This window comes from Lonchura striata, chromosome 1, assembly GCF_046129695.1.
Source record: "Lonchura striata isolate bLonStr1 chromosome 1, bLonStr1.mat, whole genome shotgun sequence".
Classification (NCBI taxonomy): domain Eukaryota; kingdom Metazoa; phylum Chordata; class Aves; order Passeriformes; family Estrildidae; genus Lonchura; species Lonchura striata.
The window spans coordinates 40,658,766-40,730,854 of record NC_134603.1 but is presented as its reverse complement, the minus strand read 5'-3'; the positions used below and the strand labels follow the sequence as shown (position 1 = coordinate 40,730,854).

The following is a 72,089-nucleotide window of genomic DNA, read 5'->3' as shown; positions in this document are numbered from 1 at the left end:
TCACTCCAAGTCCGGGACAATGGTGAGTTCTCTGCCTACAAGGACCAGGTGGGCACCATGTAACTCCATTTTAAAAATCCATTGAGAAAGCTGCTTTTGGGAGAGGGTCTCTTCCATGGTCCACAGGCTCCATTAGGGAGCAAATGTAGAGGGCTGAACCATCTTCCTTGCTACATTTTTCATTTTGCTGTCAGAACTTTCCTCTGAAGTAGAAAATTATTTCCACTGAATACAATGAGACTCTTCATGCATGAGAAGAGTGCACAGACTGTGCACTAGTATAAGCAGCAATGGAGTATTTCACAGATAAGAGAACTTGAAGATATACCTCATTGATACGACGTGACATTCTACCCGGTGAAATGATAGTAATCCATTTCAAGAATCAGGAAGAAAATACAGAGACCTTTATATTTTCCTTTTGGAGACAGTTTCTCTAAGTATTAATATACTTCTGGCTCACTGAAGTATTTTTTAGGACAAGATAGACCCCATGCACATTTAGTTTTGTAATTACATATATGTTCAGTTTTACAGATCATGACCAGATATGTCCAAATCTATCAATGAATTTAAAATACACTGTTCAGACAAGTCCTACCTCTGAATGAACATCTCCAGGAATGAAGGCATTGCAAATAAACAAAAGAGCTGGGTTAAATATTGTATACATAATCAACAGGCAAAAGAGGGAAAAAAATCCATATTTTAGTTTATTTCCTCTGCATTGAATTAGATTTCATTTAATTCATGTAGTCTGACGTTTCTCCCTCTCTTCAGCCCCTAAATTATCAGGCTAGCCCAGAGATACAAGGCCTTGAGGGGAGGAACATCAGGAGATGGGCAAAGATTCCAGAAGAGGCTCTCATCCCAATGTAGTTGTCCATCTCTTTATTCCATGGTCCAGGGGGAAGAGCAGAGAAAGAGAGCCAACAGGAAGGGTCATCGCCTTATCTAGGCTCTGGACAGGGAGGGCTTCTCTGCCTCTCCACCAACTCCGTTGGGGCATGAAGGGGGAGACCAGGCTTATCTTGATTAGAGTCACAGGGGTCCTGGGAAATGGGGGAAAACATGGCCTGAGCGCACTGTAACAGTAGTCATGTAAGGAGAGAAAGTCAGGGAATATTTCTTTCCAAACCGCATATGCCAAAGCAACAAAGTTATTTCATACGTTCCTAGGAGCGTGTGCTCTTCCTAATGTCCCCAGCCCCCGGGGCACAGCCCCATGGCCAGCGGTGCGAGAGCCGCGCTGTCCCCTGCCGCGGAGCCGCTCATCAGTGCAGGGGCTGATAGCCCACACCGCGCACACCGCGCGGGAGCACAAGGCCAGGCAGAAAATGAAAGTAGCAATTTTCCTCAGCTCAGGCTTTTTTCTCCACTTTGATGTGGTTTGTTAGAATGCACTTAGTAATTTGAGAGCGTTCCTTTTTCCCCAGCCAGGTTCCAGCAGTACTTTCAGGGTGCCCTGGGGTGCCTGCCACTCTCTGACATCTGTTAGAGTTGAAGGCCATCAGCTGGGTTTGCATGTCGAAAACAAATTCTCAGTGGGCTCCACAATTTCTCTGCGCTGTTGCTGTGCAGCAAAGTAGTATCTATTGATCACTGGCTGTAACTGTGGTAGGTCAACAATTACTGCTGATGGGAGCTCTCCCGTGCCTCAGTGCAGCAGCACGCATTAATGTTGCTCTAAATGAGCAGGTGGAGGGGAGGGGACTTGGATATGTAAGACAAGGAAAGGCTCTGCTCCTGGGCAGCGCTTTTATAAACAAAGAAACTTTAAAGCACTTAAATGTATAAAAATAAAACCACATTATCCAGTACAAAGTATCCATCTGGCACAGGAAAATAAAAAATGCCAGGAAAATTGAAGCTTGCACAAGATTAACTGTCTACATCAAAAAGTTAGAGATGATAATGAATTATTCCTAAACTCTCTCAATACTTCATCCTACATCTGATGTTTCAAATATAAACACACACACACACACACACAAAGGGAATTAAAGAACTAATGTATTTTAAAAGTATTAAAATATTTTCTGCTTAGAAATAGAGCTATTTTAGACAGTATTTCTTCCCTTACTTTTCAAAGCATGACAAGACTTTGCAACTTCAATCGGTTCAATTCCACAGTGTAGACAAAAATCACTGTGCTAATTGTAGGTAGGAGAAAAGCACAGGTGATAGCATACTTTCAAACAGCCCTATGTATTTCAACACGTAAGGGTTTTTAAGAGAAAATAGCATAGAGTTCACGCCAGAAATTTGGCAATGATGTGGAATAACACATTTTGCTTTAAAACAGAGGTGAAAATATATAAGTGTCAGGCTGGTCTCACTGCCAAGAGCCTTTGTATTACAGTGATTAGATTTCCCAAACCAAGATCTTGCTTTAACCTTTGTTTCTAAGATGGAGTGCAATTGGCCACTGGCTCACACCTGGAAGGAGTGCTGTTTCTGAAAACTCCCTGTCAAGTCCATCCATAAATAACAAATCTGATTTCTATCATTCTACCTCTTTCAATTTGGAAAGAAACAAATGGTGGTTTAAGTATACCAACCATGCCAAATGCATTGCTGTCAGAAACAGCATCAGAAAAGCTGATCCAGTTCCCTAGGCCATCTCACACTGTTCTGTGTCTTCTCCCAGTATGACCAAGGTCTTTGTTTCATCCCCCGAGCATCCCTTGATTAGGAGACTCTTCTCAGGCCAGGCTATGTGACCACCAGTGCTAGGAGCTGCTAACTTCTCTCTGGGGAAGAAGGTCTGCAGCTCTGAGCTCACAAATAAACCTGAACTCATGAAACAATGCAAGTCCTCTCCTGTCTTAGCAGAAGTAATATTTTGTCTCTGAAATGGCCCATAATATGCCTTGTACTTGTACATTTGGTAAAAGGGCTCAAATAACCCTGTCTTAATCTTGTAAACCACTCAGGAGCAGAGTAGAGCTACTCACTCTACTGCATTCATGTTTTCATCAACTCAATTACCCATCTTGAAAAAGAGACTAAGGAACAAACACACAGATTAACAGATGTTATTCTTTTTTGCAAACAAAAAATCCCTTCATCCAGAGAAAAAGGCCTTTGCCACACTTACCATGAACATTAAAAATTAATTTGCTTCATAGCACCTCAACAGAGACCAGGGATGGGAGGAAACAGGCACTTGTTGATGGTATTTTTCCATCAACAAGAAAGAAGGTAGGAACCAGAAACACAGACAAACAGAAAACAAAAATAATAATTTGTTTTAAATAATAGCAGTGTTAAAGGCTGCACTTGAAATATCAGAAGTGCTCAGAAAATAACAGGACAAATAACTGAAAAAATAAAATCTAATCTAAAACTTCAGGAAGTGCAAATGAGAGATGTTTGAATTACTAACACCAGTAGGATGTAGGCGAAAGGCTAAAGCATTTCCACTAATTGCAATGATACTCCATGGAATTACACCGTGGCAACAGTCTTGTTGCTTTCAAACAAAAGATATGATTTGAAACTTGTGATAGGAAAGGAAGTAAGGGATAGAATTACAAATGAAGTGGATTGGAAAGGTTTCTGGATTCAGTCATACCCAAACAAATAGTTGGTGATAATTATAATATTTAAGATGCTGTCTTGGAAAAATAACAACACTGTGTTTCCTCTGCATTGCTTAAAACTTTGAAAGCATAGCAGGGGGATAATTTTTTTCTCATATATGCATCTGTTTTATATTCAACAATTCTAAACAGTGATTGAGTACATGAAAACATCTTTTTTGTATCTCTATAAAAGTTGTTTCCCCTTCCTGTGTATTAAATGATACAACAAAGTACAAGTAACTTGGAATAGAAATCTAGCACCAATGGCCCAGTGGCATCAGTCATGGCAAATACAAAAATCAAGCCAAATGTAGAAAAAGCTACTTAGAACTGTATTTTTCTTTCTTTCATTCTATTAATTTCTGGAGCTTCTCTCTTACAAGGATAGACTGAGAGAGTTGGACCTGTTCAGCCTCCGGAAGAGACAACTGAGAGAGGACTTCATCAATGTCTATAAGTATCTGAAAGGAGGGTGAGAAGAGCATGGATCCAGATTTTCTTGGTGGTGCCAAGCCCTAGGACAAGAAGCAATGGGGCAGAAACTGATGCTCAGGAAGTTCTACCTGAGCATGAGGAGGAACTTCTTTACTGTGCCGTAACCTATCACTGGAAGAGATTGCCCACAGAGGCTGTGGAGTCCCCTTCACTGGAAATAATCAAGAAGCATCTGGAAACAATCCTGTGCCATGGGCTTGAGAATGACCCCACTTGAGCAAAGAGGTTGGACCAGATGAACCACTGTGGTCCTTTGCAACCTGACCCATCCTGTGATCCTGTGATTTCTGAAGCAAGTTTGCCATGTGCAACCACAAACACTACTCTTGTGGCCTCTAATTGTAATCACCCCATGCCTTTCTCCTTCTAGACTATAGTACTTTAAATTCAGTGTCCAGTATAAAAATGCTTCAGTTTAGCCTAATCTGCTTTTCTACAGAAATTTGACCTTCTTTGTCGAACCTTAACTCTGGATGTCACAGGAATCTGCCACAATAGATCAGCTGCACTTCTATATATGTTGTTTTCTTCCAGTGCCATAAAATTATCTCTCAACAACTTCAGCTCACTCAAAATCTTCTACTTTCTGCCTCCTTCTAGAATTCTTTATAAATCTTATGGTTTTTTTACTTTGAAGCTGGGGGGGGTTCGTGAGGGGGATGTCATTGACTGGGGTATTTTCATTGTTGTTGCTTTTAGTTCTTATTCAGTTTATTAAAGTCTCTCTTGCCCAGCTAAATAAAAGAAAATAATCCTGGAAACATTTTTACTGTTGTTGAGAACCTTATTCTTTCATTCAAGTTGTTTCTTCCTGGCACCTAGGAGGACAATGCATGCTGGTTCACCCACCACTCTAAATACATCCAGGGAGAATCTGCAACAATGAAGGAAAATCTCCAGATTATTCTTCTTTCATGTGCAGTGTTATCTCCAACAGAGTATTTTAAAATGCAGTAAATTCCCTTTTTTTAGCCTACACTTGGAAGCTTCTTTCAAAAGTATAAATCAATCTAGTTGCTTCATTAAGACCTTTAAAATATATGAATAAAGGCAATTGTGTCATATTTTCACATAATAATGCCATGATAGAAGATTTATTTATTGTATTTAGGTATGGTTTCTTGACTAATATTTCTATTTTCTTTGTCTAACATTTGATTGATTAAGAGAACCGGCAGGTTATATAGGTGTAAGCCTTTTGAGTGGTGTAAGAAATGGCTGGATTTCTCACACTTACAGTAAACAGCAAAGCAGAGACAGAAAAAGAAGATTAACAGCAGTTTAATTGCTGTGTGGAAATGGGTTCTGTATGGATACTGATCTAAATTTCCTATTTAAAAACATAATGAACAAAAAGAAAAAGAATTTTAAAAACCGAATTCTTGTCAGTGAGGTAATCTGCATAAAATGTATTTTTAGGTCTCTGCAAAATTGCAAAGAACTACCATATGGACTAATGCTGCTAATCCTGCTTGAGACCACAAACTTAATGAGACAATTTAAGTCAGGAGATAAGCTGTGCTTTTCTGTTTGGTGTTGAATTTCATTAATAACAAGGAAGAATTATCATTATCAGCCTTTGTAAAAGTAGCAGAAATACTCCTAAGAAAGCAGAAACAATTTAAATTGCACAAAGTGCATTTCATGAGGTAGAATAAAGTGTGTCTGGGAACAACCAAAAATTGTATTTAAATTGGATAAATTCAGCATACCTTGTTCTTTTGCAGTTTAAATTGCAATTCAGTTCCTAATCAGTCAGATAATTTCAAATAGGAAATAATAATGGAGTCTGTTTCCATATCAGTGACTGCATGCAGAGCAAATTTTGCTGAAGTAATCCAATTATTCTTTCTATTTGTTTTGATATCATGCTGCCTCCAAGTAATTACCAGAAAAGTTGGACAGATGTAGTTCCATAGGAATTACGCTGGTACCAGCAGCTAGCACTCAAATACGATGTAGGAACCAGCAAGTGAAACACTTAACTCCTGGATGGTTCTCCTTGTTGACACAAAGTTTTTTGCTGAGAGTTACTCAGGCTCGGCAGTTCCTCTGTTGACTGTTACCCTGGCGATCTGAGATTTTATATTCTCCAAATACTCGGCAGATGTGGTTTGTGCCAGAGGTGACCAGCTACACCTTGGCAACTCCAATTCCTTGACCAGAATTTAGGGCAAACAGTCAAAAAGGGGCTTTGCTGGCCCATCAGCAGGAGAGGTTTAGGTGACTCTTTGTTCAGTTTGAGCTGCCATAGCACAATTGATCCAGTGTTGGCTCTGAGGGACCTGGTCCTCTGCTAGGAGGACACTGGAGACAATGCTTGCTGCAGTGGCACACAAGCACTTTTCTCCTTTGAACCTGACCTTTCTGTAGTATCTGACATGTTAATCACGGCTGCTTTCAACAGAGGGAATATAAAAAAATGCAAGAGCTCCTCAGCGATTGTGAATATTCTATTTTTTACATCATGTTTACTAGGGGGACTGAGTTTATGTAGAACAGATAAAAGCTTTCATATTTATTTCTATTTGGGACCCATCATGTGTCCTACTAGCCTCTGAGAGTTTCTATTTGACAAAACAGAAGATAATTGTGTCTTATTGGTGGCTTTTTTTTTTCCTTTACTTTTTTCCTTTTGGTATAATAACAAGAGGCAATACTTTTTAGTGCCTTTGGAGACTATCTTTTTTCACAGGCTTATGCAAGAAAACTTATTTATTAAACTAGTGAATAAGTCAGGGTTCTTCAACATTTTTTAAAAAAATTAATTAGAAATAAAAGGAATTCCTCACCCTACACTAAATTAGAACTTTCTGTTAAGAAAATGGAAGTGAAAATGTAACAATTTCATGTATCACAGTGCCGCGCTCCCGCCCCAGACCCTCGATCTCTCTAGCCCCGGCTAGCTCTCCTTGGGGCGAGAGTGGGCAGTGGAGGCACCCCCCGCTGCTCCTTGATAGGGTTTGGAGGGTGCCTTGTGGGTTCACGGGATGGCGCTGGCAAGCCTCGTCAGTATCAAGGAAAGGCGGATCCAGTTGGGGGCTGAATCTTCTTTATTGAAGGCCCACGGGGCCAAACGCACAGAAGGGGTGCCAGCCAACTGGAACCCTGGGCTGGGCTTAACATGAACCTTTTATGGGTTGTGGGCGGGGTGGATCATGAGGGGAGAACCAATGAGGAACAGGGAAGGGAGTGGCTCCGGGATGGGGTGATGTGGCCTGGTCCAATGGGGAAGGGGACTGGGAGTGGCCCCAGGCCCTCGTCCAATCACCCGGTGCCCTGAGGAGAAGTTTCTGGATAGAGGGGAAGGAACACCGAGTGACGGACAAGGTACCTGGGAGGGGATAGGGGAGTGACTCAGCACTTTCCAGGTTGATGGATGGGTACTGGAAAGGCGGGAAGGGAGGACCAGGTGGGAAAACAGAACAAAAGGATGTACCAACTGGGTAATAGGGGGGAAACAGGGACAAACCATTAGGGAAATACAATTATATAAAACCGTACATAAAATATATAAAGAAAACGCACTACCACATCTCCCCCTTTTTTGTTTAAAAAGAAAAGAACGGGAGGAGAGTAAAAATAAGTCTTTAAACGGGGGTTTCACAGTTTTCGGGCTCGTCTTCGAACCATACGCTTTCTCCGTCGGAGGGATTTTCTTCTTTTGGCTCTTCAGCGTTGAGGGGATCAAGTTCGTATGGTTCGGCCAGCGTAGCGTGATTAACACTGATTGTAGTGTTGATGGCTTTCATTAATAGTCTTTTAATTACGTTAAAGCCGATGACAAGGGCGACGAGTCCCAACAGCAGCATTAATCCAGTTTGCATGATGGATTTGATCCACCCGGAAAGTCCCCATCCTTCTAAAAGAGAGTCCAACCACCCTGCAGTTTCCTTCTTTAGATGATGGATCATGTCTTGCATTTTAGTGATGGAGGTGCGGACATCTTCGGCTCTGGAACTCAAGTTCATACAACACAGGCCAGCAAATTCTTCACATTTATGGTTATGTAATAACAAAAGGAAATCAATTGCGGCTCGGTTTTGAAGGGTTGCCTGTCTCGTGACTTCCTCATCTGTTAGGAGGTTGCTTAAGGCAGTTGATGTAAGGTTGGCTTGCTTAGCTACCCAGCATTCAAGGCCGGCCAATTCATTGAATGCTTGAGCGATTCCTATCCATGGTAAAAACGCAATGGTAGCAACGCTCTTTGCTTTAGCCCAATGGGTGACTTCATCATTACAATTTTCGTCCCAATCTGTGAGCCCAGTATCCCTCTTTCGGCGAGCCAATTGACCTGTTTGATTTAGATGTTTCCAATGTGCTATGTGTGTTTTATTGGGAGTAAACAAGCTCAACTGTCCGAATGCGCATGGCCCTCTGACCAGGTGAGGGGGGATGCCTGGCCAAGCCCGATTTCCACAAATCAAAAATACTCCCTTAGGAAGGGAATGGGGTTTGTTGTCAGGGGTGGAGAAGTCTGAGATATAGATTACCTTTTTGCACCAATTTTTATCCTGGTATTCTGTGATTGTTTGTTTGATTATTCTTTTGGGATGGACATATGGGTTATAATCAAGGAAACGGAAGCAGGTATAGGCAGGGGAGGAGCCGAGTAGTTCGAGTTCTTCGGGCTCTTTTGCCATAACTGGGAAGGTTCTGACCCACGCCCTCCACGCATCTGGTGGTTCTAGGGGTTGGGAGATAAAGGGATTGGTGTCATTTTTTATGCGGAGGGCGGAGGTGTTTAAAGGGAGGGTGAAAGGAAACTTGACTATAGGATATGGGATCCCCACGAGACAGGACAGAAAGGGGTTGGCAGCGGAAGTGGTTGACAAACATAAATGGTCTTGATTAAGGGATTTAGCTAGGGTGGTCCAAACATTTGCTGGCGGCTGCGGTACAATCCAGGCTGGCAGGGGTCTCAAGGCGATGGTAAGGCCGAGAAGGACAAGGCTCAGAGATGACACCATTCCGGGCGGCTTCACGGAGGAGTGCGTGTCTGGGAAGTAACTGAAATATAAATTAATACTCGAAATCGGGGAGGTTTAGGTGGGAAAGGAACAGAGATTCCCAGGAGCCGCGGGAAGGAGAGGAGGAGTTGGGCAAAGGGAACTGGGGACCGGGTGAGAGGGACCTCCTCCGCCGTCGGAGGGCGGCGTGCCCAACCTGAGGACCATCTGGCTCACGTTTCTGGACCTTGGGGACATACGGCCGGACGAACTTGGAAGGGACCCATCTCAGGCCTGAGGGCGTGGATACGCAAGCGTATCCCCGTCCCCAGGTGACTAAGTCATAGGGTCCCTCCTGCCGCCAGGTCTCAGGATCTTTAATAAGAACTGGCGGCCTTTCCCTGACCTGGCTCTGTTCTGAGGAGTTGAAATGCCTCACGATGGGAGGGTTGAGGCATTCAAAAGAACAATTAAGGAAATTTAAGGTGAAAAGGGCCCGCGATAGTTGAACCTGGGGGGACTCATTTTTAGATGCTGAGTGTTGTTGTTTTAGCATCTTTTTGATGTTCTGATGAGTCCTCTCCACCACGGCTTGACCTGATGGGGAATAGGCGATGCCGGTTTTATGTTCTATTCCCCATTGCTGTAGGAAGCCTGCGAGCTCCCTGGAGGTGTACCCGGGGGCGTTATCGGTTTTGATTTGTTTTGGGACGCCCAGCATAGAGAAGGCTTGTATTAGGTGTTTCTCTACATCTTTGGCCTTCTCCCCTGTGTGGGCAGAGGCAAAAACCGCTCCGGAGAAGGTATCCACGGAGACGTGGACGTACTTCATCTTCCCGAAGGAAGGGATGTGAGTAACGTCCATTTGCCACACCTCACAGGACTTCAGACCCCTGGGATTAGCCCCTGCGCTCACCGATGGTAGTGGGAGCGACTTACAGGACGGGCATGTGGCCACAATGGCCTTGGCCTGGTCCCGTGTTAGGTGGAACTGCCGGACCAGACCAGGCGCATTTTGATGGTAGAGCTGGTGGCTGATCTTAGCTTGTTGGAATTTGTCTGGGAGTGGCGTCAGCTGTGCGGGGGCGGCAGCGAGGGAATCGGCTCGCCGATTGCCCTCGGCCAAGAACCCCGGCAGGTCGGTGTGTGACCTGATATGCATCACATAGAATGGTTGCTCTCGGTGGGAGACTAGCTTTATCAGCTTGGAGAGCAACTTATTGAGGGCATCGTTGGAAACACCCTGCAGGATGGCATCCTGTGCCCTAGACACTACACCTGCTACGTAGGCCGAATCAGTAACCAAATTGAAAGGTTCAGAGAACCGCTCAAAAGCTCTGACGACTGCGGCCAACTCAGCTACCTGAGGGGATCCTTCCACCTCAACAACATCTGCCTCCCACCGCTGAGTTTGAGGATCTTTCCAAGTCACTACTGACTTGTGGGACCCTCCGGACGCGTCCGTAAAGACTGTCAGAGCTTTTAAGGGTTTCTTACTTTGAATTTGCTTTGTTGATAATGCGAATTGAACATCTGAATTGAAAATTTTGTGGGCCGGTCTCAAAACAGAAATTTTTCCGGTGTAGCTGTCTAGTGCAAACTGCAACGATTCGTTTGATTGCAGTAGGTGTTCCAACATTGCCTTTGTAAAGTGGCCCGATTCTAATTGTAACGGAATGTGAATGCATTCGAAGTCACACCCTGCCAACTCCCGAATCCGCATTCTGGCTTTGCGGATTAATTCTGCCACCAGCTCTTGTGGCTGCGTCATTCTTTTGGATCTAGAGTGACTCAGGAATACCCACTCTATGATGGAGAGTGGGTCCCTTTTGTCATGATCCTTGCCCTTCTCCAGGGTGTCTGTCCACTGGAAAATGACTCCGTGGAGGTGTGGCAGTCTGCCCAGTATAATGAATTTGAAGGGCAGGCCCGGATCACACCTGTGGGCCTGCCTGGCAGACATCGCCTCCTGGACCCTCTGCAAAGCAGCTCTGGCCTCTGGGGTGAGCTCCCTGGGAGAACTAGGCTCGTCCCCCCCTTTCAATAAATCGAAAAGAGGGGCTAGGTCTTCGTTGTTAATACCTAACCAGGGTCTCACCCAGTTTAAAGACCCACACAGCTGCTGCACGTCTGCTAGATTTCGAATTGAATTCTTGATAGCCAATTTTTGCGGAACAATGGTCCGCTTGTTTATTTCCAAGCCCAGGTACTTCCAGGGTGGCATCTTTTGAATCTTATCTTCTCGCAGCTCGAACCCTACAGCAACCAACGCACTGGTTGTCAGTTCAAGCGCGTGTGTAAGTAAATCGCCGTTGGGGGCACAAATTAGAATATCATCCATATAATGTTGGATGATCACGCCCTCGGTGGCTGCACGCACAGGGGACAGCAATGAAGAGACGTACCACTGGCAAATACTTGGGCTGTTCTTCATGCCCTGAGGAAGTACTTTCCAGTGGTATCTCTCCATTGGGGCTTCTCGGTTGATGGAGGGAACCGAGAAGGCGAACCGCGGCGCGTCATCAGGGTGCAGGGGAATTTGGAAGAAACAGTTCTTTATGTCAATTACCGCCAATTCCCAATTTTCGGGCAACATCGTAGGGGACGGCATCCCTGGTTGGAGAGAACCCATATCTTCGATGACATTGTTTATAGCACGGAGGTCGTGGAGGAGGCGCCACTCGTCTTTGCCTGGTTTTTTCAAGACAAAGACGGGGGAATTCCAGGGGGATGTTGTTTCCTGGATGTTCCCTTTGGCGAGCTGCTCCTTCACGAGCTCCCGGAGCGCTTTCAATTTCTGCTTATTGAGCGGCCACTGCTCTACCCACACTGGTGTATCTGTGAGCCAATTGAGCTTTTGGGTAGGACGCTCCTCAGTGACCGCTGCCCGAAAAACCTGGGGGGTCGGGATGTCAATTGTGACCCCCCACTGGGCCATCAGGTCTCTCCCCCACAAGGGTTCCGTATAATCTAAAACGAACGGGCGTAAATAAGCCGATTGCCCGTTCGGTCCCTCAAATTTTACAATGTTTTTAGATTGTTTGGCCAATTGAGAACCCCCCACACCTTGAATTTTTCCCGCCACGTTTTGCAATTCCCATCGTGACGGCCAATCTCGCTCGGGGATGACCGTCACGTCTGCCCCTGTGTCCAGGAGTCCGTTAAGATGTTTGAACTCCCCATCCTTCCTCATGTAACAGGATAACTTTGGTCTTTCCTTCCCAATGACCTGGGCCTGGCACACCTGGTAATCTTTCCTAGCTGATTTTTTCCATAAATCCTCAGGGTGTACCGGAGGCCCAGAGATCGGAATGGCTTGGGCGATGATTTGGCCCTTGGGAAGGAAGACTGGAGGATGGGAGCAATGCAGCCACAAAACCAATTGTTCGGGATCTCTAGATGTTAGACAGGGTGCGATGGTAATGTCGAGTGGCGTGAATTTTGTGTCCCCAAGAACGATATACTTACTGCGGATGTTCCTCCAGGTTCCTGGGTCCCTTGTGTCGACTGTGATGAAATGCCAGTCGTCGTCCTTCAGATACAGAGCTTCAGTCAGGGCCAACCTATATGGGGAGAAGCCAGAAGAGGTGTTAAGGACCGGCTTGGGATGTTCGGGGTCCCGGCCAAGCCAAGCGGCAGGGATGAAGTCGACATCCTCCCGCATATAGGTTGGTTCGCCAGCCGCAGTCTGATGTGTCACGTCCGGTGAAAAGTCCTCAGGTGGGCTTTGATCACAATTGTTCCTCCCCTCCTCAGTTGTTAAAGAACCCACCACATTTGTGTCTTGGCGCAGGGAGGGACTGCGCTGACCTCCTAGTTTTTTTGTTTCCCCCCAAGGTTGGGGGCACTTCTCCCCTGCTGCTGCTGCTGGAATTTGATGAATTCTTCTCTCATTGGGCATCGAGAAGCCCAATGACCCCTCTGCCTGCATAGGTTGCAGGCCTGCTGCGGTTGGAATCCCCTCGGGGGTGCCCCTGGGGGACGGCGGTCCGAGGATGGTGTGGCTGGAGGCGTCACAGCTTCCGCAAAGGCTACCCTCCTGGCTGGTGTTCGGGGGGCCCTTTGCGTGTCCGGAGCAGGAACCGTCACCTTCTTTGCGCAGACCTGTAACATATTCTGCAAGGTCGGCTCAGGTTCCAAGGGGAGGCTGAGGATCGCCTGCCGGCATGCCTCATTGGCGTTTTGCTTCGCCACCGTGGCGAGCATTCCTTCCCTCAGCCTCTCATCCGGGACCTGAGCCTCCATTGCGCGGTGGAGCCTATCGACAAAGGTGACAAATGGCTCACACGGTCCCTGTTTAATAGATAAAAAGTCAACAGCTGTTCCACTCGGTCTTAATTTTAGCAACGCTTTCTCCGCCGCCCTGGTGCTAATTTGCAACGCCTCCCGCGGGATTTTCTCCGCTTGTTTCCCCCCCTGTTGCCAATCCCCCTCCCCGCACAAATGGTCCAAAGATATCACCGCCCCATCCTCATCTCTGGAGCTGTCTGCACTGGCCCAGAGGTCGGGTAAAACTTCCCGAATCTCCCGCTTCCACTCGGACTCCCAGATGAGAAACTCTCCATGGGTTATCAAACAGGAGAAGAGAGTCCGAATGTCAGCGGGGACATGTTCGGCAGAGGAGAGGGTTGCTTTCAGCAAACCCCTGAAATACTCGCTCTCTCTGCCGAACTCCTTCTGGGCCTTGCAGAGCTCCTTGATCGTTTGTTGAGAGATGGGGGACCATTGTGCTAGGGGCCTGCCCCCCCGCCGCGGGGTATAGGTGACCGGCGCGGCTGAGAAGGCAGGTAGGGGTTGGGATGGATCAGGGTTCCCACGCTCCCCCCTTCCGGAACCGATGGCGTGGGAACCGGAAGTGAGGTCGTGGGAACCAGGGGGCGGAGCGGAAGAGGCGTGGCAAGGGGCGGAGGGAGTGGCCTGGTGGGAGTTTCCCTCCCCGGGGGTGGAGCTGAGGGGCGGGGTGAACCCCGCGTCACAGGGGGAGTGGTCAGGGTAGGGTGGAGGAGGGACGTGGGCGGGAAGGTCCGGGGAAGGGGCGGAGCTTCGGGAGGCGGGAAGGAAGGGATTGTGGGAAGAAGAGGCACAAGTGGCGGGAAAAGAAGACATGCGGTCACCGCCATCTTGTGCCCTGGGGAGGGAGAGGGAAGGGGAGCCATTTTGTGTGGCTCGGGGGGAAGGGGGAGATGAGGGATTTTCGGGGTTTTGGGGCACCTTAAAACGAACAGAACTCCTACGGGACGGGGCTGTACATTGCGGGGAAGAAGGAGAAAGGGTAGAAGCACGGGCAGTGCCTGCACTGCCCCGCGGGGAGTCTAGGACATTCTCAGAGAGCCCAGATTCTGCCTGCGGACGACGCCGGGATGACTGTCTGAGAATGCCCGACTTCAGGGAAGAGGGAGAGGGAAGAGGAGTAGGATTTTTTGCACTAGGCGCAGAACTGGGGACCGGTTTGTCATCGGCTGGCTGTGGCAGGCTTTCATAATGATTTTTAATAATATCTCTAATTTGTAAAGCCAATAGGGTGAATTTGGAGAGAGAAAGGTCCTGCTGTCGCAAGATCTCTCTCCCTACCTGATCCCAAAAGGGGATCTGATATAATTTAGCTGCCGAAACGTTGGGAAAAGCCTGCGACAGCCACCGGACAAACTTTTTTATCTCAGATTTCTTAACTTTAACCCCCCCCATTAACAGGATGCCCACAACTTGGGTATATAAGCCTTTCTGAGGCACGGACAGTTTTGCACCCATACTGTCGGTTGGAAAATGTGCCTCGGAGCGTACAGTGGGGAAAATTAACAACTAAAAGGAGAAGACTGTCCCTCCCGCTCTCTCCCTAAGCCTTCAACCTCCCGCCCGGGAAGGGAGGCACCAAAAAAAAGGGATTCTTTCCCCACCCCAGGGGAAAAAGAAAACCCAACCAAAGAGGGAATAAACCCTCGACCGGGAAGGATAGGGGAGTGCCGGGGGAGCCCAAATAAAGAAAAACCAAGGGATCCCCAAGGGAAGGACAGAAACGAAAAATCCCACTGTATCTCACCGACGAGGGGGAGCCGACTCCAGCGGTGCTGTCTGGAGCTGCCGGATCCGTCCCCCGGGAGCGCCGCCCACTAAAACGCGGGTCTGCTCCCACCGGGGGTAGCTGACGGCCACGAGGATAAAATCTTCAGGTCCCGAGGACCCTAAAATCCTCTGACGAGGGGTCCAGCGCCTAAAAACGGGGCCCCACGTTGGGCGCCAACTGCCGCGCTCCCGCCCCAGACCCTCGATCTCTCTAGCCCCGGCTAGCTCTCCTTGGGGCGAGAGTGGGCAGTGGAGGCACCCCCCGCTGCTCCTTGATAGGGTTTGGAGGGTGCCTTGTGGGTTCACGGGATGGCGCTGGCAAGCCTCGTCAGTATCAAGGAAAGGCGGATCCAGTTGGGGGCTGAATCTTCTTTATTGAAGGCCCACGGGGCCAAACGCACAGAAGGGGTGCCAGCCAACTGGAACCCTGGGCTGGGCTTAACATGAACCTTTTATGGGTTGTGGGCGGGGTGGATCATGAGGGGAGAACCAATGAGGAACAGGGAAGGGAGTGGCTCCGGGATGGGGTGATGTGGCCTGGTCCAATGGGGAAGGGGACTGGGAGTGGCCCCAGGCCCTCGTCCAATCACCCGGTGCCCTGAGGAGAAGTTTCTGGATAGAGGGGAAGGAACACCGAGTGACGGACAAGGTACCTGGGAGGGGATAGGGGAGTGACTCAGCACTTTCCAGGTTGATGGATGGGTACTGGAAAGGCGGGAAGGGAGGACCAGGCGGGAAAACAGAACAAAAGGATGTACCAACTGGGTAATAGGGGGGAAACAGGGACAAACCATTAGGGAAATACAATTATATAAAACCGTACATAAAATATATAAAGAAAACGCACTACCACATCACAGAAAGCAAATTTTCTGTCATAGGTATATATCTCTCTTGCCAAATGTATAAGGGAGATATTTGTTGCTAGGCTTTTGCTATGTACAAGGTGTTCCTAAATAATTCAAGAAAACAGTTCATGCTGAAAACTCACAAATCTAATTTTTAATTTCCTGTCCATATTTCTCAACTCAGTCTTGTAATTCACTTTCTCCCTGTTGGACTGCTATTAACAAAGACAGCAAATATTGTGGCAATGCTACTTTCATGAAGCCTTTGACTTTTTAACTCTTCAAATCCATAGGACTGATACATTTTCTTTTCCTTTACTTTTCTATATATCCAAATATTTATTTCTGAAAATTAGAGAAACAAATTATTTTAGTATTGCTTAAGACACAGCTTTCCTAAGAGCATTCAAGAAAATTGAATCTTCTGTTCTTACGCAGTTATCATTAGGTATTTCCCATTGTTAGTCCAAACACAAATGACAGTCTTCATTCATGGCTACTGAAAATACAGGCTTCAGTCCCAGAGATCTTCAAGTAAAATTCTCCACAGTAAACTTCAGTGTCTATCTAAATTTGCTCCCATATTTCTCTCCTACAAAACTGTTGATGGAGTTTGTTTTCAGAAGGTGAACCTACGAAGCCCGATAAAGTTAACTTCAGTTGCAGATGCGGAGACTTTGCCCTCTGCGTTGTGTGCTTATGCAAAGCAGTCATTTGCTCTTTGGTAGGAAGATTTTAGGAGTCTAACATCATATTTACTGTCCCAAAATCTGAATTGTACTCTAAAAGATCATTTAAAACAACACCAGGAATAAATAAAAAGGAAGACAAAGGCATGATGCATTTGGCCTTGCTGAAAACCAATGGAGGCACAATCAGTAAGAAAAGATTCCTCACTTCCAATGAGATAAGGCCATGTATTGAAAAAAACAAAAGCTCTGAAGTACAAGGCCACTTTGCACAGAGCAGCATCAATGTGGTAGGCCTTGGGACCCAACCCTTTACAGAATTCAAAGGAAACAGAACCATCAGTATCCTTTGTATTTCCTTCTTTGCCTTTTCTCTATGTTGCACTTTTTGCCATATGAACTTCATTCAGAACCAGATTTCCTTCCAGACTGACATACTCATATAAGTTAGAGTGAGTTTGGATAAAAGCAGAAATTTGTAAGTATAAACAAATATAAAATAGTAAGCATTACAAATTCCAGCTTATTAGGATAAATTGCCTTAAAAACAGTCACATTTTCTTAAAAGAAAAAAAAAAATTGAAGCAAATGCCAAACCACAAACTCTACTCAAGCCTTCTTCTGTGATCTCTGAATATGCTACTTATTACCTCAGGGTGTAAGCCGCACTGTTACTCAATGCTAGAATTAATTATCAAGCATTGAGGCCATTACAGAAGCATACATTTATGAGATCTATACTTACTAAATCTGTTTTGATCATCTCCCATTAAGTGAAAGGTGAGAAGCTAGGAAAATTTCTGCATGATGTTTTTCTTTTAATTATTACTTAATAGGAGAAAAAAATGATGGAAATACTTTACAAGCTAGTGAACTAATTAGAAATTTGAAAGCACACTCTTCTCCCAGTTTTATAGTCCTTTCTTTTTATTTTTTTGTAAATGACTGTGAACTTATTAACACTAGGAATAAGTTCTGATATAAAAACTACGGCTACTTGTTGCACATGCTCAGAAATCTTGCCTTTAAATGAAAAAAATATTGAAAAGCTTGTATTATATTAGAAAACCTTCAACATCCTTCTTCATCCTTCACAACTACAACCCAACTCCATGCTTTTGTAATGAGACAGTTCTAAAGATAACTTCTTTAGGCTTTTGCTGAGCCTCAGTGGAAGACATGGCTGAGGAAGCTGCTGGCAACTCCCCGTGAATGTTCCCATCAACCACCCTGGAGCCTGCCTGCAGCACCATCAAACCCAGCTCCCCAACACGTCTGTAGTCACCAAGACTACGCCAAAACTTGCCCTACTATTGTGCCTCCCATTCAGTGAATTTCCAAAAAAAGCTTCGAACTAAAGCAGTTTATCTTAGTTTTGCATGCAAAGAGGTTTGCAAATAATCATTCACTGTGGACTGTACTGGATGATGACCACCCAGTCATCGGCCAAGACTTGCAGGTGGTTTAGAAACATGAATTGGGAAGCCCTGTAGGAAGCAGGCTGACCATGCCATGAGTATAGGATTTATCTATAACTGGGCCAGTGTTATAAAAAGAGAAAGAAAAAAATCTAATAAAAGGCCAGTGTGATAACCCATCTGTCAATTTTTAGAAACTAGATGTAAAGTTTTTTCAGTCTTCTTATACCAAAGAGCAGCCAGCCCAAAATCATTCCAAGAACATTTATTTCATTTATATATTCCATGGACCTGTTTTACTGCTATCCAGGAACAAACTAAGCATAAACAAAAGAGGAACTTATTAGACAGCTAGCTCATAATAACATAACATTGGTACCCAGAAACTGAGAAGTTAATAATTTTATAGATCATTACCAGCTCACATTGTAACTGACAGATTTGAATGGTGCTCTGAAATAGTATTCTTTAAATAATTTCAGTGAATTGCATAGAAACTAAAATAAACTACTCTTCTCCCTATTCTATATAATAAAATCTCAGTTTAGTACACATAAAAAAAACCAGATATATATGCAATATATTGCCCTACAAGCATAGTTAAATTGGAAAGTTTTGCTAAGATATCTTTCTTTATTCACTGAAAGGATTTTCTTGTGAAATCCTGAAATTTCTCTGCTCTCCATCTCTCCCTTCATTTTTACATGAAACTTTTCTGGCTATATATTGCAAAAGGAAATGTGTCACTAAATGCTTTTCAAAGTGCCATTGCTGAGTGTGTTGGATGTATTTTCTGTGCTCTTCATGAATGACAGGCTGCACATCCCAGGCATCAGCTGCAGTTCATTAGTGCTACAACGGCAGCAAGCCAGATGACTGTTCCACAGGGCTCTTCAAAGGCAGAGATAATCAGTCAGCTCTCACTGATGAAGGAAAAGATTATTTCTTCAGCTTTTTTTCAGGAAAATGAGTTGTCAGCCCAGGAAAAGTAGAGTGAAAAATAGATTTCTAAGAAACATGGAAGCACTTACAAGAAAATTCTCTAAAGTGAAGAGTGGGAATTTTTTAGCTGAAAATTGTTCTGGGAAAAAAAAATGTATATTCTTCTTTGATACTTTTATTTATAATTGGTTGAGATTTTTAGGGAAATCTAACATGGGCTCAGGAGCATACAATAACTGGAAAGTGGCTCTTTGCTTGCAGGAAGTATACTTCAAGTTTCCTCACAGGTATTCATGTTATGCACTTTATATTTGACTGGTATGAGTGGGTTCATTATTACTAGAAGCTCAATTTCCTCTAATGGTTTCCTGCACGACTAGATTTTCATCAACAGAAATTGAAAGAGTAGATTAAAGTCTTGCATGCACCATTGTATTTTCAGGTATGGATTGGGAAAGATGGGAGCAGGAGCCTCTTAGGTCTTGTTCACTTAGAATCTTTCTGAAGATAAGTTATCCTTACACAAAAGAATAGGATATTCCTTACAAAAACAAACAAAATCAACAAGCAAACAAAATCAACAAACCAACCAACAAACCCAAAACCAACCAACCAAAAACCTCAATGAAGACTTTTTTAAAAGGTACAGGGGACTGTTTAACAAAATGCTCAATTTTTTCTCTTTAAAAATTGCCAATTTTAATCCTGACATCACAAATACTTTCAGAAAGCCTTATAACTGGCATAGAATGTTGGAGAGGAGAGAAAACTGCTCCTCTGCCAAATCTCATTGCTAAGAACTACAGAATGAGATGTGAGCAGGTACCTACAGAAGTTTTAAGTATGAACATGACTGGTTTCTGCATGCACTGCCATAGAATCCCACATCTCCTGAGACATGTCTGACAAGCTGTCCCACAGTCCAGGACACTGGCAGTACTGAAGCAAATTTGTGCAGCCACATGATAGCATAAAACTAAATGGACATTGAAAGAACAGGAGCATGCCACTTCTGATAGCATGCTCCATTGGAAAAAACAACTGGAATCCAAACATCCCTTGATCTTTCTGATGAGCCTCAAACCTGAGCATCTAGCACTCCTACTATAAAATTCTCACGTTTTCTTTGCTTCTCCCTTTCAATTTAGAGAGGTAAGACATCAGGAATGTTCATAGCAAACTATAAACTGCAAAGCAAAAACCTTCAGGCTGGATAGACACTGTCCACAATTCCTTTGTTTCTAAAGTCAGTTCAGATAAGCTAGTGACAAGACATTGCTCAGGTGCAGGAAGATTTGTAATTAGACATAATTAATACACTAAAAAATGCCCAAGACATTCTTGAATGGCTATCAAAGAGTGGCACATTAGACAAGACATAAAGAGGGATGGATGAAGAATGAAGATTCTTTGTAAGAAACCAGGGTTCAAATCTGGTCCAAACCCTCAACATTTCTACTACTGTGTGCTTTCATCTCACACAAAAAAACTTTGTCCACACTGAAAGTGTTTCCAGCTCAAAGAATAACAACACACAGTAAAAGAAAGAACCCCCCCTCCATAGATTATTACAACTTTAGGCATATCATCTGAAACATGAAAAACAAAGTTGTATTTGATACTCATTCCTGCTAAGGAAAAATTAGCTTCTAGCTGGACAGAGAACAGCCAAATCTCAAGCAAGATCTATTTTGTCCTTGACAAAAGACATAATTTCTTCAAGATGGAAATAATCTTTTTGACTATCCTTACTCTTTTACAATTTGAATCATGGCTTCACAGGAATAGGTAAACTCTTCATTTCTACAGCAAGCAAAACATGGCATGAATAGATCAAATATGAATTTTGCGCAATCTAAGTGAGAAGAATACTTTCTACAATATATGAACAGAATCCTACGATAGAAAAAACCCCCCAATTTTTAAATAAGGTATTTAAAATTTATATCTGAAAAAGCACTGCCTGCATTCAAATGACAACCAAATATTGATTTTTTTTTTACTTTTTCTTTTGTTGTTTATCTTCTGTACAAATTCCCATACAGTTCACTGGAGAATTGAACAACATATTGCAACAATGCAGAGCACTCAGCTGAAACAGCTGAGACAATGTTAGACTCTCTGTTAGCAAGCAGCTATTTTGCATCTAAAACCCTTGTTTCTTACTAAGATTTTTTAGATATTCCAGTATTCTGATCCATTGCAAAAAGCAGAAGATTTAGGCATCTTTTAGATTTCTATGGGAGTTTATGCTCTTTGAGAGATTTTGCTGAATGCAATGGATATGTATAACCAAGTTGATACTGAAGATAAAGGACAAAATTTCAAGTAAATGTAGTTTTGTATTTATTTTTAGTTTATTTGGCTTATATTTAAACAGCCCTAGTTTTATACACTTGAACAGCATAAGGTCACAGCTTATATTAATGCATAAAGTAAACAGGGTCAATTATATGCATACAAACCCCTAGCTAGCATGCTGGTGAGTATGTTTGCAGGGCTGGGTGATTTTTTTCTATTTATGGTAAGTAGATCTGTTCCAGAGCAGAGGTTTTACCACTTGTTTCTTCTTTTTCTCAGGTCACAGGCCTAAAATGGCACACTGTGGGAGTTCAACACATTCCTTATCATACATCACAAACCTTTGTTACCGTTAATTTAAATATTTTAAAATAAGTCTCTCTGTTCCCAGAGGTTTCCATTTTCTGTATGTATTCCACCTTCCATGGAGAACACAGCCTTAATTATCTTTCAAGATCCCACATAAATACCGTGCAAAGCACTGATTAATTGTACAGCACCAACAATAAAGATAAATGCCAAGGTAAAACCATATTCCTCCTGTGGAAGGTATGAACCAGTGATGATTTTTTTGGTAGGTGGTAGATCCCTCATGTGCAGCAGCCTGGAGGGGGCTGGTGCCCTTCCAAATGACAGCTCTTGACCAAAAAAAACACTCACAGGCATCCACTGAGAGAACATTTCAGTGATTTTCTCAACAGACTTTCCCCTGTTCTCTTCCATACTGCATCGTATGTAGTGCTTTTCCACTCCCTGTACTACACATTTCCACATTTCTTTCACCTGTGGACAGCACCTGGCCAGGTCATGTCTCTGACAGAACAAATTGCACTCCTCAGGACACAGGCAGAATTTCCACAGGAGATTTCCACAGAAGAGGCTCCCTCATGCAGGAGTGATGGGCAGGGTGTGACTTTAAGCAATCAATCTGTGCCATGTGCTTGACATGTGGGCCCTTCATGAATGATCAGTGACTCAAACAGCACCCATAGTAACAATGCTTTTGATAATCATATTGTAATTCATCACTTAATGCCAATATAATCCACAGATGACTTTAACTTTTTAATTGAGGCCTCCAACGCTCAGCTGTTGTGACTGTGAATGGCTCTTTTCTTTTTCAGGAGAAGTAAGTGGGTGTGAGAGGGTGAAATTTTCATTAATCTGAGCTTCAGGACAGAGAATTTGAAGGAACATCCTGCAGTGTTGTGGTTATAAAACTTACTGCTTAACAGCTTCATGTAATATACTCTATTTGAGAAGATTAATTCAATTGTGATCAAATCCAACCCAAAGTTCTTTCATTCTCCTATCATTTCTTGCCCTCCATTTTTCAGCCTTCTAATAAATTACTGCTTGCTTCCCAGGCTCAAAAAAAAAAAAAAAAAAAAAAAAAAAAAAAAAAAAAAAACATCAGACAAATCCTTATCAAGGCTATAAAGACAAGAACAATGATTATAAAGTTCTCAGAGATGCTGTAGCTCTTTCCTGAAGACAAACACCTGACTAGGATCATCCTATCCACACACACAGGGTTGGTCAGTAAAACAAGGCATATTTGACCACAAGGCATATTTGACCACAATAATTTTAATCAGTTACAACCAAACTAATTTTGATTATAAACAGTTCACAAGGAGGTGGCAGTCTCAAAAGTCTAATTAATTACAAACACACAGTTTAAAATAATAGTAATTTGATAACCCCATGCTGCTGTAATCATTATCCAGTGTTCTTTGTTCATATTGTACTCCCACAAAACAAGCATTTCCAAGCATCCCCTTCTAATGTACAAACATAAGGAGAACAAAAATTACATGTGGGAACCTTAACTAAATGACAGTAGAAGTAATCAAGCTGAAAACCATCTGCCATTACTGGCTGTGCAGTGAAGTTTGATTTGAATACTACAGTGTGGGAGGCTGATCTTGTGAGCAGAGAAAAAGGTATCCTGGCAAGGAGAGCCAGCAAATCTCAAAACTTCAAATGCACATCAGCCTCCTCCACCAGCAACTGCACTGTGTGGCCTAAAGTCTGCCATCCCCTATGCTTCATCTTCCTCGGACATGAAGACATTACCTACTATTTATATTAGCACAGTATCCAGCAGGTTTTTTTTTATTCAGCCACATGGTGCAGGAAACAAGCACTTCTCAGTTAAGCAGACAATTCTTTTGACCCCTTGCTGCTGCTTTTTATGCTGCTCGGAAGTCCTGCCAGCACTAGGATCTTTGGAGCTGCTGCACTTTCACCTCTGATGTTTCCAGAAATTCAAGCATTTCAAGATTCTTCTGTGACTTCTTAAAGGGAAAGAGAAAACAAAAGTAGAGCTTTTCCTCCCCTAAGAAGTAATGAAAGCCAGGCTGGACGACTAAGCACATGCCTACAGGAAAAGGGGGCAGATATTACTGATGCCAAACTGTCTTGTAAGAGGAAATCTGCCAAACATGGTCTGCTTCCAAAATTCCTCAGCGATAGTGTCAGTCTGAGGCTGTGATAAGCAAGAAGCTATCTAGATTCAGAGCCTACATCACATTCTATATAGAATGGGCAGGTAACCCCCCTCTCTTTTGCTCTTGCTCATTCATCTGTCTTTCTCTGCTGACTTTCCCCGTTCCTTCCCAATAAGAAATCAGGAGGAAAGCAGATCACTGACTTGGTTTGTCCTGCACCAGGATCTAGGGCCAGCTAGGTAAGGTCTCAATTAAATAACAAAATGCTTATAGAGAAAAAGTTCTTTCTAAAGGCATTTGCTAAAGGGATTAAGTGACACAAAGTATGTTTTCCCAATGGGTAAACTGAAGCATGGGCTAATGACGTGTATGGTAACCTACAGACCAGGAAAGGAACCTTCAATTCCCGTCAGATTTTTTGCATCCCTCTTAAAAAGATAGGCTGCTTTCTCAGATCTGCTGGCAGAATTCAAAATTTGTGGTTAAATCCACTAAAGGACTTAGATCTCACCATTTTAGCGTAAACATTGCATAGTAATCCCTAACTTTTGGACACCTCCCTTACAGATAATAAATGCTCCCATTGCCAGGCAGCATTTAAAGCTTGAAGAAAATTTTGGAGACGAGTTCTTTGTTTACAGCTTTGCATTTTCATGGAAATAGACTGGCATCTTCACAGGAAATTAGTATTGTTCCCTTGGATTACAGTGTAAAGCATCTATATTTATTCACAGACTCCTGTTGTGCTCCATACCAAAGAGCTGATCCAGTGCAGCACTTCTGCCACCTCCAGTCAGCTCTTTTAACAGCAGATTTTGGGGAATGTGTGGCAAATGCGTACCTAAAAGCAGGCCCCCTCCCTCTTGCCAAGGGACAGGGGAACTGCAAAGGCTAGGGAGAATATTCAGCTAAAAGGAAATGCTGAAGAAAAGGTGGGACTGGAAGGCAAGTCTGAAATATTACAGTTCTAGGAACAAGGCTTTTCACTGTGTCTGACCATTTATCTTCATGGAAACCGAAAGGGCTGAGCATTCACCTGCCAGAGGCTTGTACTGCTCCTTTCTCATGAAAAAAGTGCAAATGTCAGCACTTTATTTCTTCAGTAGTTGAATTACTGCAGGAACAATTTTTCTAATATTCTTTCTGCTCCCCTGAGGGAAGTATGCTGTACTATTGTGAGATGGTGTGGTCACTGTGAGACCCTGGCTAGAGAAGGGCTGGCCAGACACCATAATAAAGCAGGAACTGGAGGCCAAATCAGCACTTGGTGACTGAGTTCATCCCAATCCTCTTTTGGGGGCATCCACAGTGCTTCCTTCCCTCTCATCTCTCCATCTTTTAGCACCCCCCCCTCCCCAGCCTCTGACTCGTTTGCAGTCAGGAGGCAACAGCAGAGTCCTTATGTCCTTATTGACTTGAACGGAATAAGGAATTCATTTTTTTTCCAGTACTCTTAAGTACACTGCTGCTTTTTCTTCTAGTATCATTGACACTATAGATAAAATACAAGTCAGAAATTTCTATTTATTCTACTCTGAGGGAAAGTTTCTAAAATATTTACTTCTAGGATGTTAGAAAACAATACAGTGAGAAGCTTACCATTCAGCTATATTCATTAAAGATTTTATCACTGTTCTTAGCCATATCCCCAAGTTCTAATTAGGAAATGGCTTTGACACAGAGCTTTAAAAATTGTCAAAGCAGCAGAGTTGGTGTTTTTGCCATTCTTGTTTGTGACTAAATACTTTCAATAGCTTTTTCAATCTCTTTTAAATATTGATCCTTAAATCTCCAAACAGCTTAGCAGCAAAGCAGGGCTGCATCATTAAAGGCAATTGACTTGCAAACACTATAATCTCTGGAGAGAGGAAAAGCAAAAAAGATAGAATTTGAATCTAACACAGCACATGCAAGCAAATGTAAGTTTTGTTCTGTGGTGCCAAGACCATAGAGAGGCTTCTTTTCCTCAGAAGGGTTAAACAGATGAATTGAGACCTGGTGTTCTGCTACCTGTCCACCACACATCCGAGATAATTGGTGGGGACAGCATGGGATTCTCAACAGTCAGGACAACAGTAAGGGAACTAATCCAACCAGCCCCTTTTATTAAAGCCTAAAATAGGAAAAGATACTTGTCATTCACTTCCATAAATTCTCCCAGCATGGAATTTAGATTTCTTCCCTGTCACAAGGGAACTTCTATTGAAAACCATTACCTTCCTGGTTTTGTGAGAGCGCTTGCACCAATATATTGTGCTGTTTGCAACAGCTTCATTCACCTTCTCCAAGGCTTACCCCAGCAGGAGTGTTTTGTGCTTTCAGGACAAAGTAAACCAGGGGACAGCTGCTCCATGATCCCTTGTTGGGACTTGGGTGACAAGTCACATTAAAGCTCAAAGCAGGAGGTAGGAATTGGGGAAGATAGGACATACAGTATTTTACTTGAGGTACCTCAATGCTTAACACTATTGTGGGACTTTTTCCCATATGAATTATTTATTTTTAAATCTCAAGTTAGTATCACATCATTATCACTATCTTATCCACAAAAACAGAAAAATATTTTAAAAAATGGGATATACTTTTTTGATCAAAGGGAAAACAGTCTGCTCTATTTTTAAACTAGATTTCTTGAAGTGAGATAAGGTCCTGGAGTTGCATGTCATAATTAAAAAGATTTAATCAGAATTAAACCAAATCTAAAATCCTGGTTCTTTAATGTGGAGAAGTCACTTAGTGCAGGTACTTAAAATGATGATCCTGTAACACCTTTCTACAACACATTCACACAATCTGTATTTTGGGGAGTAGAAAAGAAGAGCTGTGGAATTAAGCACTAGAGGTTTTCCTAAGGAGATAGCTCATTACCCATTTTCCACATCTCACATGTTGTTTACTGGCATTTTGTGTCATTTGGGCTAACAAGTGTGACATTTGTGCCCATGCAAATTGCCACTCTGGCCTTTGAACATTCAGTATGTCCTTCTTCTGCTATTACAATTGTTTAGAAACGTGCTGGCTTTATTGTTTTTTTCAAGAAAAATTGAAACTGCATCTGAGCAAAATTGCTGCCAATGCTCATCTCAGCGCTGGCATCATTGGCAAAGCTGAGATCAAGCTGTGGAAACATTATGATAGATATGGTTTATGCCTTAAAGATGACACTTGTTGTTTTGGCCACCAGTTCGTATTTCACCCAATTTTCTGAAAGTAAATCAACAACTGCCAGAGACTATAAACTCTCAAGACTGAAAAGCTGTCAGTTTGCTAGATAGTGAGGTTGTTGCTGCAAATGCTGAAGGTAGGGCTGGGATCTGTTTGTGGCACAGCTTGAGCATCTGAAATGGACACAAAAGTGTTGCTGGGGCACAGAGCGGCAAGCACGGCCCTGAGGCACTTTCCTTCAGGTTACATCTATTTCTCTGAGAATGTCCTGCAGGGGCCAGGCTACAGTGCCACAGCTTCAAAACGCAGAATGTGTATTTGTTTCACAACTCGGGGCTCCCAGTCTGTTCCTCTGCTCCAACCAGGAACGGAGCAGCAGCACTGTGCAACAGGAACAGCAGCTACTGCATTTCACATCTGTAAGTCATGCACAGGCACGGGGTGTGTCAGCCACAGCAGTCTTCTGCACAGCTGTGCTTTCCTCATGTGCCCAGATGCCCAGTTCTCAACATAAGGTCTCAAGTAAGGATTAGGATGAAGTCCAAAGTAACTTTGGCAGCTGAAGACATCGAATACCCAATTACACAGCTAGTCAAACCCTTACTGACCCTTTTACAGTGTGGCAGCTTGAACGGTTATGAACGAAAAGCTTTATCCACACCGTCAAATCTGGAAACGTCTTGGATTACATTAAAGCACAAATCAGAAGAAAACCTATTATACACCTACACAGGAATTTCAGAAAATTATTTGAAAAATCAAAAGACTCTTCTGAGCAAAATGACTCTACATTTTGCAAAAGTGTTTGTATTTAGGAAAGTTAGTCAAAGAAATATTTCACTATAAAAATATCAATGTAGACTTTTTGTCTTTCCTAACAGTGGCCAGTGCCTAGCCTTTGTTCCCGAAAGACAATGCTGCCCTCTTCTGGTATCCTTGATTACACACAGCGTGCCGGATAAAAGTTTTTCCAAGGCAAAAAAGCATTTTTTAAGGATGTGCTACTTTTGACTGCGTGGAAAATAGACACGTCAGGTTTTGAGAAAAACAAGCTAAAAACAAGCAAAGTGCCACAAATAAAAAACTTAGTTTTTTAGGTTGTTGATCTAAAAAGGGCTTTACTGTTAAGAGATTACTGAAAGTCAATTGTAGAGAATTTGTTAGATGTAGAGCCAAGGGTAAAAAAGTTATGGTTTACAGTGTTGCTTTTATTGACTACAGCATAAAATCATACTGCACCATTCAGTAAAGGGAAAAACTGAAGGCTGAGACAAACAGTAAGATTAGAAAGATTTAAACCAGGTATTTGAAGTGGTTAAAACACAGAGCAGACTCTCCTTACAAGTAAACATATACAAAACCTATGGATTGTACATACAAAATAATGGTAAATGGCAGAAATGAAAGATTTTTAAAGATGAATCAAAATTTGCAGCTAATTTTATGATATAAACTGCTGTTTTTTATTACTGTTACTGCTTATTTACTAATAACTTCCCCATACAAATTATTCCTGCTCATGTTCCAATACTAAAAAATTATTTTAGTCAGAGTTGAAATATGAAACTTATTTTCATGCTTGTGTAGCTCTGTCTCATATATATATATATATATATAGTACCAACATCACCCATGGCAGGACAAACATCAGTCTCTCTGACTGACCTGTTGTCCATAGGTAAGCATACACTCATTCATGCTTGTGTGGCACAAGCCTAGCCTTATATAGGTAAGAGTAACATGCCACTGTTGCTGTAAAAAAAAGCTAATTTTCATTCTCGCATAATGCTGTAATGCAGAAAATGGAGCCCTGGTCTGAAACCAGAAAGATGGAGACACAGGAGGCAGTAACAGGATCAAGGTGTGGGCCACCCTTGGTACTGGAGATTCCAGAGCTATGCACAGCTCTAGAACAGTCAGGTTTAAAAATATGCAGACCCAAAACTTGAAACAAAATACAGTATCTAACATATGCAGATTATCACAAACAGGTAACTTGAATACAAGCTGGAGATGCAGAGCAATGAATGAAGATGCAAGAAATGCATTATCCAACACACAGGTGACTCCCAAGGTGATCGCAGAAGGGTAAGAAGGAACCATCAACATGAAGAAAATATTCTGCCCACAAAAGATGGCAGAGGTGCAGAACACTGTGTTAGCCTCTCTAGTTGTGAATCTAAAACTCAAGGGATACAAAAGGAGATTGAGCATAACGCCAAGAGAAGGATTACAAATGAAGAGCATGTGCTACATTTTTAATTGCATTACTGTAATATCAAGAACTGAAATTTAACTTTTTGTATCTACTTGCATGCAAGGAATATTTTTGTTTGCAGAGATCATTCATGGAACACATCCATGGAAGCAGTAGAGCAGAAGGAAACCTTAATGAATTATTTTCTAGCCAGGATAAAAAGGCTACCAAAATGGAAAGGAAATGCTTAGAAAACAAAAACCACCTGCATTTAGTGTGTACTGATACCTATAGTTCTGCTATTTTCTCTTTATGCTAAAATCATGGCTAGTCATGAACGCATGAAGAAACAGTGACAGAAAAAAACAATTTTTTTTTTACTTCTTTCTAGCATGGAAGTATTTTGCAAAGTATCCTAGCAAGGTATTACATAGATTTCTGGCTTGCAGTAGAAGATAGGGCTTTAAAAAAGGATGTGCAAGTTCCCTCGGCTCCCCTGACAATTCTCTATAAAGCATCACAGAATATGAAGGATGACAGAAAACTCTAGAAAGGAAGTATTACCATCATGCTGATAAGGACTGATAAATCAGAGTTAGATTCTTGCTTCCATACTGCCCATAAATGTGGCAGAAGCCTTGTGGCTAAAAAAGTCAACTTTTCTTGCACATAGTAATTCAACAAGTTGACAAGTACACTGTGAAGCCACCGAAGAGAGACAGGCACTGATCAAGCAAGTTATCTAAATTTTACTGAAGTTGTTTGACTAAAACATCACAAAAACCACACACCTTTAAAGCCTCCCTGTTCCAGTTACACTCCAATGACCTTCTCAGAACAAGTTGATGGAAAAGACCTCATACTTCATTCAAGTGTTGTCAAAATAAGTAGCAGCCCATTAAAGTGGAGTTGAGTATATACACCTCTAGAAGAACACAGAACACCATTCCTTTATCTTTTATAATTGATTAGTAAATCACAAAGCCTTCAGTTTTACTCAATTACATGAATGATGGAAGGCAACACTCCTGAGGACATACGGATAAATATTTAATGAGCTAAAACAGCTTTAATCAGAACATAGCACATTTGATTACATTCCTTATTTGTTTTCAAACTGCTAGGCAAAGATGCATTTTAAAAAATAGTGTAGAGAAAAAGAGTACAAGATAAAAAAAAACCAAAAAAAAACCAACCAAACAAAAAAACCACCCCAAACCAAAACAAAAAAACCCAGACTTAAGTTGCCTGCACCTGAACAAGCAATAGTGCTCAGCCAAGCACAGCTGTTTAGGCTCACTGCAATAAAGACAACTCATTTCAAGTTTCTGGGAGGCAGCTCCTCAGTTTTTCCTGAGTGACATGGGATTAAAAATTCATGCCTTTTGAAAAGACAGCACTGGTCTTGGATCCTTGACCAGACCAAAGAAGATAAACCCCCCTGAAGTCCCAATGCATCACACCCTTCGTTACGGTCATTACAATTATAGGCTGCTCATCGGCCTACCTGACCTACCTTGAATCTTTCCTCTAACTGGCAATAAAATGAAGCTGCATCAAGAAGGAGCTGCAGAAGCTAGTGTGACTCACTGGTTGTTCACCACCCATGCAGGCCTTATTTCCAAGTTTTCCTTTTGTTTTGACCCAGAGAGCTGCTCAGTTGAGGATTAAAAGAAAATTCAGTATTTAGGGAAAAACAACAAAACATGGAAATGTTCTTCAGTATGTAACTCAAGTTTGGCTTCTGGGCTCTCCAGAGGAAACTCTCCACATAAGTACTTCAAAAGTAGTGCTGGGACCAAAATAACTTTCCCTCTTTCATTAATAACATCTCATTTTTCAACCTTTCCAATAATTCACAATTTAGCAAGAATATATACTTCTGAAATTCAAGAACAGCCTTTATTAAGAGATTACTGACCTAATTATGAAACAACTTGTACCTGAATTTCCAAATAACTGAAAATACTTCCACAGAAACACAGAAATTCAAGCAAGCAGAAACCACAAAAAACCATTTTATTGCAACAATGTCCCCATCATCAAGTGAGATGGCAGAAATTAATTTTAATTAACTTTGTCTTTCTACCTTTTTATTTATGTAAATATAAATTCAAGAGTGTAAAATAAATCCACATATAAAACACAGAGGAAACATTCTCTTTCATTGACTCCAAAAAAAACTTCCATACTGAAGATTCATGACAAGTCATCCACTGTCCATTTTTCCAAGTATACAGGCATGAAAGAATGCAGAATTTTATTCTCAAAAATCATCCTGTATAAAGTCCTTGAAGTACTTGAGTAATATTTAGTAATCTCATTCTTGAGCTGATGGATGTAGATTCCAAGAAAGGAGACAAACATTTCAAACTTCAGATTATTTAACCTCCATCTAAAATAACCCATTGAAAACAAGATTATGTTCAATTCCTATAGCTGAAGCATCACAATTACTTTATTAGTATCCTTACTTTGAAAAACTATTTCTTATAAGGTTTTCCTGCTTTTAAAATAAAGTCAGAATATTTATTTCAAATACTTTTGCGTACTTATACAGTAAATATATTGCGGAAAGTAACTCCACATGCTGGTACAACAGGCCTTCATGAAATTCCATTTAAACATTACTATGATGTACCTTAAAAACAGGGACTACAGCATGAAATGCACCAAAAAGAGTCAGTGTCACGGGACTGTGTCTGATCTTCCTTCTCAGATGCAACAAAATAGTAATGTATTCTGAAGCAAATATTGGACTGCTAGACCATATGAATACGAGTTGGTTATAAATATTTGGAATAGGAACATTTACTGCTTTAGAAATATGTGATTATTTTGTTCATTTTTTTAGACAATAAGTGTCACCAGTATTATAAAATGTATCATGGGGGATATTTCAATGGGAGTGTTTTTCATTGGGTCTAACAAGCATACATTTCCTATGATTGTGGTTTTTAATACATATTACATGCCAAGTCCTTAATAAACGGCTTATCCTCATGGTTATGTTACAACAGAATGAAGAAATTAAGATGGTAAAAGCAAAGTTAAAAATGAGAACTGCAAATAACGTCACAACTAGAAAAGGAAGAATCATTGAAGGATTTAAATCAGCACTATTGTGGGTCCCCACAGTTGCACTGCTACTCTTAGGTTTCCAAAAGATGCATACGATTTTATAAAATATTTTTGTGCTAAGAGCCATGCTCAGAAACAAAATATAGGCTGGCACAAGTCTACCTTCTTGGAGATGCATGTTAAGTATAAATTTCACTTGCTAAAGTGCATTTACTGAACAAATTCTAAGTTCTACTATTATAACTATCCCAATAAGCAATACAAACTAAACTTTGTTGAAATTCTACCTCTACTTAAAAGCAGTAAATATAGATGACTGAAATCTAAATTACAATCTTGAGTTACCAAACTTTTGACTCAATGCTGTGAGCTCTAGAAATAAACAAAATTAACTGTCCTATACTTCCCACAAATGAGGAATTGCCTCTAGTTAGAAATACTGACAGTGTAGAATGGAGTTAAGTATAAGCAGAGCTGAAGTAAGCATTGCCTTGCTTCTTATTCAATATGGTGTTTCTTTAAGGCTCTGAGAGAAGCTGTTAGTTGTCACAAGATCTTTTGGCAAAAGATAAATGGAGAAGTAGCAGGGTCATCTGACATTTCAGAACTTGTATTTTCATATTTCACTAAAGCCAGCTCATTCAGTGTCTGTATACATTTATGCACTTGTGTTGTTGGAATACTCTATACCAACATAGTAATAATGATTGCAACAAAGCCATAGTAAAATAAATTTTAGAAGGGTCTGATTTGGACATTAGAAGGTAAGTCTCTGCATGTTTAAAATGCTTCCCTAATAGTAATAAATACAGACAAATTGTTCATCAAGTCAGATGCACATGTTTAACCAATTATTTAGCATATATAAAATTTCACTCATCCTTTTATCAATACAAATCTGTTAGGGATCAAAAAAAGACTTACCATGCAAAATATTGATTAGTGCTGCATAATGGAATATATATTTCTATCAGAGTTAAAACAGTATTTTCAAAATTTAAAGAAAAATAGACTTTTAAAAAGGGATTCTACTGTTGAATGCAAGTCTTCCTTGTACCAAAGACAAGATAGAGACAAGTTACCATTTATCGCTGTACTTCAGTCTTGATGAAAGACTAATAATAATTTGTCCACCTACTTCTTAATAAATGCTACATTTTCAATAATAAAGGAACTATCAGTAGGCATTATTTCTACTTAAAACAAGTTATTTTTCTCTGTAATAGGTCAAGTATGCTTTTAAAGATTCAGGTAATGGTAGACTCATAATCTTCTCTCTCAAGAGATTTCGAGGAGGCTCTTCTGGCTTCAAGGCCTCACTGTGATCTTTATCCTCCTCCTCTTTGTTATCATCTTCCATTCTTTCATCTTCTTCACTATCTAGAGGCTGAGGAATGAGCTGATTACCAACAAACACATAGGTGTTAATCCTGCGTCTACGGCATCTCCTGCGTTTGCGTTTCGGAGGAGCCTTCTGAGCAATACCCTTGGCTTTCATCTCCTCGTTTATGAAGTTTCTAAGAGTGCGTCTGATATATATCCGAGCTAGGTCCTGGAGGTTCCTAACAGCACATGGAGCTACAATGAAAGAAAAATAAGTTGTACTAAGTGAAATTTCCCTCTAGGAAAAAACCCAAACTAGCTGCAAGACAGGGAGACTAATGTTCAAAAACAACTGAATTGATATTTTAGTAAAATTACACAATATGCAAATGACACACAGATAGTATCACCTTGACAAACCCTGTGGCACAGTCCAAGAAACAAAGATGTCTTAGCAGATGTGCAAGATAAGTAGAAGCCATGATCACTAAAATAAATTTAAGAAATTACACAAGTACTGTCTCGGCACCTACTGGTACCACTGTTAATATCCTGTTGTGGGAAAACAATTTTTACCCCTGTGCCAAATTTGTTAAGGCAAGTGCCTTTCTTCTGCCTCCTCCTTCTGCTCACTTCCTAGTGAATCTAACTAATGAGGGAGGGATATGTCTAATTCACAAGTGACAAACCAGATAAGCCACCTGTATCTTTGCAGCAGAAGAGGAAATCAAAATTGCTCCAATCCTAAAGGGAGAAAACCCCAAACCAACAAGAAAAAAGCCAAAACTTTAATTTTCCAATGACAGCCAGGTGATGACAAAATATTGCTTGGCTGCTGGACACCTACTCTAGATGAGCTATGGATTGCTAATTGCAAGGAAAACAAAACCAAAAAAGCATACTAGCAGCAAAAGCTGAAGCTTGTTCAACTTTCTTACTTGTCACTTTCCTTCCTGCATAGAATACCATAAAATTAACAGGGACTACAGCAAGGAAGAAGTTACTGAACAAATAATTTCAAAAATAACACTTCCAAAAAATGCATTCAGCTATAAAAGCTACTGATGTAATTTAAAGAAGATTGATTGTTACATACAATGACTTCAGTTGCAGACTAATTAATTTATCTGAGACAGAAAGGATATTAAGACTGACAATACTAATTTCAGATCAAGCCAGACAGGGGAGGGAAAAAAAAGTCCCATTTCTTTAGTATAACATCAGCTCAAAATTCAAGAACAAAATCCTATCTCTACCATCCAGAACATGTCATAAGTTCAAGTGAAACAGACCATGATTGCAGATTGTATGTCAATTATAACAAATGCAAGCATTTTTTAATGAGAAGAGCAGGATGCAAAATTTTGGATATTTACTGTCCATGTATTTCCATTTGTCTACTACCAGTGAACTGCATCCTAACCAATAACTACATTGATAAAAACTTTTAACACCACCTCTGTAGTTTTCTACAAAAAAAAGACTCTGCTTTGAACATTGCTGACAGATATTTCACATATGAGTTATTTTAGTCTATATGTAACACTACATATGTGTCAGAAAGCATTCAAGGGTTGTCAAAAGTATGGCAGAGACTCTATGTTTACTTAGTAATGACATCTACAAACTCTGGCTAAAGTTTACAGAAGAAGCATGTTGACTAGACTACTTCGAACTTTTAAGATAAATTATAGGCAGGCCTGTGGATTTGAAACAAATAGACAGTGTTACTATAAAAGACAAATTAACTAATTTTTTTTAATGTTGAGGTTCAGCACACTACTTTTTACACCACTCACACCTTCCATGTACACTCAAACATCCACAAGAACACTTTTGCTTCATTTTTAACTTTTTAAATAAAACCAGATCCACCGGCTTAGTGGAAAGAAGCCTATCTCACTAATCTCATTTTACAGTGCAACTTCAAGCCTCTAACCCTTTTTTCTTTTAAATGTGAACAATACCCCATTTGGTTATTTTTTTCCTCTTCTCACTAAAACATCATTTTGAAACTGTAACACAGAAAACACCTTTCTGTACTACCATTCAGCTCTGACTGTCCATGGTCTGCACTCCTCATTCTGAAAATTTAGGGATGTTGATAGAAAATCCTCTTTTGTTCCAGGGAATTAAGCTGTATAAAATCATAATGAAGTCTGACTAGCCACCTCTGTATTTCATTGTTAGATATGACACAATCTATGTGTTATGGATGGAACAGAGGAAAAATAATTTTGAATTAGTAAATTAATTTCAGGAAATTATTTCTGAGGGCTCAAAACAAGTATTAAAACAACAAAAATTAATTATTTCTGCATAGGAATAGATTACATAAAGGAAATTATCTTTATACTTTGCATAAAAAAGTAGAGCTACCTATCATAGCAAACTCACACACACTCAAAATTAATAGCCAGTTCAGCAGTTACAGGCAATGCAAGCTGATAGGACATCCTGGATTCCTGAAGGGCTTGTATCAGTTTCAGAGTTAAAACATGTTATCTTTTGGGCTCTTTGTTGGTTTTATTTAATTTCCCACATGCTACCATAGCTCTGTGTTCTACTCCTATCCCTGACAACTCTAACAGAAAATTTTAACTCTGTGCTTTTCTTTGCCAGCTTGTTTTTCTTTCCTGTTATCATCCCATCTTACCGTTTGGGAACAGGTGTACTTCCAAAGACGTTATAAATACCTTTTCTACCTCTGCTCAAAGCATTGCAGCTAGAAAGCCAATTCCGATGACTAATAACAAACAGCTAGGTATGACTATATCCACTGCATACAGACATAAAGCATGCTTGGGCTTATTAATATCCTATCATACCACAGCCCCAGTTTAGACTTCTTCCTTCCATTGCAGGGGGAAGAGAAAAAAAAATTTCTCTGGTAGACCATGAGAAATGTAGCACTATGAGGGACACAATATTAGCTGGCTATTTTATGCATACCACTGTAATACAGAAGCTGAACTTAAGAGGAAAAGGTGGCTGGAAAAGAAGCTGGAAACATTCTATCACTTAAATTATTAACTAAAATTCAGAATATTAACTGTGAAGCAACACAGACCATACACCAGGAGCACAACAACGTATCACTGAGCTACTGCTTTGCTAAATGGAATGTTTCTACAGCACAGCCTCTCAGCTTTCAGACATCCAACATCAGGCACTGTAACATCCCTGCAAGCCAAAGGGAGGGAGCACAAACTTACGCAGTCCTACAGTGTCATGTTTGCCATTGTCTTTCCTATTTGGTTGCACTAGTGGAGCAAACGAAACAGCAAGGATATTCTTACTTTCCCATGTGTTCTGTCCTGTTCTCAAGATCTGTGTTAGCTGCAAAACAAAACCAAAAGAAATCAGTGGTTACAATTTTGTCAGTCAATACTATTCAGATTGGTTTCAAACACACTGCTATTTTGTTTTGCTTCAAAAGTAATTAATCAAGGCTGTTTTAGGAACAGAAAGTACTTTGACAATCCTTGAAATACCACTTGGTCACTAGAGTACTAAATAAGGCTCTTTGGTAATGGGAAGAGATGCATCTGGAAAACACAGGCCCTAAGGTAAAAACTAAGGTAAGTTTTGTTTTTTCTCATTTTTCCAAAAGATCAAAGAACACTTTAGATTGGAAGCAACCTCTGGAGTCCTACCCTCCTCTTGAACAGGGCCAATTTTCAAAGTTAAATCAGAAGCTTTTCTGAGTAAGTGAAAAAAGACTGAGATTCCCCACCTGTCTAGGTAACCTGCTGTAGTGTTCAACCATTCTTACTATGCAAAACTGTCTTCCTTGTTTGCAGGCAGAAAGCTCCCTTGTTGACAATTTGTAATGTTCTTTCAGTATGCTGTGCACCTGTGAGGAGAACTGGACTCCTGTCTACCAGGTAAATTCTCCACCTCTTCAGGAAGACAACAGGAATTAAATGTTTCCTTGGTGTTCTTCTGCAAGCTAGATTATCTCCGATCTTGTACCTGCTCCTCACACTTAATATGCTGTAAACCCCTACCCATTTGTATACAAGATAAAAATAGTCACAGCTGTAATTTCTTTCTTAATTTGTGACTACTTTCAAGTTGAATTCCATCAATTTCAACTGACAGTACCTTAGTTGAATAAATAATTAAATTATTTCTGGAACAGAATCATGCAGGCCATGCTTAAATCCCTTTGGTATTTTAAGAAAGCAGATCAATAATGTGAGAATTCTTTTTTGAAAGTAAAGTAACTAATATGCTTATCAAAAAGCATTTTAGTAATTATCTGTATTTAGGAGGACATCAACTTAAGTCACATAATGTGCTGTTTTCAAATTTCCTTATTAGTAAAACAGGGAGACTAATACTTACCACTGAGAAGCCTTTTGAGGTGTGCGAAGTATTATTAAAATAATATGCCCCTGATTGAAAAGCATTAAAACTAACATGGAAAAGCAACACTAAAAACTGCTGTGAATACAGACATATTTTTCCTTTATTTTTTTCCTCCCCTTGCAATGTCCCACTTGTCATAGTTATTTTGTATTCTTTGAAATCAATTGTCCTGATTTAGAGGTGGTTTCTTTGTTTTGAAGTAATGACTGAAAATGTTTATGTGGCAGGGAAATTTCAAAGCAGTTCTGGTATAACACAGAGGAAATAGTATGAAACGGACTGTTAAAAGCAGGCTATTGAGGCTTTCCTCCAAATTTAAGGGAAAAAAGTTCACGACTTCATTAAAAAGACAGTATCTATTAAACTGTAACAATACACAGAATCAACATATCATTATTTGAACATTAACTTAGTCAAATATATATTCAAAAGCATTCTTTAAATTACATATTTCTCATACTAGAAGATAAAAAGGGGAAATTGTCACCAAAGTCACCTGATCTTCTATAGGCATTACTAAAATTCCTCCAACTTTTAATAGAATTTTCATGTAGTTTTCATGGTCTTTCTGGACTCCAGCTCCACAGTAAATCCGGTCATATTGATGACTGTCTGAGGCTATTTCCAAACAATTACCAACCACAAAGGCAGGTTCACAGAACTCAAACCTAAGGGGAAGAAGAAAAAAAGAAAGAGGGGACACATTTCAAATTAGGATTTTTAAGAAAGCCAGTCCAGATAAAGAAAATTGTATTTCGTATCTTCCCTTATACCATGAAGAATGATTAGCATGCATAATTTAGAAGTTTGTATTAAGACATTACTTTGAAAGCAGTTTGTTTTTTTTTCCTGCCACACCAGGAACCACTGAAGAAAAACTCTTGCAGTTACAATTACGTATTATGCAAAAAAGAGAAAACTTCAAAACATCACCTTCCTACCTACAAGCAAGTAGATTAATCTGAAGAAATATTAAGCTATATGGTACAACTGCAACTAAAACAGTATGTTTATCAATGAGCAATAGCCAGGATGTTGAAAAGTTTCATTCCCTAGTAACTCCCCTCCATTGTCTATCAGTTAGGGTCTATTTAAAGGCTCTTTATTCTCTACCTCCTATTTTTCCACCTTGAGCACAATCGACTTTTCCTCAAAAAGTAATTAAATGGAAAGGTCTGACATTTTTTTGACCACACACAAAGCAAAAAATACAAGATTCGTTATCTCAGAAACATCTAATTTTCTTCAGGAAATGGAATCAATACAACTCCATTTTAGTGGACCTAAGTTTATAACATAAGTTGCAAGGATGTGTTCTCTGTCACTGCATAAAATACCAAATGGAAAAATGCACAGGGAAGTATTTTATTGCTAAAGCTGCATATATTTGCCACAACACTCTTATTTTTGGACATTTTTTAAGTCTCTGAAGCATGTTACTGCTTCAGCTGTTAACACCATAATAAAATCTACCATTTTGTAAAAAAAACTGAGTGAAGAACCGTACATCTTCCCCAAGCATTTTATATATAGAGAAGAGATTACAAAGTAGCTCACAGAAAGGATTTATGGTTTTCTTTGAAAACATCGTTATATAAAACCTAACACCCTTGTTGTTGCATGAAAAAGTTCATAAACTTCATCTGGCAGTATTAAAGTCCAATGCATCTCAAACAGCATCCAGAAGGAACGAATTTTTATAACTTCAAATACATGTAGACATTTTATGAACTTTATGGCTGATTGTCAGTGGAAAATAATTTTTCTTTTTGCTTGGCTAGCATTAGCAAATCCCAGTACAATAACTGACAACATTCAAATCAGTATTTTTTCAGTTACAGTAAAGTTGGCAGCTTTCACTGCATAGGGATGAAGCCTGTAAGGCTTGGCTAAATTTCTGATCTAGAGTGCTGCCATTAACAAATTAGGAAATTGAAGGTTTTGCTGGAAGTATATTTTTCTCTCCAAGATGGGATGCTTGATCTTGAAAATACTTCAATGCTTCTTTATTTGACTAGTGCAGACAGACCCCAGAATTTTTTTTACAACTACTGCATGGCTCTCTCTCATGCACTATTTGTGGTCAACAGCCCATGTTTTCTTTTCCAAACCCAGAGGGAGGGGGGAAAAAAAAGAAAGCTACAAACAACACTGGTCAACTGAAGACAAGAAAGGAAGATGGGAAGTGGAGTAGGGATAAATTGCCTTATTGCACAAACTGAGAAGGTGAAGCTAGACCGGCCAGAACCGTGTTTGAAATAATTCCAGATTAATACAGAAAGATTTAGAAATACATTAGACAAGGCAGAAAATGAAATCCAAGACACAGATCAATCTGCTGAAGAAGCAAATCTCATTCTGTAAACACTTGGGCTATCATGTTCCCTCCTACATTTTCTACATTCCACACACAGGTCTAACAGGCAGTTTATGCTATAGTTTTCATTTCAGATTGCCTACACTTTCAATCAAGCATTAACATATCAATTTAATTTGAAAGTTTGAGCAAAGTACTTTTGTGGGATTAAAAAGTAAAGGAAGAAGGGAGAGAATTATATGGTATTTTTCCAAAAGGCAGTTTTAAAGCTTGACAAAGTCCTTGGTTTTAGAGAAATGAAGATGGCCTCCCTGCCTGCCTGCCCATCCCCACAACTTTCACTTCTTACCATCTCAGAATGCTCCTTTGAAACTTACCAAATTTATTACCAGATAATCCTGTTTCCACTACTAGAAACCACCCTAAAAGCCCATTAATACACTGGTTACACCCCCTTAAAACAAGAAGGAACACCAAACTCTCCAAGGAATACAAGACACAAGAAAACCCCATGAAACATTCTCCAGATACAAAATACTCTATACATGAGCTGAGGACAAAAATCCACAGTAGTCTTTACTAATACAGTAAAAGCTGAAGATAATTTGTCATTAACTCTGCAGCTTGCAACCAGAAGGGTACAAGTCCACATAAAGACACAGAAGCAACTTAATACACTTGTAAGACTAAGATGGGTTAAGCACTAGAGACCAACTCTGTCTATAGGCACTTCAGATTGTCTGGACTGCGCTCCCTCCACGCTATTAGCAGAGTTTTGTGAAGACACAAAGCTCATGACCACAACAGCTGTTCATTTGTTATTCCATTTACTTCAAAAAATACCTTCTTCCTCCACACAGTTTTCCAGTTAGTTTCAACCCAGTCTGTCAACAGGTGGTCTTCCTGACAGACTAATTTCCTGCAACAAAACTAAACCCTTTATGGACTAGGCTACAAGTAATTTCTGAAGACACCTCTTTAATCCATGTCAGATAGAATGAGGTCTAATCAGCTCACCTGGCTGTGAAATGCTCACCCCCAGCTGGTTTAAATTGGTTTGCTATAGCTGCTGGTGTGCTGCTAGTTCATGAACTGCCACATGTAATTCCCTGTTATCCAGAAAGGTAAAAGTAGGTAGAAGAAATGGGAGGAAAAGGTGATAAACTGTCGATGGCAACAGCAACATGCCTGTTTAAAAGACAATCCCTCTTCATTTGTGCATCTCATAATATTATTCAGAAATTACTGCTTCATGTGTTAGGGTATGAACAGTGACTCATACCAGATATACCAGAAATACAAGAAAAGCATATTCTTTCCTGCTTAGTAGAGCACCATGGACTTTTCATAGACTAAAGTTGTAGAACAGTGAATCATACCCTTCTATACTCTGATGAAACACAGAACTCACTAGTGATGCAGCAAAACTCTTTCCCAGATCCCTGCATCTTAAGATGATTTTGATTATACACACACCTCTGAATCAGATAGAGGTGAACATGTACCATTGGCTTGTATTTATACAATCCAGTAATAAGAGATGACTTTTGAACACAGACAGAATTTTCAGAATTATAATTCATTCTGCTAAACTGCCTATGTAATTTTCAAAAATAGTGAAGTTTAGATTGGTTTTACTCAGGTATATGAGACCCCATCAAATGATCAGGAAATTTTTTAAAATTTAAATAACTAAGGTTCTCCAAATACAAAGAAATATTTTATATCTAGAATACCTACCAGGCACATCACAAGCATGTTAGTCTCACAGCAGGAAAGCAGTATCAACCACATTAGGTCAAGTTCCATTTTAAAAGAATCAAACCCCAGTTCTTTTAGTACTAATTTTTGCTACATCCAGAAAGTTTGCTTTATTCCTATTCCATCTGGGGTACCAAAACAGACCAGATATTACACTTCATTCTGTGTTACATGCAGCTATCTTTTATTAATATTAATGAAAATAAAATTGTTTCTTACTTTAACATGCAGTATTGACGAACATGTACTATAACTATCAAGAAGAGCCAGTATTTCACTTAAACATTTTCTTTATTTCCAAGTGGAAATGCAACTAAAAATTGCCAAATGTTCTTTAATGTTTGTTCTCTACCATGTGACCAGGGTAGCTTTTCAGAGCATTATATTGGTAACACGAAAAAAAAAACTATTTCACACCAGATAACAAAAAGAAGGGAAAAAAAGTACTGGAATTGTTTGGAAAAGTTTAGTCACTTTAGGTTCTTCAGTTGAATCTGCTATCTTGATTACAAGAGAACCAACAGCCAAGAACACAGAAATTAAGAGTTCCCATTACAGATAACATGGCAACAGAAAATTTCTACTTAAACAAACACTTGCCACAGAATAAATTTAAGCACATACAGATCACATGTACAATGGCCCAAGATAATCAAGTAGTTTCAAGCATGTAAGACTTTTGCATGAAATGGGCATTTCAAGTTCAAGGCAAAGGTACTTTTCTTCCAGCTAAAATGAAGAATTAAAAAAACGCTGCGGAATTTAAAGTGAGTTTTTGCCTCTGCTGCAGAAACTTAAGAAAATTATGCAGTAATAGATTGTAACTGCTTGTGTTTTTAAGTTAGATTCCTGATAGATAACAACACAGTAAAGTATTACTACTGTAACAAAATAAACAACCATTTACAACATTTACAGCAAAGACCTAACGTTAAGTTTATTGCTCTTGTATCCATATCCACCAATCTAGTATATGTGTCATCGCAAAATACTAAATAATGAAGCTGGTGAGTAACACTAACCTACCATAGTAGCTGGGATATTTTACAAGGGGATTCACTGGTTGGTCCTAATATGACACCTACCTATGAACCCTACCTTTAATTACTTCCAGCTCTATGTATAGCACACTTCTTGGGCTATGCTCTTCTACCTCTAGAACCTCCATGAATGTAGGATGTTATGCTGATGTCTTGTGAAGAAGCAACTAGGTGCAAGGAGTTATGGACTGTCTCCTTTTTTGTTAAGTGGTAAAAAGACTTGATTAAGATATCAAGTAATTTGAAGGAAAAACCCAAAATCTGTCAGCATCCACAGATGTATCTGAGGGAAACAGGAAAATATATTATGAGATTAAAAAAAGCAGTATGGGGGAACCACTTAAAACTGTTTTTGCTATGAGGATTATTTAGTTCTTAAATACCAGCACCAATCCAGCTACACTTTATACCTCTCAACTACTACATTCACATCAAAATATCAACTGACAGTACACTTCTGCCTATCCCCATAATTACTAATCACACTCACATCTCTCAGCCTACTGTTCACAGCCCTTATAAAAAGAAAATCCATGTCAGCATGAATTTGGTATGCTTTTTTCCAATACACACACATTTCCTTTAGCTGGTCAACTCAAAGCTCTAAAAAGCCTGAATTCACATTCAGTACCATCAAACTGCTTTAAGCAATTCCCTTCCAATGCAAAATTTATTTAAATTTATTTAAATTTAGGGCACAAAGGGATACCATTCAACTTCAATAATGTATAAGAAAAGGTTGGCAACTTGTTAACATTTGTCATGTGAACTACCGTGAGACTACATTAGAAGAAAGAATTTCATACAAGTCTTTGTGGGGAAAAAAAACCCAAAACAATGTATCTTAATAAAAATTTCAAAATAGAATAGTAAATCCAGCATAAGAAATCATGGAATTAGCTTTATATCAAACTACCCTTAAACCATCAAATAAATTAATAATCAGACAGTGAAATCAATCTGCAAAATGCATAGAGTTTGAAAATATGTGATAAAACATCAAACAATTTTCCTTACTGTGATGAAGAAGTAACACTTATTTTTGTCCTATACTAATGCACTTTCATCCTAGTTCCAATATACTGCTGGCCATACTTTTCTAAAATGGAAAATGTGGAAAGAAGGAAACAAAACCCCCACCAGTTATGGCATATTTGTTGGTGAAGAGAAACAAACCCAAAAACTGGTGTATAAAGCTACAGCAGTTGCAAAATGAGTTCCCATGCTGACTTAAAGACAAAGACTGGAAAGCTATACATCATTTAACCTAGAAAGGTGTGGCTTCTGGTGCAGTTGTATTAAGAATACAATCTCAGAGCCTCTTTTATATCAAACAAGAATTTCCTATATCAGCAATCTTACTCCAAGCATTTCTAGAACCTAATGTTTAAACACTGATGTATCCACTAAAAAAAAAAACTTTGAAGAAGTTTTCAGGTAATTTAGTATAATTTTCAGGTTTCAAAACTTTTCTTCTTTGAAAACAACAGATGAATATTCATATGGGTTTAAGTGATATAACATGCCACAAGAACATACAACAGATTAATAAAATACTTTTTGATTTCCATTAGTCTCTCTCATTTCACTTGACTGGGAAAATGCTTTAGAGCTAACACTACTCAGATATACAGGTAAACAATTTTTAGAGTGTTAATTCTTTTCCTACGAAGTGGGGCAGTTATCAGGGCAGGATGGCAAGCTCTTTCCACTTTTTCTCAAGCTCTTTCTTCATTGTTCATTCTATCTTATTTAAGTATTTTTCCAAGCTCTCTGAACTAGTCTTTGGTTCCTGTACAAATTCCTATTCATGTATTTCTAGCATGTTTTGCTGAAAAGTTACACACCTTTCACCCACTAGTATTGCTGATACCTTTTGCATGTATACTAAAAATACTGGAAAACAAATTAAAATATTAAATCTTTGAAAACCTCTCATTGTAGACTTCATTTCAAGTCCCTTACATCCAATTACAAGAGTAATTTTAATCAGCATTACAGTAATAGCCGAAAGTGATGCTGGCAAAATTTCTATTCAATACTTTTGTCCTGAACATTATTTCAGCTCCCATGGAGTACAATAGGGATAGAGGGAAATCTGTATCTCTACCTCACTTATACTTGTTATTTTTCTGTCTCTAAATAAAACTGTCTTGCTACTTAGCTATCTCATTCCTTATTTCTGATATTCTCATCAGTTTCATTGAGTGGACTAAAGTATATTACTCAGTCACTTCTGAAGAAAATGTCAAACACTAGATCTTAAAAATACTTATGACTCATGACATTCTTCCTTCAAGACAAATTTACAAAATTGAACCTTAATAATATAACTTCATTACAGTATATCTAAACTTTGGAAGTAAAATGAAAAGTAATACTGAAGGAGTACTTTTCAGCAATTCCACAGAGAATATTAGGAAAAGTGAACAAGCATAGGGAAGCAAGAAAAAACTTGTCAGTTCACTTTATTGTAAAGGCCCTATAATACCCATGGAAAAAGTCTAGAGAAAGATTTGCCTGCTAACAAAAACTAGAAAAGTATTTTCTTTCTATTTTTACTGAAGCAGAAAATTATTTTATAGGCTGAAAAAGTCATATTTTCTACTGTGGATTTTTGTAAAACAGCTTTTATAGGAGCCATATACCAAGTACTGTCATCACTTGTTTTAATATAAGAAAAATTTTAAGTACTATCAAAACTTGTAGACATAAGAGATTTGCAAGGGCAGTGTCCACTATGGGATTTATTTTTAAAAGATATTTCACTTGTTGTTCTCAGGGCAAGAATATCTAATTTTGTTACTATCAAATACTTGGAAAATATAGTTTTAGTTCCTCCCCAGGTAAGAGTAGATTAAATTATCTTTGGAGCCTTCTGCTTTACAAGGTAAAGAACAAGAAGTACTATTTCCCTCATACCTCTAAATAAATATAATTACTGTGTTTCAAGCCCCTATTTTCCTTCCATTTTTATTTAAGATAAACTCTGGCATCAAAGAATTCCACTGTCTGTGTTACTCTGATTAGATTAAATCTCAACAAGAATTCACTCACTACTAAAAAAGCATTATTTAAACTATCTGAAATTAAGCTATCAGTAAGATTTAAACTGAGAAAGTCACCAGTAAGTTTTGGAGACAGTTTGCTTTTTCCTGCTTAGATTTTTACTGCAATCACTAGCCAGCTGACCAGCAAGGAGCTCTGTTTTTCTTTGTGTGTACACCAGGGAATTGCCTTTCAAATCTAATTTAATTTAAAAAGGGAGCCTTTAGAGTCCTACCAGTAGCCTTACATTTCAATGAAGAAAAACATTCTACTGGGAGATATTCTTTAATGCCAACACAATCTACTACAGGACTTCAGGAAGACGTTTCACCCATAACAATTATCCCAGAATTAGTACTAGGGTTCTTGTCACTTACCATTGAAGTGGTTTCTTTTGATCCTGAGAAGGGTTGGTGTTTTTCTTTCACAGCAGGGACTTCACCAGCTTACCCAGGTTTGGGTTTTGATAGGGTGCTAGAAGATGGGCAACCTAGCCTTGCCCTGTGGCTCTCTCTCCGAGCTGGATATTCTAGGTCTAGAAGTTGAATGGGAGCAGAAAAGACAACACATTCCCCTTCAATAAACAGGTGAAGCGGGGCCTGGTACTTGAACATATGTGTTTTAGATAGAGCCTTCTTAAGGAATGATTCTTTCCCCCTTAATTGGCATGCATTCTCTGAAGATTTCAAGAATGAAAGAGAGCCTTACATATATTTCAGACTCAAAGAATTTTCTTTAGTCTACACCTAAGATCTTTGTACCTCAACCATCAGGACACTTTCAGATGTTTTCAAGAAAGAACTTCTCCTTGGTTTTTACTGGCAAACATACATCAAGTAAATCAAGGCAGCATTTTATCTTTCAGAATGCACACCTCCACCTCCATTTAGGGGAAAACTGTTTTATAGATTGGTGGGATATGGATACAGATACAAGTAATTACTGAAATTATTTGAAACAGGTATCTGAGAACTCTTCTAATGAATAGTTCCAGAGGCCAAAACTGAGATCAGACCAGCTATCAGAGACAGCCAGCTTTCCCTTTAGGCTGAATCTCAAATCCTTCTGGACATGCTAATTTTATATACTGTAGGGTTTCTGGTGAAGTACCTTACCTGAAAAGTAAACTTTTAATTGTACTTTAACAACATTATTATCAGGAATCAAAAATACAAATTAAACTGTATCACACAACGCTGGAACATTCCCCCATACAAATGGCATACAAGAAATATTCCATCTTGTTTTATTAGGCAAGAACCCACTCAAATCATCATGACCCAGCTCCACACAGAAGTCAGATACAAAATCAACGGCCTATTACTCCAAGCAAAGGAACAAAGTTACAAAGTGTTTATGATCCAAGCTGAAGCTCTCCAAGTACCTACCCATAAGTTTAAATTTGTGGGTTGTGTTTCAAAAGCAGAATCCTTAGAACATTCAAATCAGACTGCAGAACTTAATACAATAAATAAAGAATGCAGGGAAGTGGCACACAAAGCTTTACTGAACTTCCCATTTTCGTAATTCCGTAACTGCCAGGAACACATATCATAGTCTCTGTGCTCTTTATGTCCCCTGGGTACTTTGTTGGAGGCTGCTGGTCAAGTGAAAGTTATTTTTCACACACACATTCACTCAGACAACTAACTTCATTCATACCAGTCTGCCATGTAACCTATTTTCAAACAGTGAGTACTCCTGCTTGGAATACACCAGTGTTCAGCAGCAGACAGATACCACACACCTCTTCCCTGGGTGGTATTTCAGCCAAATACTAAGCTGACCAAAGTAGTAAAGTTCAGAGGTGCAGTCCCATAACTTTGGGTAAAAATCTTTCACTTATAAATGAAGATTCAGGAAAAAGTTACTGAAACAAGAAGTAAAACCAGACTTACTGAGTCAGAGAACATTACTTTGAGAGTCAGCTTAAAATTCAAGATTAATACTTACTGTAAAAACAAATACAGAAGAACCCTACCACAGGAAAAAAAACAAAAAAACCCACACATCATCTTCCTTAACTAGATTAAAATACAGAATATTTACAAAGAAAGCAATCAGCCAGAATCAACTATGCAGATAACTTAGCAATTCCCCCCAAACCACAAAATCCAACCAGGCAACCATTATCTTATCAGCTGAACCACAGCTATTACAAGCAGATTTCTATCAAAAATCACTTTCACAGAAGTACATTTTTTGTTACATTGGTGAGGAGAGTTGTATTTCTCTGAAACATATACAACACTGACATTTACTTACATAATGTTTAACAGTTTTTTTAATCTCAAGTTCTTGCATGTTTTGAAGTGCAACCTACCTCCCAGTGTTCTGCTATTCATTTACTAAACTATCCCAATCAATTTTGTTTTCAATAATGACAAAACATCATTGCTACCCCAATTTCCTTTAATTTCTGTACATAAACCTATCACTTCATTGATAAGACATTCCAATCAAAACCAGCTTTTTTATGTCTTGTTCAGACACCTATAATGCAGGTATGTGCCAGGATTCACTAGCTAGCAGGTACGTCTAACCTAAAAGAGCCATTAAAGCAGTATTAGTAGTGATCACAAATAACCATATTTCACACACATTTTTTTAAGACACATAAATTGCATTATAAAGCTGCTCAGTGAATCAATTTTTATTTGTTCTAGCTTGTGTTATACATTAACCTCACCCAATATAAATGCTTGTTTTAAGACAATAATAATGAAAGATATGCATGTTCTCCTACATGATTTTATTTATTTTACTGGGCTAACATAGTACTAAAATAATGTAGCCAGTATCAGAATTACAAAATTTACTGCAGATACAGGTAACACTAGGATGATACTCTTCTGTTACTAGGAGCATGAAGAGGAAGGCTTGTGGTCAGACATGAGCTCCTGAAGTTTGGGGCATAGGAAAAAGTGGATTGAGCTTCAGTCAACATAACCAAGAACATGGCAGTCATAAAGCACATTACACAGGTAAAAGGATAGCAAAAAATTTTCTTTGCTGCCCACTAGGGAAGAAAGAGGTGTAGAATGTGCAATTTTTAAGTTACTCCTACAACTGAGACAATTCTCTGCATTTCCAGAAGTTATCTTATAATCACTGTTGAAGCATTTCTTGCCGACAAGTAAAGAACTCTTTACGAAGAACAGCCCTAGACAGAACCTTGCTTTCCCTTCAAAAGAGGCAGAGAATCCCAATACTCTTATAGGCCAACTTAAAATAATATAAAATTGTTGAGTAGGTAGAAGCAATAAGGTTCAAAACCCTGGAACCCAGAGTTATACCCTGAAGTAAAAATGAGTAGTGCTACGAACACAGATGAATACTCTTGAGTCCATCTCTTCAGGAAGTAAACATGAAGGCAATTAGAAAAAATTACTCATGTCCAGATCAATAGGGGTAGATTAGAAAGAACATTAATAGTGTAGAGATTACGTAAAACTACATAATAAAAACTGATTTAATGGATAAAAATTGCTCTATACATGCAAAGACACCCACATACCATGTCATTCTCCTAAATGCTTATATGCATGTACATGCACATACATACATGTACCCATGTGTGTATATCACCAAAATACAGGGAAATCCACTTTGCTAAGCACTGCACAGCAGAAATACACCCATGCCTCCAAAGAGTGCTTTCTTAAGCCTCAACTTACCTCATGAGATAATGCCACAAACTGAAAGTTTTAAGTTTTGGTAGCGTGATGCCATTCTTCTCCCCTTTCTAAGCTCATAAGCAATGACACACTGAATTCAAAACCAAAAATGTTATTGCAAAGCAAGCTAGACAAATTAGATACTTACTTATCAAAGCTATCACTGTATTTTATGAAGCTCTCCAACTTTTCCTTGGCATATTCTACCACATCTGAATGAAGCTCTATTCCATGATTTATCCCAAAAGGTCCTGTAAATAAAAATAGCATGGTGTGGTTTCGTGATGGTTCTTTTCTAAGCATAGCAAAACTGCATGGAACAGCACTAAAGTGTAAAAACATCAAAACATAAAACAGAAGTCTCCGAACACTGGTAGACAAAGTTATTTTTTGCATTTGCATTACCAGTAATTAAAGAGGAAGGTAAAAGGCCAAAGGGTCAATAAAAGAGCAGAGACAGAACTACAACAAAACAATTACAGAACAATTTTTCTTTGTAAGCATGCAGAAAATAAGCTGACTACACTGAAGTCAGTCTGAGCAAATTCTTTTTCAAAGCATTACTTAGAATACAACAAATAGAAATTATAATTCAGTCTTTATTTTGATATTTAGATTTTCAGGCTTTATTATGGCAAAATTTTCATCTTATGACAATTTACAGATTGGGGATTATATCCCTTAGCCATATATGCTCTTCTATTTTGCAGGTTGCAAAATCAGAAATTTGTTCCTGATTTAATATAATAATTAATATCCACCAAGAACAGTGAAATTGCACACACAATATGTTCACTCATCACAGTCCCATCACAACTGCACTGCCTTCCTGTGATCACATCCAAGTATAATTCCAAGTCAAATTGTGTGCCAGAAGTTAATGCTATTATTTCAGGAACAAGAAGAAATCATGAGACAGTATTATGAGGATTATCCACATCAGGAAGGAATCTGAATGAGACAGTCACATTTGCTGTAAAGATTCTAAATTTAACACGCACTCATAGCCCAGGGTCTTTAGTCATTGGAGCATAGAACTGGAAAAGGGAGAAGGAAGGGAAACAGGGAAAGTAAACATCAATAAGATTAGACAAAACTTGTATTTATATCCTCTACAGCATTCTAAATCTTTCCTAAATATTTAGCTCCATGATGTTACTCCAGTGAAACAGAATTCAATTTGTCTTTTCTAGGACACAGATTAACAAAACAGACCTAGGGTTAGTAACAGAGGTTTTGTTTCAGTGCAACAAAAATACAGCATATAGCTATATGCATTAACCTGATCAATAACTGCAACTCATAACATAGGTTAGAACATTTTCTGCTGGGTGAAATAAAAGTAATCCACTAGGTTACCACTGGCAGCGCTTTTAAGACCTCATTGATAGCAGGCAAGAGGTAGCTATCATCCAAGGGACGTTCTTAGAACTTGTGAAAACATTTACCTTTTGCTGACATTCATTTTTACTGCAAATTAATGTTATTATTGGTCAACTTAAGAAAAACAGTGGCATAGACAACCCCTTTCTAGCTGTTTAATATTCTCTTGTACCATAATAGGCTATGATGTTTCTAATGGCTCTACTACATACAACAGCATTCAAGGTAAGTTTTCTTTACCTAAAAATTAATCACAATTCTTTTAATCTCATAATATAAAGTAAATTAAAAATGCATAAACATATCTGTCCAAAAAATTCTCATGTACATTCCTTCAAGTACCAAACTTTGAAAGCAACTAAAATATCCTGCAAATAGTCAGTCGCTCTAACAACCTGAAATTAAAACTATGAATGTAGAACACTACCACGTCATCATACACCACAGCATCCATAATTTAAATGGAAAGATGAGAAATGTATTCTCTTGTTTCACTGGGAAAGTCACAGCTGGACATGTAAGCAGAGTCAGCTACTCTAAAAATGTGAAAGCAACTTCTCAACTCTCTGAAATTAACTGGCCTCTTTCAGCAACATGAGAAAGCAATTCTATCACCTAGTCTGAACTTAATTTACATTTTAACAGTTTCAGCAACAGTAAATTTAATCTCGGTGGACTGGTGTGCAGTCCTTTTAGTATGTTGCTATACTTAGAAGTGATCACCAGTTGCAGATTATTTGATAATTTAACCTAGTCATTCTGACACTGCCGGCGTGGCAGAAACATAACTCACTACATTGTCAAATGGAAAGATACCCAGCTACTGTCAAAACCCACATGGCTCTGCTTCTCACTGCAGTGTACACTGAAATTGGTTTGAAAAAAAAAAAAAAAAAGCAAGCTTTTAAAAATGAGTATGGTTTATTTGTCAGAAAACTACATCTGTTTATTTTTCTTTGTTAAAGCATCTGTTCTCTGGTTTAAAACACTTAAGTATCATTATTATATGTAACTAGTTTTATCAGGAGTATAGTAAGAAAATGAAAACACATAAATTGCATTTATACATACTACGCCTCAGAGTAGAACTCAAAACACATTACAACACTAATACTTCGGTGACAGGATACAGCACTCCAAAACATGGAAAGTCTACTTCTCTAAGTAGTTGAGCAGCTGCTGCTCCAGGCTGCTCAAGCTCTGCTAGGGACTATCAGCATCTGAACTGCCTTTCTGGGAACATTTGCAGGGTAAATGTGCTCCTCAGGGGTTGTCAGCCAACCTCATCCTCTGTAGAAAACAAGTATTTTCCTGTTTAATTCCTCAACTCCGCATATACTATTCTAAAGGATAGGAATTCTGCTTAATACAGAGAAGTCAAACGCAGGATTGTTCAACAACCACTAGAAATTGGTTAAGTACAGAGATACAAACGCATCCAGAATCAAGTGCAATAAACATAAATGTCTTTTTTTTTTAAATATATTAGTTGAGACAGAATAATTTAGTAACAAAGCTTTTCACAAGATAGAAATAAACAAGTACCATTAGTCACTACCCTTAAGAAACGTTTTAGGTAAAAAAATGCTGCAATATTTACTAATTGTTTTAATACTGCACTTAAAATACCACAATCCAATTTAATATATCTACTCTCAACTAGAAACACTCCAAGAGAAAAGAAGCTCTCTAAGAGAGTATATAGCTTTAACATATTTTTACCTGTAAATGACCATAATTTCCATTTCCACAAAAGTTTTTATTTCTTATTATTAATAATTGTTATGTATTAGTATTAATTAGAACAAAAGATACTGCAGATACCAACAAATGATGTTTGTTATGCATTATTAGCCATAATTTCTTCCTTACAATAAATAAGAACTGATGACAAAATAACTAAATTAATTGAAAATTAACAAACCAACTCGACACCTTAGTTTTATATATTAATTAATGAAAGCAAAATCTGCATATTAGCTGTCAGCAAGATTCCTGCAACCAAGGAAAAACTGTATGCAGTATGGTCAAGAAAACTATCTATGAAAAATACACATCAAATAACTACTGCTGTTTTATGTAATAAAATAATTAGTAAAAAAACAGTTGTTAGTGCATTTGCTCTGTAATCTTAATGCTGGGCATGAAGAGATTTAATGCATTTTTCTCTCCAGGTTCTGAAATTTAATTTAGGCAACAATATTTAGTTCTATTTTTTTTCATACAGGAAATGTACTTGAAAACAAGAAAAAACACAGTGCTAGTGTGTTTAAATTCTTTTGAAAACCTACACACCTGATTAAAAAGTCTCATCAGTCTACATCCCAAAATATTCTCACTAAAAATTTGCTTAAACACATTTTGAAATAACTGTTTGCATACTGACACACATTTATTTTTCAGTTAAGTTTCTTCAAGAGAAACAAATTAGCCTTTACAATTTCGATTTTCCCTTCCATAAACTGAAGATCAGAACAGTAATCTACAGTAAAGGCACAAAGAGAGTGCAAATGCAGACAGAAATTTTAGCCTTCAAAAACTGTTCCACTCTACCTTTCCCTTCTAAAAAAAATAAGGACTGTTTCCTTTTAAATGAGAATTTTAGACTACAGAATGCAGGAAGAATTGCCTCTTCCAAAACACCCAAGAAATGTCACCAAATTAGAGTACTAGTGAGCTGCTTGTAAATAACAAACAATATTTTAACAGCACATCTCAACTAGCCAGCCTTATGTATGGTACTGTCATTGTTAAAAAGTAAAAGTAAGGTTTCACAGGGCTTGCATAATCTTATAAAATATTCAAACCCACTATATTTGAATAAAAACGTTCAAGTTACCTAATATTAATAATTACCTAATATTAATCCCACCATTGTACTCAAGTATCCGGTTCCACTACCCAGATTTAGAAAAGACAATCCAGGCTGAAGTTTCAGTGCTTCCATGACTTCAGAATAAATGCAAGGTGCTGACAAGTGTATATTCCCATGCTTCCAGGCCAAGTCTTTGTAAGCATTGTCCCTGTATCCTTCCAGGTAATAATCACCACGATCAATTGCTCTGAAGGCTTGCTCCACACTCTCGGTACGAATGTACTGGGCTTCTTTCAAGTTATCAATTAAGTCATCGTTGTCTTCTCCAGCACTCACAGCTCCTCCCATGCTGAACTTGTGTGGTAATTCAATTAGTTTGCAAAATACATTAGGAGGAGAGTTTCCCCAAAAGTATACGTTTGTAATGGAGTCTCAGATGTTTTTTTTCAGAAGGACATCACAAGCAAATCCTGCAAAACACAGAAATTAACAACTATTTAGCAAGTAGTGAAATACTGTTAGTACTGGATAACTTTATGAAACAGAACTAGGAAGCAGGACAGCTAGTACTCAATCAAAATTCTGTCCCTCAGAGTTTTAACTCAGAAACATGGGGTTAATACATCAACATGGGCTTTCTACATTATGCAAACCCTTACAGGCATTGCTTGCTAGACACTGAAAACCCTACAATGCTAAGAACCCTTCAGCTATGTTGCATATTTGAGGAGGCACCTACAGGAGGACAACAAGTGCCTTTGGGTGAGCTCTAGTCCCATCCTGAGAGCTAAGAGTCCGTCAGCAGCTGGAGCATGTACCAACTTAGCTAATTTTGAAAGGAACTTGGTTTCCAGGTGCTCAGATCACCCTATGTGGGAAACAAAGCCCAGTAACAGATGCTGTTCAGGACATGCTTTTCAGAAATGTTCACTTTTGAGCTGAAACAGAATACTAATGCAGATACAACGGCACATTGCCCTCTTTTGGAATCAAAACAGGAAAGCCCTCCAAGTATCTGAGCCCCTCCTAATGCCTGCTGTATTCACTAAAGAAATAAAAACTTCTTAAGTACCTAGAAATTTTTAACAGCTTGCCAGCTCCTAAGTGTAATTCGACACAGCACACTGCAATAAGTCATATTAACTTCAAAGTAATTCCTTCAGATCTATATTTTATCTGCAGTTACTTCATTATGAGTTACTAAACTCAAAATCCAGACATTAGCATTTTTAATGTTGCATGAATTACCAGTAAAACAGTAACAGAAGACCAGGATACATGAGAACAGGAAGTTTAATGCATCACTTCTATGTGAATAGAGCACACAGCGAGTATCAGAATAATGCTGATAACACACTGAAGTTTTAGTTGTTGCTCAGTAGTGTTTACCCTAAGCCAAGGAAGGACTTTTCTATTTCCTATACTCTGCCATGAGCAGGCACCCAAAATTCCAGGAGGAAGCATGGCCAGGACAGCTGACCTGAACTGGCCAAAGTGATAGTCCATACCATACAGTATCATGACCAGTATATAAACTGCAGGGAGTCTACTGGGAATGGGGGTGGAATGTTCAGGGCTGTTAAAGCTCTGGTAATCAGAGGTGAAATTATGACATCATTCAGCTGTCTGCCTCCCTCTGAAGAAGAAACAATTCCCACTGACATTCTGGAATGGGAAGACATAAAAAGTCACCACGTGCATTTATGCAGCAAAAAACCCTTTGATTAAAGCAGAAAAATCAGACTTCTGAACACCCTAGTGCTTCACAGCAGAATAAGCAGGCCTGTGTGTGTTCAACTGCACAGGAATATTTCTTTCTACTTGGGAAAAAACTACAGGATAACTTAAAAAATATGAAGCCTGAGATATTTTTTTTAAAAGTTCATTATTATCTTGAGATATGTTTGGAAATAAATGTAACTAAAGCCACAAAGATACGAACTGAGTTTTCGAAAGACTAAATTCAGCAGCTACATTTGAAAAATGGGAACGCCGCTTTCACCTCTTCCTGCGGGGTGCATCCACCACTTCGCACCAGCAGATGGAGAACTCGGCTAGCCATCAGCACTGCGCCAGTAAAGTGCTCTAACATGCCGCAGAGCCCGCGGATGGGAAAACCTAAAGCTTCAGCATTTCCATCAACAGGTGTCTTCACTGCTTTCACATACCATTTATTTCCTGTAAATAACATTTTTCTCATTTTCAATACTCATGACACTGCAAACTTTTTTTAACGTATTTGGTAATTTTGTATTCCTGCAATTATATGACAGCTGAAGTTATTGCAGTATCACAAGACGTTGCTGATGACAGCCACCGAGTATCTCAGCTTCAATAATGGTTATCACACAAAATCTCGAAGACAGAACAGAAAAGGTGTGGTCGACACTGTGACATTGAGGGAAATAGGGGAGAAGAGAACCTCTCAAGAATGGGACCCAGGAAAATAGTGTGGCTATTTGGCAGTGCAGTTGAAGGCTACATAACATTCTGAACAAACGGCCACTGTCTGAAGAAGATGACATTAGGTAGATGACAGTGACAGTGTTTGTTTTTTAGATATCTTGGTTTGGTTTGCATTTATTAGTCATCTACAGTGCTCTACTTTTCACTCTACAGCTACAGATAGGCTAAAATGCTGCTCATATGGAAAGTATTTTTGTTCAAAAACAAAAAATGCCCAGGAAGTGAAAGAACTAGATCTTTTCAAGAGAAGCGGCCTCTTGTGCTGCAGAGGAATACTTTTTGATAGTTCACTTCCCATCCAATACTTTTAGACACACAAAAGCAAACATTTCAGAAGCCATTCTGGCACAGCTGAGAAAAAGGGCAAGTCAAATCTTCCTTGTGACAGTTGACTCAGGACCAAGATAAAACAGCAGAGCATACTATGATAAAACTTTCTACACAGCTGAATGCTCACCAAAAACATCCTGTGAAGCTCCCTGATATTAAAACTGAAACACATGCAGTTCACAATGAGCACAAGCAGCATTCTGATGCCTATTACACTAAGAGGTATAGGAACTTCATAAGAAAGATGAAGGTTTGTCAAGTTAATGAAATGAAGCTATTGCTTTTAGCCTTAGGAATCTCTGGAATACACAAGCCAACAGAAATTATGGTATAGGAGTTAAAATTTCAATATAGTCTTGGTAAAAAGTTAATTCACTTAGTAAAACTAACTGCAATTAAAACAATCTTCATTTTTCATTCCACACTACTCATGATTTAATATCAGAAGCTGGAACCCCATCTTGAATTTTCTTATATTCACGATAAAAATGAAATGGAAACACTTTCCAATTTCCCTAACAATCCACACAACGGTGTAACACCACCACCTCTGACCAGTTTCTGACCTAACTTGTAATCAATTTCAGTGAAATACCTTAAATAATTTCTGGGTGGTTTTTTTGATGGTTTTCCTTTTTTTTTTTTTTTTTTAATATTGTCACATTAATCACATATTTTTTGGCTATGTGGCTAAGAAGAGATGACAATATGAGTGCATTTTAGTTCTTCACTGTAAGATATGCAACACTCAACTGAAAAGTTTGTAATGAGGTATAAGGTTAACCAAGATTTTTTTTGCCAGCTTTTAAAGGGACATGTTTCAGAATTTCTACAAATGTATTTGCACTTTAAGTTAATTTCCTGGGCCACTACAGACTTGCACACTCTCTTACACAAAGTTTAAATATCGTGCTAGTAAGGTATCCAGTTAATTTGCCAGACAAAACCTCACTGACATTGGTAAATACATACCATGCCAAGTATCTTAAAATTAAGTATCTTGTAATACTGACACAACCTGACTCCATAGAGACAACTCCTCAGAAATGCAAGCCACCTGAGCTGGCTCACTTGATCCTTACTTTGTTTCAAAGAACAGAAATAAGAATAATAAATGGAATCAGCCATATTTGAAGTCTCCTCACAACTAACACAATTTTCACTAACACATCAGCTTGGAGAAAAATGACACCGAATCAGGAGTGTGATACATTACTTTAAACTCATACATAGAATACAACCTTGCTTGGTGAATTCTCCCTCTTTCCTGTAATAGGGAGAAGACAGCAGTAAGTCACTGAGCTGCACATTAATATTACGATTCAGCTGTTAGGTTCCTCCAAAAAGAAATATTCTGTGACTGGCAATAGAAGGGAATTAACCACGAATGCACACACGGGCCTGAAACACTTCAGTCAAGTTAACAGTTTCAGTTTACTCATAGCAAGAATCAGCAACATAGCTCTAATCAGCAGAGATTAAAAGTTTCCCAGGCTACTAATCAAATATCAGACCAACTCCTTCCTGTCCAGACTCAATACATGATACCCTTGCAGCTGTTATGAACTCAAGATCATGTTTTGCCTGTCCTCATCCCATCCAGTGACTCCCACAACCGCAGGACTTCATATTCAGTTTAGCTTCCATTTTTCTCCCAAGTATAATAGCGACTCACACAAGGAAACTCAACCTCAAACTGCAGAGTTGAACTTAAGATTTCAGGAGGAGCTTTCAAACAAACAGTATGATTATGATCTGAAAGGAAAAGGATAATTCTAGTATTACTTTCATTCAGCAAAGACTGGAGAAAACCAAAATATGAAGTATATACTGGGAGTAGGTGACTACAAAATTAAAAATAAAATGTGGGACACAGGTATTTTAGAACGATATCTTAATAAACATTTTTTAAAAACTTTTACACCTATACTTGTTGCTAAACTGATACTGAAGGCAGCAAAAAGTTTAAGTGCTTTGGAAATCCAGCTACTAGAACTACCTTCTCTTCCACAGCTATTTGTTTTGTCACTCCAAGCAGCTATGAAAGAAGAAAGCCTGTTGTTTTTTTGATCTATTATGCTACTTGTTGCATTAAGGACAACTCTATAGAGAACACTGCACATTTTTGAAGTCTATACTTTAGACTAATCATACTTCAAGACATTCACTCTTCAACTGCTGTTCAGTGGGTCACTTCAAGAAGCTCTTCAAGTTAAACAGAAACAAGTACAAAACCAAGTAGAGTCAGTTCTCCAATGCAGTGCACTCCACACAGCATACTTCGAGGTTTTTTGCAATACAGCAATGGAACAAAAAATAGACCACAGGATTAGCGTTAAGTCAAATGAATGTAAACAGCTACAACTAGTGACTTAACCTGAATTGCATTGACCTACTTGGGCAGAAAATGTTTGTCAAGTCTGATGTAAGCTTAAACCCTGATTTTCCTGTTTGAGCTTTCAACAGCTGTTTATACAAGATTCCAGGTATGTGCCTGCTTTCACTCTTCTTCCACCTCCAGTCACCTGAACGTGCTGAACAGCAGACATGGTACTGCATTCCTCTCAGAAGAGGTACTGAAACTTATAAAACTCCACAAATGTATGAGCAGTGACAAGCATATAAGCACATGATCAAATGAATTTAACCTTGGCAACTATGCAAGGGTATAATTTTAGACTAACTTGCTGAGTAGCTACTGAACTTTTTTTTAATATTAAGACAGTTCACAGAACCTTGAGTGAAAAAAAAATAAAATAACAGAATTTTGTTAGTTGCTTTTGTGTTTGTTGGATTGTTTTTTGCTCATCTTTGAACTAGGAGACATTCCTTTCCTGGTCTATGCTGTCTCTTGTACTTAATTTGTTCTTCTCATCTGAAATTCTATCTACCCTCTTCACACCATACCAATGGTATTAATGCTGAAAGGAACATTTTTCTATACATAGTTCTGTAGTATGCGAGACCTGTTCTCAGGTATGCTGATAAAGGCTTGAAAATTCAGTACCTTTCATTACAAAGCAAAGCAAACAATCTTACATACTTCCTGGACTAAAGTTTTCATATGCAGCATAACCCCACATCCTGACTTAGCTCTCCTTATTGCTTAAAACCTGGGCAACCAAAAACGTTTCGCAAAGCTAAGTCTCTCAAGCTTCAGGAGTAGTTTCTTCTTCAAATATAGACTTAAAATTCTTCTTCAAATATAGACAACAGGTTGCACACATACCTTTATGACCGAATGAACAGTAGCTCTGCCCTGATTCTGAGTACCATATAGTGCACAATCAATTGCAGACTTCAAAATAGTTAATATTTCTTCTCTACCTATGACAGTCCAAAACAATTTCTGTTGCTTAGCTGTAAGGCAATTCACCAAAATGCTCTTGTCTCTGGGGAGCCTAAGATGACATAATGACCTTTCAAAGAGCCACTGAAGTTCTAAGCAAAGGGTATCAGTTTAACCCAATGTCTAATATGCAGAAAGATTCCCTATCCTTCCTTTGATACTAACGTCCGTGACAGAACCTGGCAGTCCTCTCCTAGCACATTTTGTAAAGGTCTCAGCTCCTGAGAGGTGTGCCTACAGCTCTGTCTATTCCCAGGCCACAACTATTTTTAGTTTGTCCAGTATAAACTAGCCAAAGAGCTTTATCACAGATAGTTGGGAGAAAGGGGAAAGATGAAAAGCTTCTCTCAAGGGCCTAACAGACCCACAGAAACAGGAGGCACCAGGTAATAGCAGTTTGTTCACTGCCTAAAATATCAGGACTTCACTAGAGATATGAATTGATGATGTTTAATACATACAGATGTCTGATATTCACTGAGCCTGTCTCATGCACCTGTTTTGCATATCAGAAACTGCTGGCTGGGCACATATTTCACAAATTAGTGAGCTACAGAGTGACCACACTGTAAAACTCATTGCCAGAATACACAGCTTTGTAGAAGGATATTTAACAGCGAGTATTCATTTCAAGCAGGTTCATATCAGCCATAACAGGCAAATGTTAAGAAGAGCCACAGAGTGATGTGTAAAAAGAACTGGTTCTGGTATATCTAATGCTGTTTGGCCTGAAAAGGCAAAAGGCATAAAAGTGACACAAAATTCTGCAAATTTTAACATTGCAATCACTTTCCATCTAAGACATCTTGATATATATACATAAAAACAGTGAAATAGTCAACATTTTTCAAACAAAACTTGTTTCTTTTCATGAAAGAAGATGGCCAATAATTTTGTTTGGGTGAACAGACAAAAATGATACTCCTGTACTTCGAATAACCTTCAGAGAGTCCTCAGTAACAACTAGGGGACAGGGAGGGAGAATCCTCTTTTATAATGAAATACAAAGCAGGTTTTGTACATATTTTCTGAAACATATATTGGAAAATATGTTTCAGAATGAAAACGTTTTCCCATAAAAGTTATAGCTCTGAAGCAGATCAAGTCACACTCCATATAACTTTGACTAGGGAAAAAGTGGCCCATAACAAAATTTTCACAATTTCAGCCAGTACTAAAGTTCAAAAACTTACTGCACATAAACATTTCAAGTTATTTAAATAACTCACTTCTAGCAGTAACAGAACAACATACGCCTGTTGCCTTTAGCAAAAGAAAACAGAAATGAGGTCAAGTGTAAAAATAGAAGATAGTTGCATTCCTGACACTTGAAACCTCATCTTGGAGCTATGCATTTATTTCAGCCTCTACAAAAAAAAAAAAAAAAAAAAAAAAGAAAAAAAAAGGAAAAAAAAAGAAAACAGGCCCAATTTAAAAAAACAGAAATATCTATCAACTTTACCAACCTCCAAGTACACTAAAGTTTTTTGGTTTCTAATCTTCAGAAATGTATCTAAAAGTTTCAAAATAGCACACAATAATCACAACATAAACAACTTAAATACTGTATTATTACAATGTTTACTTTCACAGCCTGAGAGTCTCAACTTTTATTTATTATGCATCCACTCCTTATGAGATGCTAAACAAATACAATTTAAGGAAAAAATATATGCCAATTCTTCTGTGTTTGATTTTTAAAACAGTAAAATGCAATACAACAGTACCTTTTGAGAAGCTGTTTTATTACTTAGCCCTGTAATTCTCAGAAGGGAAGAACGAGTAAAGCCTACTCCTGTTTCCTGCTTCTCTTCCTCAGAACCATGAAACAAGATTCTTTCACTGATGCAATCTTCCAGAAGCATCACAATGGAATCACCATTTTTTTCAAATGTAATTTGTTTACTAGTTAGTTTTATCTTGTCAAAGAAAGAAAGTTCTTTTTAATTCCCAAATCCTGCATATCCAAAACCTTTAAGCTTTAAGGATCCATATCATAATTTGGCTCAGTCTCCACACATGCCATAAATTCATGAACAGCACAACCTATAATAATGTGACTTTGTCCATAATCCTCTATTACTTAAAATTTTCAATGCTTACTTTATATAAAACAGAGATAAACTTCCCTTTCTTGGTTCTAACAAAAAAAGTGGTGATTTACCGAAACTTTTAAAACATACTGATCTAAAGTATGAACTAAATCTATACTAAAATTCTACCAAAAAGTCTCTAGTCATCCAGGAAAAAAAAAAAAATCAACACTTTAGTTTACAACATAAAAGGTTACATAAAAGGTTAATACTGTGATCAAAGTCTGTTTCACAAATGTTCATACAAATATTTTATTATTCTCACCACTTTAAGGTGATGTTTCAAAGTATTGCTTGGTAACAGTATAATTTTAATTTACACCTCTGTGGCTAGTCAGTACCTTCTACTTTAAATTTTCCATAGGGCTTGCAATTGATTAAACAGATTTTTTGCCTGAACATATCAAAGTTAACTTTGTTGGCTTATGTGACAGAAAGCTGTTCTGCACATAAAGGACCAGGGGTGCATTTATAAGTTGGGGAAACACATGTGAATACCCTGACCCAGCCTCCTATCAGCTCTCCCCACACTCCCACCACTGTGCCTCTCTGAGGCATTTCTCAGATCCAAAGGTACGACTTTTACAGAACTACAAAAGTTACCTCGGAGCGCAGGGAAAAGGGACTTGGGGATGGCACAAGTCCTTTGAGGGAATGCTTAGGGGAGGAACCAGAAGCAGGGAATGAGAAAAAATCACAGTGACTAGAGAAGACACAAGCATAGGAAAGCCACAGCTATAGTGACAAAGAGGAAGAGGTCATCTATCAGCAGGCTGCAGGTCAGTATGTGTGTCCAGCTGTGCCCTGGCTATCCTGTCAGACTCAATCTCCTTTTGCAACTCTTTCTTGGGCCTCTGGTGCCCATGTGCACCTACAAGACATGGAGTCAGACCACAGGTCACAAGGGCTGGTGAGTCTGTGGCGCCAGCAAAGTAGGGTGTGAGCTTCTGCAGGTCCAGGTGCAATCACAGAGTACCAAGCTGGACTGGCCAGCAAACTGGCAGAGTGGCCTTGGATCTGGGATGGGTCACACTGGCTGAGTGAGGAAGCTGGCTGCTGGAAGAACAAAGAGAAGTCCAAGGAAAGCTGCTAGAGAATCTTTGGTGTTTGGGATTGGCAGTTGAGCATGTGCACATGAGCATGCAGCTGAGCATGTGTATAAGAGGCAATGGGGCATATAGAGACCGAAGAGTTCCAGGGTAGAACAAGTGCCTAAACGCCGTAACTGGAAAGATTCGTAATACAAACACACGTGTTTGCACACACTACACCTGGCCATCCAGGAAGAGTCACAGGATGAGGCCACTGGTGCTGTTTGTGCTTGCATTAGTGCCATCACCTGTGTTGGTGTGGTGGCAAATTATAGACGTACATTCTGAATACGTGTGTTTGTTTGCTACTGAGAATACGTGCTTTGCCTCACAACTCACTGGACCTGAGGCCATGGACACCTAAACTAAAAACTAGAACTAACTGAACAAACTCCTTATAGGCCTTCTTTAAAAGCACAAACCAAAATACACTAAGCACATTTTAAATTTGAAAATGTTTCTGAATTACTGGTTTTCTTTGCCTTCAGGTATGAAGTAAGTACTACTGTAAATGTGGGTCCAAAGTTGTAAATTACTTACAGTACTAACAGTGGCAGATGTCATCTGGAAGGGATTTGGAGCATTTGTGAGAGCTCCAGTAACCATTCCAAGATATTCATAAAAATACTTAGCAAAAAATGGAAGCTGAGAACCTTTTATCATTTGCTATATAGCAGCTGTGAACTTGCAGAGACCACGATAATCATCATTCCCACAATCTTACTGTATCAGGTTTCTTGCAGTCATACAAAGCACATGGCTTTCACCTTACATAAGTGTAGTTTACAGATATAACACAAGAGGCTGCTACACTCACACAGCCTGATGTAGTTATATCATGGACAACTCCAGTTTATCCAGAGCATGCCAGAATGGAGAAGTCAAATTTTACACTTTTTCTGACAACTGAATTACTTCAGCAAACATCACATAATCTCAGGAAACTTGGCAGTAATGAGTCTTAGTCATGATGAATGCATAATTAACTGAAGCAAGTAATAAGAGACTAAGGCCTATGGGATTTTATAATACTGCAGATGTCAGCTGAGCAGAAGTCAAAGAAACTCAGCAGCTCGACTTTTCTGTGTCCTTCCAATTTCACTCACCTGACCACAATAATGCCAAGTTTAGAGTTTCTTGAAGGAAGAACACAGCAAACCTTAACAAACTGGACTGCACCGAATGGAAGGAAAACCACAGTTCATTCTGAAAAGGGTAGAGGAAACAGTTTTGCAAATACAGAGCAGGATCATATGCCCAGCAGAAGAGCAAGGAAAACCTCACCCACCACAATCCACAAGAGCTACAACAGTAAACAAGAACTTCATGAGTCTCAGGCAAAGATTTTTAAGTTAAAATCAAACCCTGTAATGGTGAACTGATGCAGCATTCCTGATTACTTGAAGTTATAAGTACTATAGAAATATTAACTATTTGTCAAAATTAAGCATCTCCTTTAGCAACTGCTTTGGAGTTCAGTCTTTTAGCAATGCTGACTCACATTTATTTCAGTCATACTTGTCAAGCAAAAACAACTGTTCTGAAAATATGATTAAGAGGATAGTGGCTTCCACAATAATTTCTTTTTTTAACTTTGATATACAGCCCATTATATAACAGCAAAGTCATCCTGACTAGGTTGTATAGTATTATTTGGCTTTTTCTTTTATATGTCAAAAAAACCACATGGTAATTCCCAACTGTCTGCTAAAAACACTTGCTATAGAAATAAAATTAAATCTCAAAGTAGTAATCACTTCTCATTTTCTGCCAACCACATGGTCCTAATTCTCTTTTAATGTAAAAACGACTACTTACAGGGATCAAGGCTTTCATCTGGGACAGGAATGGCATAGGCATATGAATTGCTCCTGTGATTCACTAGCTGACTATTACTATAAACAATTCCAAATTCTATCACTTCACTTACAAAAGTCACACATTGATAGAAAAATCTCCTTTTGGAGAGGCAAATTTGTCTTTTTTAAAATATGAACAAATAATTAGGACATGTCACCTCTGAGATGATTTCTTTGAAATCTAGTTCACTCTCACTCTTGAAGACAACTCATAACAAACTACATTTGTTTTACTTGAAGAATAGTACCAATACAGTTTTTAATACTTACATTCATTTTGTGTTTACAATATTACTGCATACTACCTTTCACTACGTCTTAAACAACTAGTATTTTAGAACAACTCTGATTTGACTCTAACTCTTACCACTGAATCTAAAATGACATTTGTAGACATCAGCTGAAAAAAAAAATCTTCCCAGTGACAGATGCCTCCTGGAGGAACATTATCCAGTATTACAAAGTTGTCACTATTCATCCTGAAAATAGTTTTCAAGATTGCTTAATTTGCCATTAGAAATATGCATCTATCACTTAAGATTTTAAGAAGCCAATTGTTAAAAAAAGGAAGAAATAATTATGGTTACTGACAGCTTTAGTAAGACTTATCTATTTAGAAATCATGCAAAGAAAAGGTTTTGCAATAAAAACAGCAAGCTTCTGGTATTTGTGATGTGACTTGAGTGCTCTAACACAGACCTCTAGTGCTATTTTAGGTGCTTATGTTAACTAATGACCACTTGACCGGTGCTACAGCAACAATTAGTGCTAAACAACAAAACAGAAAACTCTCCTGCCCACATCCTGTCTTTGCTTCTCTGCAACTAAGTCAGAGGAGCTGCTCTTTCTGTGTCACTTAAGACTGCTTTGAAAGGAATCTAACAGGTGGGACTGGAAAAGCAACCAGATAAAAGGCATTACTGGTCAAAAGAGACCAGAAGGGCAAACGTGTACACTACTTGTAACCAGTCTGTCATCACCAGGTTCTAAAAACATTCAGAACAGAGATCTCTTTACAGTCTCTATCTACACTGCTGCAGAATTGATTGGTTGTCCACATGTTTTCTGTGCATGTATGTCTCTGAACATACACCAACAACTCCAGTAAAGCACACGTCATCAAACAAGACAAGGGCTCTCTTCTCTAACTGCTGAGCTACCTCTAATTCAGATTTATTATGTCTGCCATAATTTTTTTTTGTTTTAATACTTCAAATAATGCAGTCCTTCAGTAAATCCTCTCATATCTAACAGCTCCATGCTGACAACTCTGATGCTCTGCAGCACCTCCTTATAAATATCTTTTGTTCAGGATTAAAAACATCTCATGTTGCTATCAAACCACTTGATGAAAGCCTGTCACCTTTTAAACCTGATTTTAAGATTCTGTTGACAAATTCTAAATTGTTTCCACAAAGAAGTTTTTCAACATCAATTCCAACTGTACTCTTTTACACCCTAGAAACACAGCAAATACAACTCTTTTGCAACTGTATGCTGAGCAAATACTACTTTGAGAAAATCAAGTAAAATACTTGAGAAGCATTCCAAACATCACCTGTTATGCCACCTTAACAACACTCACAATATCTTAAACCTCCAATTGCATGCAACTCATAGAGCTCAATACTCTGCACTTGTAAAAGCAAGAACTTTACAGCCTTTCTTCACTAAACAAAACAAAGCCAGAGCTCCAAAACTAGCCTTCATTAAATCAATTTTCTAAGCAGCAGGCTCCAAGTACATTTCTGACCCAAGACAGCCCCTCTAAGAAGAGAAGTTCCACAATAATTCCCCACTCAAGAATTTCACCATATGAGAATGCACCAGAACCTGTAGCTTGTGAGTTCCCATGACTCCTAATGTCACACCTAATCTCTTTTAGGGCTGTGGAGTTGGTCTTTCTTTCCTTATTTTAAGTGTTCTGTAATGACCTCTAATCCAGTGTCTTTTCCTCACAATAAAGGACAATTATACTTTTGTGCTGCAATTTAAGGGACTGATAAAATTAGTTGAGAAATATGTCACATACCAATTGTAGTCACAATGTGTAATTAAGACCCTGCAGTTGTTCTCCATACCTGTTTCCAACCCTATAGGTTCAAATCCTTTTCTTCTTTCCAAAAATAATTTTCTTTGGACTAACTGCCATTTATAAGGACATTTTTGCTTTTTTTAGCAGTTTACTTCTCACTTTCAACATTTCCAATAAGCTTCTGATCAGAAGTAGATTCAGCAAGAATCAACATACATACACTCCATCAGTATTCAAAGCTCCTTGAAGTTAACATCACTGCCAACTTTGCAATACTTCCTCTGAAACCTGAAGTAGGCATGACATACCAGGAAAAAAGCAACAGAAAACCAACAGCCCTCTTCTGAATTCCAGCCAGCTATCTTTTCAGTTCTACAAAGTATTATATTCAGCATCCTGAGCTGCTATAAATTCTATCTTTTTTTCAAGGACCAGTAAGTCCAGCCCAAATTTCTTAAGCAACACAGCAGAAGAAACTGCTTCAAGTGCTTGCATGAAGGAGGCCTGAAGGCTTTCATTAACATCCAGGGCACACAAATAAGTCCCAAAGGAATTGGGGCACCGTAGTTATTTCCTGATGCTCTCATGTAATTATACCCATAATATTCGATATAACTACCGCAATTCAGTCCCTATAACTCCATAAATGATGAAGCAGAACAGTGTGAACACAGTTCTGCAGAGCAGATAAATTAAAAGAGCTCTCCATCCAAAAAATCCACACTTTTTGGAGAGGATGAAGCATGCAGATCAATTTCTGACTCTACTGGAAGATTCCTGGAGTGCTTTAGGCCAGTCACATACCTGATTATTCATTTGCAAAACATAATTGCATCTACATTCTACTCACTTCTGCTTTGAGTAGTTTACATTCTAAGTAGGAAAAATAAATGAGATTATATAAACGATGTCTGCATTCAAGAGTGCCAAGTGCTGGAGACTTCAAGGCACTTTTCTTACACAGAGAGCTAATTAATCATCAGCTACAGAACATCACTTTCAGTTCAGCAGGGTAGAATAGCAGATCTCTGTGACATTCCTGCTGAAAATTGGAACAAAGCAGGAAATTTCAAGAACAGGTACATGTAAAGACACCTCTCATCCAGAAAAAAAAATTACTATATTCTCAGGTGTTTCTCTCCATGCACCTAAGACTGGCATGAGCATTACCACAATGCTCAGTACTTCAGAATTGCTTTTAATGTATTTATTCTGGGGAACTTTTGAAACACCTGACCTAAACCTTTCTGAGACACTGCATGGGGAAATTTTATTGCCTAGTTCTGAGGGGAAAAAACATGAACAGTGCACTACAATGTCTTGCAGTAGGAATTTTGTGCTAATGTCTTTTAGCATTAAAAGACATTTGTGCTAATGTCTTTTAAGTTTGCCTTAAGACTTATACCTGCACTGGTATCATGCCTAAGAAGCTTACTTTAGTTTCAGAATAGACATTTCCATCTCAAAACACTTCAGGTTTACAGAAACACAGCCAAGTGACTGCTCTGGTACAGTCCACCACAGGCATGGAAAACTACCAATACATGCCTGACACTGAGGTCCTATAAATCTATTAGGCAGAAGCCTCTTCAAAAGGAGCTGCAGGTTGGGGCAGTCACTGACAGGCAAACAGAAGACTAAACTATAAAAACCACCAAAATGCCAAGATTATGGTAATAAAAATGGCAAGATTTCATAATTTATCAATAGAATACTGCAAACTGAAACTGGCCAGTCACATATCTAAAGCAAGTAATGACACAGATTAGATTAAGAAAATCCAGAAAGAAGGCCAGTTAGAGAGGCAGGAAGATTTTAACAAGAATTCTGGAGATCAGGGATGATACAGGAAGGAACCTAACCCTGCACAGACACAGTGATAAAACCTGGCCATCCAAGACTGTCCAGTATTACATACTTTTTCCTGTTTCTGCAATTTCATTATATTCTCCCCACTGCAGACCTCCCAGCAACATCCAATTGTATTTTCTAGCATTTCTGAGGGACACTGACTGTTGCACAGAACATCTGGCTAAATGTCCATCTCCAAAGCCCTCACTGTGGCTCTCTGACCTCACTCACATACTTCTAACATTCCTATCATTGTATTTATTCATCCAAAGTCAGTTAAAATACCAATCGATTTGTCACTCATTTTTTCCACATACACATCCAAAACACTTTTCAAACTTTCCCAACAAATCAGGCAGTTCTGCAGAAGACAGACCCATTTATCCAAGCCTGATTCCTTCCAGAGATGGTTTGCCTGAGTAAGGTAATGGTCCTGTTGGGGGGGAAAAAGCATATCACAAATAATAATTCATTTGCAAATAGAAAGGAATAAGGTTATAAAGACATTCTTACCACACATCGTTGTAATCTACTAACTTTAAGCACTGAACTTTTTGTGCCTTGCATCTAGAAAAGCATTCTCTGTAACACAGAAATCATATGGTCAAGAGGAATTGTGTACCTTCATTAATTTGCTGAAGTGCTGACTAGCCTTATTCTGGGTATATTTTGTGTCTCAACATTTGATGCTCTTTTTAAGAAGAAACCTTACATTCTTGCTGAAGCCTGCAGTTCAACTGTGCTTGACTTATTACTTGACAAGAGTAAAAAAAAATACCCCCTAGGAGAACACTATGTTGGCACTGGCAAGTACTGCAAGGACACAAGCATTTTCCACATACTAGAGCAGTTTAGTACTTTCATAAAGAATTTGTTTTCAAACACACACCCCCTTCACCCTTCCACCTTAGACGCTTGTTTCCATTTTTGTTGTTGTTTTTTGATGTAGTTTTTTTTGGCTTTGTTTGGTTTTCTGGGTTGCCTTTTTTTTTTTTTTATGACAGAGCTGCACAAAGGAGGCCCAGGCTGCTGACCGAGTATCAAATAAATGCCAAGATTCCTTCTCCCTCCGCCCCCCCTTCCCCTTCCTGCAACTTCAGAGCGAGCCGCTGACAACTGCCGAGGCAGGGGGAGGAGGGCGCACGGAGGGCAGACGAGACCCGCGCACGCACTGCAGAAGGCAGCCCGAGGTTTCGGGCCCAAGAGGAATCCTATTAACACCGCAGACCGCAGCTCAGCACAGACGTGACCTCAGGACGCCTCCTCGAACTGATAACAACAAAGAAAACAGACGGGAGGAGGTGGCAGCCCCGGAGCCAGTTCCTGCTCCTCCCCTTACTCTTCTCCCAGCCAAAACAGAGACCACAATATAAACAGAGACAAAATGTGCGTTTATGGCAAAGCGGGGGGCAGAGGTAGCTTTCTCCTTTTCCTCCCGCAGCTGCCGCCAGGAATGCTCACCGACCGACTCACCTTGGTTTGCGGGAGAAAAGCGGAGTTATCGCGCATTCCACACACTTTATTTATGTCAACAAACTATCTTCCGCCTGCTGCAGCCGCACCACCTCCTCCACTCCCAAAAGGAGAAATACCTTTCATTAGCCCACAGGTTTTGCTCGAAAAACAAAATGTTGTCTCACGCACGATGCCTCGGCCTGGAAGACGCAGCCCCCACAAAGCCTCTGAGGTTGCAACGACTCGACAGTGAAAAAAACCCAACAAAACCAAACAAACTAAACGCAAAGAAATCCCCAAAACCGCAGGCTTCCCCTTCTCACCGCATTTCCTCAAAGGCAAAAAGCAAACGCAGAGCCGTCATAGGGGGAGGCAAGGCGCTGAGCCGCAGCGGGGGACAAGCGCTGCCCTCACCTTGCCTGTGCCACCACCCCCCGCCTGGATGGCGAGGCTGGAACCTTCTCTCTTGTCCCCGTCCTCTCACAGCTGCCAGGCCCACGGCAGCTACACCAGCCACCTCTCCTCCTCCCAATCCGTTTTGGGCCAGAGATTATTCATTACGCAGACGGCGCGAGGGGTGGCAAGGGTCGGGCAGAGGAGAAGGAGGAGAAAGGGTTGCCGAGGGCGTACGCACAGAGCCCGTCCCGTCCCTCCGCAGGGCGAGCCCTCGCCCTGTCCCGGCTGCGCGAAAACAACAGCCTCCCCCTCACCCCCTCATCCTCGGCCCGCGGACAATGGGGAGCGGAGCACCGGGGAGCCAGAGAAGGGCAGGGGCCGGATGGCAGGGGCCGGAGGGCCGCATTCTCCCCTCCCCCGCCGCAACCCACCGTCCTGGCTACCCGACGGGGCCTCCGCGCCGCGCAGCGCGGCCGGAGCGCAGCTGTGCCCAGCCCCCGCACAGTGCGGGACACTCACCCGTTCCGCAGCGGGCCCCGGACCCTGCGCTGGGCGGCACCGGCGAGACCCGCCTGGGGGGGGAGGGGAGGGGGGGCGGCGAGAACTGCAGGCAGGAGAGCGCTCCGGCAGGCCGCGGGCAAACGGCTGAGCGAGCGGAGGGCTGCGCCGGGCGGCCGCGGGTCGGGGCTGCGCGGGTCGGTTCGGCGGCCGGGGCCGGTGCGAGGGACGGGACGGGACGGGACGGGACGGGGGAGGCGGGGCCCGACAGCTGAGAGGATGTAAACAGAGCGTCACGTGACCCCGCCCCCCGCGCGCGGGGCCGCCGGGCGAGGCCAGGGCGAGCGCTGCGCCGCTCCGCGCCCGGCCCTGATTGGCCGCTCGCTCCCCGCGCCGCAGCCAATGGGCGGCCGGCACTCGCGGCGCTCGTCACCAGTCGCCCTGGGGCGGCGGGGCCGGCGCTGGCTCCGCTCCGCGTCCCGGCGGCCGGCCGGGAGCCCGGCAGGCGGCCCCCTGCCCCGGCGGCCCCCTGCCCCGGCGGCCCCCTGCCCCGGCGGCCCCCTGCCCCGGCGGCCCCCTGCCCCGGCGGCCCCCTGCCCCGGCGGCCCCCTGCCCCGGCGGCCCCCTGCCCCGGCGGCCCCCTGCCCCGGCCTCTGGCCTCCCGTGGCCGCCGCGCGTGGAGAGCAGCACCGCGTTGTCGTGCAGCGGCGGCACTGCGGGTGGGTGCCGGGGGTCACGCAGCC

At 39.9% G+C, this 72,089-nt stretch overlaps 1 protein-coding gene across 7 annotated transcripts; it reads right to left on the bottom strand.

Annotated features, from left to right (window-relative positions):
• Positions 1-30,979: 30,979 nt before the first annotated feature.
• PCMTD1 (protein-L-isoaspartate (D-aspartate) O-methyltransferase domain containing 1) lies at positions 30,980-71,593 on the bottom strand. 7 transcript variants are annotated; one of them, XM_021555712.2, is made up of 6 exons: positions 71,368-71,593; positions 53,965-54,393; positions 49,874-49,976; positions 38,379-38,550; positions 36,724-36,847; positions 30,980-33,763 (listed from the first exon to the last, which is right to left on the bottom strand). In XM_021555712.2, exons 2-6 carry the CDS (start codon positions 54,269-54,271, stop codon positions 33,393-33,395), a joined length of 1,077 nt encoding a protein of 358 aa, XP_021411387.1. In that variant the 5' UTR covers positions 54,272-54,393; positions 71,368-71,593; the 3' UTR covers positions 30,980-33,392. The 7 variants fall into 7 exon arrangements, with proteins under 7 accessions (XP_021411387.1, XP_021411391.1, XP_021411390.1 ...); XM_021555716.3 differs by lacking the exon at positions 71,368-71,593 and adding an exon at positions 71,280-71,343; XM_021555715.3 differs by lacking the exon at positions 71,368-71,593 and adding an exon at positions 70,867-71,121.
• Between the last annotated feature and the right edge of the window lie 496 nt (positions 71,594-72,089).

Bases quoted from the DNA above. Each gene is read 5' to 3' on its own strand.
- PCMTD1 (XM_021555712.2), bottom strand. From the start codon at position 54,271: ATGGGAGGAGCTGTGAGTGCTGGAGAAGACAACGATGACTTAATTGAT. The intron at 38,551-49,873 runs GTAAGTATCTAA...TCTTCCCCTTAG, and splicing joins TACAGTGATAGCTTTGATAA to GTTTGAGTTCTGTGAACCTG. The intron at 36,848-38,378 runs GTGACTTTGGTG...TTTGTTTTGCAG, and splicing joins TAATGCCTATAGAAGATCAG to CTAACACAGATCTTGAGAAC.